This window comes from the organism of the source record quoted next, unplaced genomic scaffold (genome assembly GCF_019419815.1).
Source record: "Pyrus x bretschneideri cultivar Hongxiangsu unplaced genomic scaffold, Pyrus_bretschneideri_v1 Contig5, whole genome shotgun sequence".
Taxonomy (NCBI): domain Eukaryota; kingdom Viridiplantae; phylum Streptophyta; class Magnoliopsida; order Rosales; family Rosaceae; genus Pyrus; species Pyrus x bretschneideri.
In genome coordinates, this window is record NW_025999787.1 from 4922404 (window position 1) to 4993575 (window position 71172).

A 71172-nucleotide genomic window follows, 5' to 3' on the forward strand; every position below is an offset into this window, starting at 1 on the left:
CCTCCCAATAAGGCTTGCATGAAGGAAGAAAAGGACTAGGTCACAAGAGTGCTTCTTTTATTTTATTTTATTTTCCATAAAAACCAACTTTTCAAAACAAGGATAGAGATTAGAGTCCCATCTGCCAACGCTCGGCAGCACAGCAACCCAGTGTCATGTGACCGTCGCTGGTTGTGGGACCTTCTGGACTCCATGAACCGCAGGATTATGCAGGACCAGTCCGACAACGACTTGGTACCCAAAAACCCTCCTTCCTCGTAAACTCACTAGTACTTGTATTATGTGGTAGATAAGCCCTTTCTGAACGAACACACACAATGACACATGAGAATGTACTATGGTACTCCGGAGTATCAGATCACCGTAGAAAATTCCGGTTAAACAAAAAATCTTTACGGTCTTGATGTTGAATTCCATAATAACTTGGGTTGGAAGTTGGAAGTTAGAAGTTGGAACTTGGAAGCAGTTATAATCTGGTTACACAACTACCTCAAATTTATGAGAGAAACTTTATTACATGCAACCACTGGCATTACTCATGAGTAATTGGTGTGGGTTAGTGCCATATTGACGTCATAATTGCATGCAAGTTCTTCTCCAAATTCAAAAAGTAAAGTTTGTTGCTTTGCCACTTTAGTACTATAGTCTAGTGGTATTCATCTTCGCTTGTAAGTGAGTGGTCGTAGGTTCAATTCTCGCCAAAGATGAATTTAAATTAAATTATTGCTGACCTATTATGAGGCTAAGCTCACTCCCTCCTCCTTAGTGTAGATAATATCAATTGTTCAAAAGAAAAAAAAAAAGTTTGTTGCTTTGCAAAGAATACAATCTCAAATTTGTTCTTACTTTGGAAAGAGAAAATTCGTCAAAAAATTCGATCATTGTAATCGTTGTCTATGCACACGTGAATAACTGTCAGCCATTAATGTGTTATGAGATTAGCTTGCATCAGCTGAAATTCCACTCTTATTTAAGTGTTGGACACATCTTCTCATTGACTCATGTGTACTTATATCATGTAGACTCAAATACCTTATATAATAAATGTATTGGCATATGAAAAAGTACACACAACATGCTTAGTTTCTACGTAAGTTGACTAACACTTAAAAACTAAAACTTCTTATGAATCTATATAAGAGTTGTGCAAGTAATATTCGTTTATACGTACATAAATGACTGTCAACCGTTAATGTATTGTAATACTCGCTTGCATTAATAGTTAAAATCTCACGTAATGACTGTCCAAATCATTTCTAATTCTCTATAAAGCAACACAAACAATGATTTGAATTTCTTAAATTTGAAAAATTAATAATTTAATGCTCTATAGTTGTCTGAGACTGTCAACAAATGTGAAAGAGGCCCAAAAACAAAGAGGGGTTTTGAAGAAGAACTGTTCTTATGTCATAGCATAGGAACATCCGGACCTACTTGGAACATGTCTTGTGTGTCATGTCATTCATTATGTCTGTTTAGCTGCTTTTCTGGGAGAGGAAGTCCTTGTTTCCAATGTAAACCTGCACAAGGGACCTCAACAAACTCAAAATACAAGAATTCTCCGGTAAGCTGAAGCCTTATGGCAGCAACAAAATAAGCTGCTTTTTCCATAATCTATGAATCTCTTCAGCTTCATTTTTGCAGGGCATGTCTGCTTTTTCTGTCCTTCTGTCTCCGTCTCTCTGGACTATATATATCTATATATATATTTATTTTTTTATTTTTTTTAATTTTCCTTGACATGTAGAAGAAAAAAAGAAAGAAAAGAAGTTTGCAAAAGATTCTCACGGATAACATGTTCTAACATTGATGGGAAGGCCCATTTAGTCATACTTTAGCTTGGTGCTGACTAACTTTTTCTGCATCAGTACTGGTTTTACACTCTTCTTGTGAAACAATCAAAAATTCAAAAATCTGCAAAGATTTGGAAATTTGGGGTCTGATTACTTTCGCGAGAATCCTAAAATTTTTCTGAACCGCAGAAGTAAAAAGCCCTGTCAGAAAAAGCTGCTTTTTTTTTCGTAAGGTGAAAAGTGAAAAACCCGAGGGAAAAGCACAGCACTTTCTTATCAATTATCATCATTCACTATCTGGGTTCTGGGACTTGAACATTTCCCAAGTTTTGAACTGTTTCATGTGGATGTTTCTGCGATTCCCATGGGAATCTCTTGGGATGTGGGTTTTTTGTGATTTTGTTTGCCAAGTGTGAATGCAATGTTGGGATTTTAGCCGTTGTACAAGAAACACAGCAAATGGTCCCACAAAAGACAAGACAGCCTGTTCTGTCGGTCCTTGAGGGTTCTTCAAGTCTCGAGAATCTGGATTGGGTGGCTGATTAGGGTTTTGTTTGGTTTAAAATTTGCAGGGTGGTTTGTTTTTTTTGGGAGGGGGGTGGATTTTCAAATGGGTTGAGGCTTATTGACAATGCGCTTGTTCTGGTGGCAACAGCTGCCTCTGCTTCTTCTCATCCAGATTTTGGAACCCAGCAGAACAAGCTACATAATTTATGGTACTTTTTCCCTCACTTTGCTTCTTCTTTTTTATTCGATATTTTAATCTAATCTAAACTGCCAGAAACGGGATTCGAACTTGAGTCGGAGTAGGAGCATTTTGCTCTATCCAACTTCGTTATTGCCACATCTGCTTGTGCATATTGTTTGAATGGAATGGAATGGATTCTTCTGTAAGAACTAAAAGCAACCATTTTTCCTACTGTTATTTGACTCATAGGTTGAAATCATATGTTTAAGTTGCTGCTTCGAATATGTACACGGTGTTTAGATTGTTTTGGACATCGGAATTCCCTTTTAAACTGCTATGCTGCAACTTCTTGTTCATGTCCGAAATGGTTTGGCTAGGCATGCGATTGACGCAAAAATGTGCATGATGTTTAGGCTGTCATGTTCTTACTTCTTGTTGGTTTTGAGTAACATGCTTTGCTTAATCTTCATTGCGATTCGCATTTGGAAGAATGCTGATTTCTTATTCTTTTTTCCCTCTCTGAAATATGTAGCTGAAGCTCTACTAACTTTTAAGAGCGGAGGTGGAAGTCCTCAACTGTTTGATAGTCGAATTGGAAGATGTTCTTGTCTAAGACAATGGAAAATTGTCAACTGTCACAAACTGAAGGACCCTTGCATTTATCCTCTGTAAGATCTCTCTCTCTCTCTCTCTCTCTCTCTAGCAGTGCATTCTGTCATATGTAGAAGTAAATAGTATATGATGATTCATTAAAAAAAATCAGAGTAGAACAATTGTTGCCTTCATAGCATTAATATAAGACGCAAGCGAACAAATTGATTATATTTCTGTAATCATGTAAGAAGTATGTTAGATGTTATGCTTCAACAGGTTTTCTGGAATCTGTTCAGTTTCTTTGTGGACTAACGCAGTCAGTTTGCCACCTTTTGCTCCAAGACTTTTCGTTACACACTCTTCAATTCAACTACGAAAAGAGCACCATAACCCAAGAAGCAGGAGGATAGAAGCCATAGTTGATGGGGATAACGGTACTCCAACACTCACACCTGTGGAAGAAGTTCGTGGTAACCATTCATCAAAACGGAAAATTGCAGCAATTACTGGTGGAGTTGTTGCCACTCTGCTTGTGATTATGATAGTGATGCTCGTTTACATCTGCTTGTTGCGTGTAAAAAGATTAACTAGGCGAACATCTGAGACAGTATCATCTGCACCATCACCCACTGGTAAGTTGGCTCATAACCATATGAGGAATTTTCAGACCCTGAAAGGATGTAAAATGACTCAAATTAGGCAAACATCTAACTGCATTGGTCATTAGCCAAAGAATTCTGTGGATTCCTTGCATTGCATATGCCTTCAGCCTTCCTGGCAGTTTATTGAAAGAGACATGGCATAAAACATTTGAAATACGAGTTGCCTTGCGTATTCTTGTTAAGTCAAATGATGAACAATACAATTTTATAGACACTGTTTTGAAGGCTTCAAAATTGAAGCAGCACTGGGGTAAGGAATGAGTTTCTGGCCACACACACCACGTTGGTACAATACGGACATGCCTTTCTCAAATTGAGGTCCTCAAGATAAATCAACTTGTTTGTTCTACGAAAGGGAGCAAAACATCCATGTGTTTGGATTACCTGTATTTAACCACCTTGCATTCTAATTAACCCAGCAAGAATATTAAATGGTGTTTTATCTGTTAAGGTTGTGGTTTGGCTTACTGGGTAATTTTGGTGAATTGGTTCCTTCTTTGATTTCTTTCAGTTCAGTGGGAAAGAGGGGACACATCTCCCTACGCCGTTGCTCATTCTCCATACAGTGCACCAAACTTGAGGCAACTCACAATATTGGAACTGGAGCAAGCAACGCGCAATTTCAATGAAATTAATATCATAGGCCAAGGTAGATTTGGTTTGGTCTACAAGGGATTGCTCCAAGATGGAACTATTGTGGCTGTCAAGAGACGCCTACATGCCCCAACTCAGTATTTCTTTCATGAGGTACGCAAGTGCCTATTCAAATTTCTTATCTAGTAAACCATGACTTTCTTAGTGAGGTAGTGCCTAGAAAATGATTTGGCAGCAACTTCTGAGTTTTCTGACTTCTCTTGATGTGATACAGGTAAAGCACGTAGCTCGTGTCAACCACATGCATATTCTCAGGCTTATTGGTTATTGTCAAGATGCTACTCAACAGTTACTTGTATATGACTATCTTCCAAATGGAAATGTTGGGAATCATCTATACGGTACTCTCTCTCTCTCTCTCTCTCCCTCCCACTCTCTTTCGTTCTCTCTCTCTCCCCCTCTTAACAACATAATTATGCAGATGCTGAAGGTTTACCTATTGGAAAGTTGGGCATAAAGCAAAGGCTATCGATTGCTTTGGGTGCAGCCAAAGGTACACCACCTGCTTCATGTTCCTGTGCAAGTCTTTATCTTTTGCATTAAATAATTGAATTTCCTCTTTCGTATATTTTGCACAAAAGGACTTGCGCACCTTCACAGTTTGGTGCCTCCTCTTCTGCACATGCATTTTTGTACAAGCAATGTTCTACTGGACGAAAGCATTACTGCCAAGGTGTCTGATTATGGACTAACCAAATTGCTAGTGGGTCATCATGCTGGCTCATCTTCAGCCGTAGATTGCTTTCTTGACCCAGAGTATGTAATCTATCCTTAAAGTGCTAAGTCTGTATGCTAGATTAGGATGTGGATACCACCACTTTGTGCCTGTAATGCTATTTGTCACTAATGATCAAGATCGCTTGATATGCAAGAATTGCCTTTGAGGAATATAAGAGTAAGTTTCCTCCTCCACCAACTTATTCAGCAAAGATTCCCCAGTCAATTCGTTGCAGGTCATTTTCGCACGTTAAGCAGTCTAGATTGGTGAAAACAATCTAACACTGAACAGTACCTTGATTATGTCGAGTTCTATAATCAGTTGAGTGCCAAACTTTTAGAAGTTGATTGTATTACTGTATGATTTAACTTTCTTCTAGTACTACATTGAGCAGCTAGTAACAATCTGCTTCTGAGTGCTTCATCAAGTTATGCCTCTATTTCTTATAGTGGAAGTTGCTTCGAATTTTAAGTTGACTAATTTGATTGAAGAAAAACCTTCAGATCTCATTCATTATAGAACTACGGTAGTTCTGTTTAGACTGAATTTGTTGATGATGTCTAATCTTTCTACTCCTTACTTTTCGTAAAGGTTGGATTCATCAAAGAAGTTTTCAGAGAGAAGTGACGTGTACAGTTTCGGGGTCTTCTTACTGGAATTGATCAGTGGACGTGAAGTGAATGCAAGAAACCAGTTGAACTTGGGGGATAATTTAATAGTTGCAGGTGTCTATCTCTATCTTGCCCTTACGATAACTTCTTATTCCCCCAGTCTTTACCTTTTAGGTATAGGCCATCAGGAACTTGTCTGTTGTTTGATGACAAACGCCACCCATCTACACTCTTGCACTCCACACGTCTTTATGTGGATGGACACTTCACTTCTCTAAGGCAAGCAAAATGATAGCTGAAGCTCTCTCTAATTTAATGTACATTCTCAAGATTCTAGAGTAGCTTGCAGGTTGTTCTTATCCTTTCGGATCAGATCAAGTGACGTAATTGGAGAGCTTTTAAAGAAAGAATGAAGGTTTTAGAGTGTGCGAGAGATGTAGTAGAGAGAAAATCCTAGTACATCCTGAACGAAGTTGATCAAAAGTTCGTGGAGAGGGAGAATGAGTTGTTGGTTCTGAACAATGCATTCACTCTAGCATTACATGCTTTCATCGTTATATATGCATTTATGCGTAGGTGTGAAACTTCACTGACTATTCGTTCTTACAAGTTTGTCATACAAAGAAGTAATTCTTTTGTTCGTTCTTAAGATCTGCTTATGTGACAACTGTAAACAAAAGGAGAAAGCAACAAGGCGAAGCACAGGACTATTTTCATTTCTAATCAAGTTTCGTTTGCTTTTGTAGGTGAAGGATTGCAAGGATTTAGACAGATTTGTTGATAAAACATTAGGTGACATGTCAAGGCAAACTGCAAAACAGATGATGGAGCTGGCACTGATGTGTGTAGATGGGAGCGAACGAAGGCCGCAGATGCAGATTGTTGTGGAGGAGCTAGAACGAATTCGTCAGGGGAGAGAAAGTAACCATTTTCATATAGAAGTTGATGAGGAGATAGGTGCTGTGACTCTTGGGAGTGAGCTTTTCAAATGAGTTCCTTGTATCAGTGTCTTCTCTTCATTCTTTTATAGATTTGATTGATTTGTAATTAATTACACAAGAAAAATATATGATACATAAAAGCATTGTTGAGTACATGAATCAAATGAAAATAGTAAAAGTTCAGGGTTCAATGTATAAATTAGCAATTCTCTAAAAGCTGTACAGGTCTTCAAGAAAATCACTGGCTTTGGTGATGCTAGCTGGTTGTCAATATGTTATATTCAATTCAAAGCAACCAAGCCAAGTATATTTTGATGTGCAATCTTTGGCACATTTTTTCCAATCCATCATTTAACGATCAAATAAACAACTTAACAACTAGAGGTATGACATATCAATGAATTTATAAAATGAAGCGACTAACAGGAGGGGGTGCAAACTGTAATTTGAGGTAAGAGGTTGAAATGGTACCTAAACTAGAGAGTACAAATGTAATTAACTCTAATTTTAAAGCGAAGCAATATTTTTGGTGAAAATGAAAGAAAAACAAAACGGGGTCTAATAAGAACGATTTTAACAAATTGGAACCACTTGAAAAGCTCCCTTTATAGTCCAAATGACCCAACATACATTTTATGCAAATTTTCACGGACAAAGTAGTAAAATATCATTAGATTAAAAGCTAGTTGGACTATGTCGTCCTGACTCAGAACCTTTGAAGAGGTTTCCTATTAGACGATTTTAGATAGCAAAAGCTGCGTTAGAAGTAAAGTAAAGAAACCATTTGTTGAGATCCATTGACGAATGAATCCTTGCTTGCTAGCTTTGTGCTGCTTCCATGGCAAGAAATTGAACGTGCAGAGATCATGTAAACATCTTCAACTTAAAATTAATATTTTTTATTTATTTAGATCATGGAGCCGATCCAACTCCTAGTTGCTTTTCTTATCTCTTCACGCGTCATAAGACTTGCAACTTGCTAGTTGAGGATTGCTAGGATTAGGAAATATGTTTGTCTAAATTCCTCTTCATCAAGTCATTAAACAAAATACGATGTTCATGATACTTGTTTCCCTACGTAAGACGGTCTCAAGCTGGAGGGATTTTACCATGTTCTTGAAACTTTAGAATCAGTTGTTAACTATTCAAGCGAAACAAAGCTACCTCATGCACGATAACGAGACTAAACAAAATACTTCTATAATGAAACATTTTAAGGGGTCGTTTGAATTTTTTTAAAAGAGTATTATATTTAGTAGCGAAAGGTCTTAGATTCGATTTTCGTTAAAGACGAATTTAAACTATATTATGCTAGTCCATTGTGAAATTAAACATACTTCTACAATTTCTTAGTTTAGATAATACCTTTTTTTTAAAAAAAAAGAAGTTATTATCTACTTTATGTTATATATTTAGTCCAAATTTTATAAAACTCTAAAGTCTAGAAGGATTAGTTCTTAAATCATTTAAAACCCTGCTGGAGTCCACTGAATTATAATAGCTGTAAGCATGCAAACTTAAGATTATACTAGCCTTCATGCATGCGCAAGAAGATATTTTTTGAATTACGGCGTGTTACGCATAACTTAGACGTTTTAAATAAATAATATTATAGCATGCTAGAAAAAACCCCTCATAAACCAATTAAAGCAGCTGGATACACATAATAAAATCTGTCTTCAATTTCAATCTACATTCTATTGAATTTATATTAAGAATAGAGAAAATAATATTTTATAAACAATTGATTGAATCATATTATTGCTAACCCATTGTGAGGTACTAATTAAAAAAATATTAAAAAAAACATTGTACAGGAAAAAGTTAAATATTAAAAACATTGTTTATCACTGTACAGTAAATAGTTAAATATTTAAAAACATTGTTTATATGACAAAAATACCCCTACCACATTTGATGCATTATTTTGGGCTGTTTTTATGCTAGCCCATTATGAGGCTTACAATCTCTTAGTTTCAATAATATCGTTTAAAAAAAAAAAAAAGTTATTATCTACTTTATGTTATATATTTAGCCCAAAATTTATAAAACTCTAAAGTCTGTGATTTATACACAGGCTAGTAGGATTAGTTCTTAAATCATTTAAAACCCCGTTGGAGTCTAATGAATTATAATAGCTGTAATCATGCAAACTTAAGATTATACTAGCCTTCATGCACACATGGATATTTTTGGAATCACGGCGTGTTAGACGCAACTTACACGTTTTAAATGAATAATATTAGACCATGCTAAAAAAAACCGCTCATAAACCAATTAAAGCAGCTGAATCCACATAATAAAATCGGTCTTCAATTTTGATCTACATTTTATTGAATTTACATTAAGAATAGAGAAAATAATATTTAATAAACAACTAATTGAATTACATTATTGCTAACCGATTGTGAGGTACTACTTATAAAAAAATATAAAATAAAATAAAATAAAAAACACTGTACGGGAAAGTAATATAAAACACTGTTATATACAGTAATAGTAATATAAAAACACTATTTATATGATGAAAATACCATGCCATATTTGATGCTTTATTTTGAAATGCTTTTGAAGTTTTTTGTTTGAGGCGCATTTCTGTCCACTTCTTTTTGGTGAAGCCTGTGATCCCAAAAAACTACTGTTCAAAAGCCTGCCGGCTTTATATATAGATGCAATACAATTTAACCTCTTTAAATTAATAGCCTTGATACCACTTAAATTCTATAAATTGAGCAAGATATCAATTTATCGACAAGGGTTTAGCAGCTTATGTGTATATATTTATAAAGCGAGATACCAAAATTCTATTAATTTAGTGAGATTTCAATTTTTGCTTAACAATGGTTGAATGAATTCGATTTATGACATTAAGATTTTTTTTTTTTTGAGTCAAATAATAAATTTATAAAATTAAATGTTAGATTATTAAATCGAAGAAATTCGAACTCACGTCGTGGTGCAAGAACAAACACTCCTCTTGACCACACCGCTTACGATTTGTCACTTGAAGATTCAAAGTACTCGAAAACACTCAAGAAAAATTATGTCTGAAGTTACATTTTTTTTTCTTTGGTAATTTCTTAAGTTGCTTTCCAATCTATAAAATGCTTTTGAGTTAATGCCGGTCAACGTGAAAGATGCTGTAACGCTTTAGAACCAAATCCGGCGGCAACTCCAACGGTAAAGCATTTCTATTGACCCCTACGAAACGACGTCGTACGAGGCCTTGACTCCTCTTGTCTTCCATCCTTCCTCCACTATAAACCCTGCTAAAACCGGATCTCACTCTCACTCATTGGATCCCCGAACTCGCTCGCTCAAAAATGGCGAGTCGACTCGTTCTCGCGTTCGCACTCAGCGCTCTCCTCTTCTTCTCCCACTCGGTTTTCTGCAAGGAATCGCATCCCATCGACGACGACGATGAGGATCTCAGCTTCCTCGAGGAGCCCACCGACCACGGCGACGACGCGCCGCACTATCCAGATCCGGATCACTACGACGAGGACAATTACGACGATCTCGAGAACTACTCTGATTTTGACGAGGGTGGCGATCATGAGGACTCGTACAAGGAGCCGGAGGTGGACGAGAAGGACGTCGCCGTTTTGAAGGCAGCGAACTTCAGCGATGTGGTGGAGAAGAATAGGTTCGTCATGGTCGAGTTCTACGCGCCGTGGTGCGGACACTGCCAGGCCTTGAAACCGGAGTACGCGGCGGCAGCTACCGAGCTCAAGGGGGAAGATGTAATTTTGGCCAAGGTCGACGCCACAGAGGAGAACGAGCTGTCGCAGGAGTACGGCATCGAGGGTTTCCCGACTATCTTCTTCTTCATTGATGGCGTTCACAAGCCTTACGCAGGCCAAAGGACCAAGTGAGTTTCTTTTTTGGTTAATTTGATAGAATTATCAAAATTGCAGGGGCCGATTTTTAAATTTTTAAATTTTATGGATTGTTTTAAATTTTTGGAATTGTGAATTCAGGGAGGGAATTGTAACCTGGATTAAGAAGAAGATTGGACCTGGCATCCAAAACGTGACCACATTGGAGGATGCGGAACGCATATTGACTGCTGAAAGCAAAGTCGTTTTGGGCTACCTCAACTCTTTGGTGGTATGTTATGAAATCTGAAATGTATAATTTTGTGATTTTATAATAATGCATTAGATTATAATTAATGTGCATAATACAATGGTTGGTCGTAAACTCTGGTGGCGGTAATAAGGAGATTGAAAATTTTCTTCCAGGTTACAGTTGCCTCTTCATAGTCTAGGAATGGAATTAATCTTAAATTTAGAATGTGGTCCAAGCGATCGGCTTTTAGTTGACGGCCTAGAGTTTGTTTGAGTAATATACGTGGACATGGAACTAGCCGAATCTATTAGGACAAGTTTGGCTGTCAAATGCCGAATTGGGGATCTGCTGAATTTTGCATTTTGATTAATTGCACATAATCTAGAATAGGAATTCAAAAGTAGGTGATCAATGAAGCATACAAAACACTTAGATTTTTCTTCATGTAATAAATTAATAATAAAGTTGGTATCTGTAAAATGATTTTTCGAAGCAGAAAAGGAAAACAAAGGTGGCTGGAAGATCTCAGAATTTACTCTTGTTAACTTTTGTAATTTGTCTCCCATGATACGATACTTGGTTGTAATTATGTGTTGTTCTTATGATAAAAGGGTCCTGAGAGTGACGAGCTTGCCGCTGCTTCAAGACTTGAAGATGAGGTGTCCTTTTACCAAACTGTAGATCCTAAGGTGGCAAAACTTTTCCATCTTGACGCTGAAGTTAAGCGCCCTGCTTTGGTCCTGCTAAAGAAGGAGGCTGAGAAACTAAGCTATTTTGGTTAGTTTCTTTATTGTTATCACATTGGCTAAGATTTCTCAGATTGAGATTTTGGGTTGCATTACCTATATACTCACTTTCTCATTTGTGCAGATGGTAAATTTGATAAGACTGCAATTGTGGAGTTTGTCTTTGCGAACAAGCTACCTCTGGTTATCACCTTTACCAGGGATAATGCCCCACAAATTTTTGAAAGTACTATCAAGAAACAGGTAATTGTTACATGTGTGAATTTTTTTCATAGATGTGACTTCAATATGAAACTCTTTAAAACAGAGTATTAAACATCACATGCTGATTGACATGTAATCTTTCTATTCTCAGCTGTTGCTCTTTGCCTCTTCAAAAGATTCAGAGAAGGTTCTCCCTGATTTTCAAAAGGCTGCACAGCTTTTCAAAGGAAAGGTATGGTTACTATTCGCCATTCGCTATGAGTTGGATTGCTGTCACAGAAACTGTTCAAGAGCATCTAAAATAACAATTACATAAAGGTTTTTAAACAGTCTAGGCTTGAAATACCTTGTTCGTAGTAAGTCACATGTAAAGTAGAAGCTGATAGTGGTTGGTAGTTCCAGCATCATGTATTTTTTATTTCTTATTGAAATCCACATGCATTGAGGGTGAGCGAGGAGGTGTTAATCCTATGGAGATGTGGTTGATGGCTGTGTTTTGGGGTGGTGTAGTTAGGAAGAAATAAAGGATTTTTAGTGCATTAGGGGACATGGGGAGGGTGTTTTGTCAGTGTAAAGTTTCAATTTGGTAATCCAGCTTTGATTTTTGAAAAACTCCAGGGAACCCTTTTTTCGGCCTTATTAGGGTTTTCAGTTTGTGCTCATCTCTTTTTACTAACAAAATATTGTTTCAATAGAAAATAAAAAGGTAAATACATACCTTGTCCTTTAAGTAGGTTGGTTAGTTTCTATTAACTTTGAATATGTTGTTGCATTTGTTCTCTGTGGCCACTATATATGACCTGCATAATTTGAGCATCTGATGTTTTTTTGGCTGCTAAGCTACACATTGCATTCTTTTTTTGTTAACAAAGGATGAGGGTTGCAACTTAACTTTGTATAACTGTGTGTGTGGTTGCTTGCAGCTTATCTTTGTATATGTGGAAACGGATAATGAAGATATCGGAAAGCCAGTTTCAGATTATTTCGGTGTCACTAGTGAAGCTCCAACAGTGAGCTTTTCCTAACCTTTGTATTCAATTCACTTACTTTACTTTGGAAAGATAGAAGATAGATTGTATAGTTGCAATTTGCATGTTCCTGGATTTATTTGTTGCTACGAATAATATTGTTCCTTATAGGTTCTTGGGTACACTGGAAATGACGATGGTAGGAAATTTTTTCTTGACGGAGAGGTGACCTTAGCTAATTTAAAGGTGACTACTCTCTCTCTCTCTTCTGTGTGCTTCATTTTATACAATCTAACTGTATCTTGTGAATTCATTTTTCATTAGGCTTTTGGGGAGGACTTTATTGAGGACAAGCTTAAACCTTTCTATAAGTCGGACCCAATTCCTGAAAGTGTAAGTGTTAAATTTCTTTCATCCTCCTAATTGTGTTGTCTTGGTTCTCTATTCAAACTTATATGTTTTCTTTGATTGGCACAGAACGACGGGGATGTGAAAATAGTTGTTGGGAATAACTTTGATGAAATTGTCTTGGATGAATCAAAGGATGTTCTTCTCGAGGTAACACTGCAAACTAAGAAACAAACGAATAGTTGATTAAAATTTGTCTTTGCAAGGTCCTCATTTTTGAAGAATCATTATCTCAGATATACGCACCCTGGTGCGGGCATTGCCAATCTCTGGAGCCAGCCTACAACAAGCTTGCCAAACATCTACGAGGCATTGACTCTATTGTTATAGCGAAGATGGACGGAACCACAAATGAGCATCCCAGGGCGAAGGTAATGTCAAATTGCTGTGGTTAAATGATAGTTTGCATATTTCAATAGCCTATTAAAGAGCTATGGGGCCAAATTTGCGCTGGAAGAAAAGGGATTAGATTTATGGTTTTTACGCCTAATGTCGATATCCTTAGGGTAAAAAGTGAATGTCCATTGGAAACAAGAACTCTGCAATTAATTGCTGCTCGTTTGATTTTTCAGGCCGATGGGTTCCCTACACTTCTATTCTTCCCAGCGGGAAATAAGAGCTTCGATCCAGTAAGTGGCATTTAGAATCGTTCATTATGTTTTTCTTAGATCTAACGAGAGCACATATCTTCTTGTTCTTCCTTGTTTTGTGTCTGACGTAGACTATCTGCTTCCTTGATGCCAAACAGATTACCGTAGACAGTGACCGCACAGTGGTGGCATTCTACAAATTCCTCAAGAAAAACGCATCAATCCCCTTCAAGCTCCAAAAGCCGGCCTCAACACCAAAATCCGAGGGTTCTGCTGCTACAGAGAGCAAAGGGAGCGGCAGCGCCGAAGATTCGAAGGATGAATTGTGAGGAATATAATAGCGTATGCTAATTTGTCTGCCGAGTTAGTGTTGGCCATCACCATCCGTGTGGTAGAGAAAGAGAGACTTGTCACATAGAAGAGAAAAATAGGGAGATCAGAAACGATATGAGAAACTCAAATTCGCAATATCAACCCCGAAAAATGTCCGGAGAATTTTAAGAAACTTAACCTGAATAATCTCTCGTTGCTGTGATGGATGTGTTATTTCGGTTTAGTTTGTTATAAAAGCATCAATTTAATCCAACCACGATATCGACAAAATGTCAAAATATGTTTATTGTTGCTAATTACCCAATGTAAAATTGACAATTTCGTAAAAGTGGCTTTTAATTCAAGAAAAACTAAAAACAAAGGGTTTGAAAATTTTGAGTTTTAACGATAAAGACAAAACAAAAGGTAAAGTAAATAGTATCAGAATTGATTTTTTGTGTGTAAAAATATAATTTTTCGTTAAAATGAACAGTACTGAAAGCTTTCCGATAAATTTTTTTTGAATTTAAGTGGTTAAGGCTATTTTTCAAAGAAAAAGATGTTCTTTTTAGTCTCTAACACACTTTTTATGTTCTCGTATGCCTATCAAGAGACTTAGGTAGGGTGGTCCATCAGTTGTAGGGTACCTCTTTTTTTGTTTGAGTCAGACATTGTAGGGCACTTGTAGCCCAACGTGAGTTGGCATAAATAGAACAGCCTCTCATGCAATCATGATCTAGTAGCGTTACATGATAAGACAACAAAATTGTCACCCTTGGAATTTAAGATAGATTGGTAAAGAAGAAAATGAACATCTTAACGCTTGAAATTATATTCAGAGTTATTCAAAGATGCCCACCGGATTTGAAAGTCCGACGTGTTACCAACTATGGCTCTACACACTGCAGTGGTAAGGTGGATAAAAATGTATGTCATGCTAATAAAAACTTACACATCTCTATATATATTATTAGCATATGACGCTCAATGATGGTAAATTTGTTTCATGCAAATTCTTTTCAGTACCCATTAGCCATTAATTGAAATTTGAATAATTGTTATTGCTTTTTTAAGCAGATCCCTGTATGCATAATGCTTGGGAAACCATGTCCATGTGCAAATGGACTCTAATTTGTTTTGCATCGGCATAATTAATTTCATATTAAGTGAATAATAATTGTTAATTCTCTTATCATATATGGTTGGACAGCCATATTGTCAATGACAAAAAAACCACACCTCTCGCTCCGCTGTTCATTATTTATCCTATATTTGGATGGACAATCATGTCCATAAATTCGAAATAGGATCCTCCCTGGATCCTCTTTGTAGGGATCTGGAAGATCAATCAATTGTGTTTGTTTATCGTACATAGTGCGGTTAGAAATCATATTAAATTTAAAATTTAAAATTAAATATAAATAGCACCTAATGAAAATTGACTGCACTATATACGTTGAACAGGACACGATTAAATCCTCACAAAGAAGATCCGGAAATGATCCTTGTCCCATAAATTCATCTATAATGCATTGCTTTGTTTTGCTTTATGTTTTTTTTTTCGATAAAAGATAATAAAGTTTTTAATTTTGTGGTTGGTATCAATGGTATGTATATAGTTTAATTTCCATATTTGTCCTCTTTCAAAAAAGAAAAACAAATTAACCCATTAGCAATTTAGCACGGCCATCCTGTCACGTATTTGTTGTAATGCCATAACTGATTAGGTATAAAACAGCTCTTGGATTTTTTTTTTTCTTTTCTTTTTTGTGTTTTTAGTGGGTTGTCAATACTTTGATCCTCATATTACGATAAATAAAACCTACGTCGACTCAACATTCGACTCAATTATTGACTTACATGACATAATAACTCTAGACAAGAACAAGATCTGATTATCGCCAAACACAACCCGTTAATCACCGTACCAGATACGGCGATTCCTGTGTGACAACTAAACACGACCTAGTGACCCTTGGATCCGACCACCTACCCATCTAAGGTCAAGTTCAGGTTGAGTCACACATCCATCCGTATTTCACTCCACATTTTTCTTCCTAGATATTCCTTTTCTTTGGATGATCAAATATTCCTTTCCAATTTGGAGTTAGGGTTTTTAAAAGGTATCAAAAATACAAATTAGTCCCCATCATATCATGTGCAAATTGCATAAAAAACAGTAGCTTGCAAAACATAAATAAAGATATTTCTTGCCGCGTTTATTGTGTTTGATAAATCACATTTCTCATCTCCTTCCAATTCAAGTCATCCCATAAATAAAGAAATTAATATTCATAATAAACCCACCAAGCAATTAAAGCTCATATTTCTCATGTCCTTACAATTCAAGTCATCTCCAACTCACTTTTTAAACGTTGTCCGTTCCTCTCCTTCGTGTGTTTGCTCGCTTTGCAAATTTTTTTAACAAACAGTATTATCTACATTAAAGAAGAAAGGGTAAATTTAGCATTACAGTAGATTAATAATAATATGGTTCAAACTCGCATTTGACGATAATCAAACCTAAAACCTCTTACTTACAAGTAAAGAGGAATACTATTAGATCGTAGTATAATATGACCTTTATACAATAATGTATTTTCTTTTTTGAGATGCAAGTGATATTATTATCTTCATTTACACAAATTTCAAGATTGAACTGTTAATGATATTCAATCTAAAACTTCCATTTACATTTACAGATAAAAAGAATATTATTGAATTATAATACTGAATGAACCTCATAAAATAGTATAAAATATCGTTTTCATTTCAAATTCAATAAAATATGGTTCATAATGTTGCATTTCCAACAAAAAAAATGAAAAAAAAAAAAAACACAACTCTTTATAAATAAGACCAAATAAAATAATAGAATTACAATATCATCCAACTCTTTTCCACACTTCCAAAAAAACCCAACTTAAATCTCCTCCGCATTTTTCTAGATCCGGTGTATCGCTCCTCTCCCTGCTTTTTACTCCACCTACGTGTCCAGATCTGACTCCGCCTCTTCCCTCCTCTTCAATCTCGGCCGTCCCCTTTTTCCCTTCTCCCGAGGTCTCCTCCTTTCAAATTCAGATCTCCTCCGCTCCATTTCAAAACTGCTTCCCAAAATCTCAACTTCCTCTCTTCTTACTTTCCCATCAGATCTACATTTTCTCGGGAAACAAACACCTCGAGCCGACGCCGCCTCCTCCGTCAACAATGTCGAGGTTCATCGAACTCGTCTCGCCTCTGCTCCTCGCTTTCCTCCTAGTCCAATTCAGCACCGCCGTCTCTTCTTCCTCTCCGCCAGAGCCCTCCCCGACTCCATCGCCGCAAACCGGCGCCGATGCACCTTCACCGCCATCTCCATCCCCGATTTCCCTCCCTCCATCTCCGTCGAACGCTCCGGCTGACTCACCAATTCCATCTTCTCCTCCCGCTCCGCCCCAATCGACTCCATCGCCGTCGCCTGACAGCGAACCTTCTGTTCCCTCTTCAGCGCCGTCGGTTCCTAGCGACATCAATCACAATAACATCAACGCCGACGGTGACGGAGAGGAGTTCTCCGAAGGAGGAATAAGCACCGGAAAGAAGGCGGGGATCGCGTTCGGCGTCATCGTCGGAGTCAGTTTGGTAGGGCTGGGAGGATTCGTGTACAAGAAGCGTCAAGATAACGTCCGTAGATCTCAGTACGGTTACGCCGCCAGGAGAGAGATTCTCTGAAGAAACACTCAATCGTCTTCATACGCGAAGCTCTTCTACTTATAGAGGTTACTGTTAAATCTTAAATTTTCTGGTATTAATTTCTCGTAATTTTTTGTTTAAATTCTGGGCATGTTTAGTATATGATTGAATTGGGGTTTTCTACGGCGGTGAAAAATGGTGATTCAATTCGATTCTTGATTTTTTGGCGCGGCGGCGGAGGAGTGGTGATAGGTAGATTATTTTTATTATTTTCTTTTTAAATTTTGGGGGTAAGATACTTGATTAGTCAAATATCAGTGATTCGTGTATTGCTTCTCTATTTTAGAATAATATAATAATTGGATTTACAGATTTGGAGTTACTCGTTTTTCTTCTCATTTGATGATTACGTGCCATTTTAATTGCGATTTAGATTATATATAATTCGATGATTTGATTTATCCCGTTGATTGCAATGCGATGATTGTGAATAAATGGAGAGTGTGAACAAGGAAGGATAGAAATAAATGGTGAATGATAAATATGGTAAATTAAATTACGAGCCGGTGGTCCAGTAGGAAATAATAGATTATGAGGCTTTTTTAAAATTAAAAACTGAGGTTTCAGGATTGAAATTCACTGATGGTTTGGAATCCAAATTTGTGGTCAGGAAGAGGTTGAAATATTCCCTGAGTTTTTTCGGTTCCTAGAAATGATAGATAATCGTGACAAATACGGTAAATTAGTTCAATACAATTTATTAATAAATGATACCGATACAATTCAATTCAAGTTTTGGAAGAATTGGTTAAGATAGAAATATGTCAAAAATGATTTGGATTATTTTGTTTTTAACAAACAATATTATATATATTAAAAATGTGCTTAAAAATGAATAACACCAGACCATGTGCTATTCAACAAGAATTGAATTTGTTTTAAAACCTTTCCCTTTTTACAAGTGAAGATATAATAAGAAAGTGAGTAGAATTAAATTTAGTATCTGTTATGTAAATATTCTTTTTCAGTTAACATAAAAGTTGACAAAAAATAGGTTGCGGTGAAGATTTGTAGGTATTACTTTTACTGTTTTGGTCTATATTCTCTTCTTTTTGTTGCTTTCGTTTTATTGCATCTTTATTTTTCGAAGTAGATATATCGACTTTGTGCCAAAAAAAAGATTTATTTTATTTTTTGTAAAGTGAAAACTTGGGCTACTGTAACTTATTCCTCCTTTCTACCTTCTCTCCATTTTTTATGCTTTTGTAGCTTTTACTTTTGCTTCGGCATCTTTAAAGTTTAATGATTAAATGAGAGCACAAGCTATGGATGGGCATAAAACTGCAGAATTGCAAAATCGAATCGAATCCTGATAAAATAAATTGTAAAAAATCGTTCAGACAAAAAAAGGGTCAACTTAAGTGTAAGAACAGAACCCAATCATTCATATCAGTTTTAGCTTCTATGTTGGCGGAACCACTCAAAATTGAACCAGAACCATTGTAATCGAACTATATGTTTTAGTAATAAATTTAAGTGAAATAGCATGAAACTGAATAATTTATATTTTTCAGTTCCGGTTCCAATTTGAGGGTGGAATCGGCCGAAACCGCATCATGCCCAATTCTAGCATAAACTCTCCTATGCACAAAGACCACAACTACCTTATGGCCAGAATTAAATAGGTAAATCGATTAAAGTGATTATTTGTAATATTTGATTAGTTTGTCGTCAATATATGATTGGAATATTGTCCATGTTTGATCTCGATCAGTTTATAATGAGTCATTATTCTAATAAACTTTAAAAAAATGAAAAGTGAGCAAATTCCACAAGAGAGAATATTGCCACTGCTATACTTTGTGACTTGTCATTGAATCTGACACAGAATATGCATCTGTATATTTCACTTTTGGGTCATCTTTGAACAGTGGCTCGGCCACTACTCATAGCTAATGAGAAATTTCTTCTTACATTAAAGTTTGTAAATTACAAACTCGTACATATTCATAAGTGGAGGAACGTCTTTTAAGGCACCATACAAAATGGCTGGGTGGGACCAAAAAAACCGGAGAGTAGGTGTTTTGTGTCTGTCCAGTCGGACAACTATTTAGTCCAGTACTTTGGATCGGAATTGTTCGATGCATAAAATAACCCTATTCAATCCTTTTTCTTTTTCTTGTTGCTGGATATCTCGTTCGTAAGCATCTTCTCCTTAATATGTAAATGCGGAAGAATGAGTCGGCCAAATATTTTTAGGAAATTGCACCAAGTAACACTGGTATACACAAATATTATTAGGAAATTGCACCAAGAATGAGTCAGTCAAACTGTAATATATTTGACTTTTTGCAGTAGTGTCATCTTGAAGCTTAGCCCATCCTTCTATCGTTTTAGCACTCGTTTGGATGGAACCTCAGCGTAGATTGGGAATTTACGTGGGTTTTAATTCACCATCCATCATTAGATATTTAGAACCCTTGACATGTGATATGTTTACAGCTCATTTTGTTGATTGTCACTTTGATGAGACAGTCTTCTCGTCGTTAGGGGGAGAAAAGACCGTTTCAGAAGAACGGAAATAGCTGACATGGGTTGTTCCCACCTTGTCTCATTTTGATCCTTGCAGCATTCAATGTGAAAATGAAGTGAGAAGGATCATTCATCTTCAAAGCATTGCCAATCAAATACCAGATGCATTTAATGATGCTATGAAAGTGATAAAATCACATATACCAGCTGCAAATGCACCTGCAAGAATTGATGTCCCTATTGGACAAAATAAAGTGGTAGTAAATGATTCATCTGGTGCACGCCTGAAGCGTAGTAGACCCCCAGGTTCAAAAGATTCAGCCCCTCGAAAGAGAAAGTCGAGGTCACAACTGAATCCAAATGAAATCATTCAGGAAGAGAAAATGAATGATAAATCCATAATTCATGATTCTGGACTTCCAGAAAAAGAAAATGTCCTTGATGAGACACATGTCCCTGAAGAGGCAGAAGTACATGAAAGCAAAGAAATCTCCATAAATTATGCATGTAGAAATGAATTGTGGGATCAGAATGAAATAATCATCGATGATATGTTCGCATTCGTAGTAGCCACTAAAATCATCTTAAGTGATGATATTGAGCCCCACTCTGTTGATGAATGCAAACAGAGACATGATTGGCCTAAGTGGAAAGAAGCAATCCAGGCAGAATTAAATTCCTTGGAAAGGCGGAATGTTTTTGGACCAGTAGTCCAAAACTCCGCCTAGTGTAAACCCTATGGGTTACAAATGGGTATTCACAAGGAAACGCAATGAGAAAAACGAGATTGCAAGATACAAAGCACGACTCGTTGCACAAGGCTTTTCTCAAAGACCTGGAATTGATTATGAGGAGACATACTCTCCTGTAATGGACGCAATTACGTTCCGTTACTTAAGTTTAGTGGTTTTCGAAAGACTTGACATGCGACTTATGGATGTCATCACTGCGTATCTATATGGAGAATTAGATACTGACATAAATTTGGTATGCAAGTGCGGGCATTTTCAACTTTTGGCCTCTTGTGAATGTTGTCAACTCGTGCCAATATATACCATGTTGCGGCTCGTTCATGTTCGCAAAAGCTGGTTTTACCATCGCAAAATGCTTTTGCGACGACTGAGCAGCAGCAAATGAGGCCACGAAATCGGTGGCAATAAATGGTCTTTGGCGACAGTAGCCTTGATAGTTGAACTTCAACTTGAACAAATGGAAAATACGGCAAGCGTTGATTGTTTCTTTCAAACGAAAAGGAAAAATTGTTCAATGCCACGACGGTATGTGTGCAAAGTAAGAGAAACTTCGTATATCACGTATTGAGTAGATGGAGAAAAAGTCTAATAAAAACATTTGAACGGAAACGCTTATAATCAAAAGTTCTTACTTCAGAAGCAGACTCTTGCACAATCTTCGATATGATCAACATGAAAGCAGCTAAACCTAAGGTTTTAATTTAGTAAATCGACGATGAACATTTTGCACGTTGCACTGCAACTCGGTACTAATTTCATGCACTGTGGATTACATTTAAGGCAACACATTTTCTTTGAGATCAAGTCATCGTTTATTGTTTTCAACTGTGGCTACTTGAGTATACAACATAATGTGGGACAACTCTCTCTTGAATACCCTCTACTTTCAATATGCGATGATCAGAAATTACCGGCTTTTACTCTTCCGCAGGAGGGTCAACCCAGCGGCCGTGATCTTTTATTAGCTGGATCAAGGCATCGGTTGCATGCTCCATCTCAATTCCACGCTTCACCACCGTCTGAAACACATTTCAACCTCGTATCAGGTTCGCACGTTTTTGAAGGTTGGAAACAAACTATAACAATGACTAATATAAAGCTGAAGTGCTGCTTCTGTATTATTTAGTTTATGTTCTTCAAACTAAACCGATATCAAATTTCAAGCTGGACGGAGGAAATACCTTCCCAACGTAGAGGTCAATATTTCCAGGAGCGCCACCAACATACCCAAAGTCTGCATCAGCCATCTCCCCGGGTCCATTTACAATGCAACCCATGATCGCAATCTAGAAAAAGGAAATAGAGAACAAATTACACAGACCATTGGATTACTGAGAATAAAAGACAATCACCATTCAAGATCATTAAAGAACAAGGTAATTACTGAAACGCCAGGCAAGTGTGATGTCTTCTCTCGTATTTGTGCACTTATTTCTTGAAGATCAAACAAAGTTCGGCCACAGGATGGGCATGAAACATACTCCTGAAATGAAATTTAGGCATGTACAGCGATTGTTTAAGACCATCCTCTCTTATGATATGTCAAGTTCAGTTATATTTCGTAAGAAAACTCCCTACCGTCTTTGTATTCCGCATTCTACATCCTTGTAGTAAATTGAAAGATGTGTTTCTCAGGTAATCAAAGTCCTTGTCTGGGGCTTCCAATAGAAGACCATCTCCAAGTCCATCTACTAAAAGGGCACCCGCATTGGTACCAGCACCAATAACCAAGTCATCCCTGCACAAAGTGGAATTAAGCTAGAAGTACTAATACCATGGATCGCTGACAGAAGGAAGAGTCAATCATGTTATTACCCATGGATTCCACTTGGAAACTGAATATGGTGTATTACGGGGAAGTTTAGAGCATTGTCTCCCAGATACTCAAATAGCCTACAGAAACAGAGACTTCATATTATCAGGAGAAGGAAAGATGTGCATAACAATACAAGAAGTTAAAACATGGACTGTCATTTAACAATCAACAGCCCCAAAGAACGGAGAAAACAAATTTCATATTGGTTGAAGTGTCTAGGGCCTAGGAAAATGCCCTTCTAGATTGACATTCTTACAATGGAAATTTTATTTTGATGATTTATATGAGTTATATAGTCATTACCTCCTCGCAGCATGCACTCGGCTTATTTTATCTTCACCGAAGGGCAGATCATGGAGAATCATTGTAGCATCAATGCCCTTGAGAATATCCAGCACTTCATAGGGTTCATCACCACGTAATGAGACCACCAACCGTGTACCTACAAGGTAATTAACTCACAATAAAAAAATACAGAAGATAAATCAGGGGTAGCCGTCCTCCAACACACACAGAAAAAAGGGATGTGTTCAAACATCAGTACTCAGTACTCAATTCGGTAACAAAGCTTCACCTTCTGGCAAAAGCTTGTATGCACCAGTTGATAACTCCTTCGAATTTATCAGAACCATGGCATTGGGCAATGGCTTTGTTAGCTGTTCTGACAATGGTGTTATAACACCCATACTTACATCTATCAACCTTTTGAGAGCTAGCCGCTGATCATAATAAAAAGAAAACTGTCACATTATTCTTGTTCTTGCAAAGAACTTAATGCACAAGCAGTTTATTACGAAGTAAATAAAATTTTGGGGAATGGTGGGGGGAGCAAGAGAGAGAGAACAGGATTATTTCCAAAGTAATGAAGTTCAGTAGGGTTCTTACAGAATCCGCATCATCAACAGGTGGAAGTTGTCTCAATAAGATTGAGTCAACGGTTGCAAGATCCTGTATTAACAGAACTATATAAATGAAAATCCCAGTAAACCTGCATGATGTACAATATGAAGCGTAAAATGGAATAATAGCAAGACCTTAAATGGCATTCCGAGAACAAGTTTTGTTGCTAGTGACTTGTACAGGAGCTCTGGTGTCTATAACGAAAGCAAAAAGGTCAGTGTACTTTCTCCACCCAAGCCCAAAAAAAAAAAAATAAGGCAATAGAATGGAATAAAGGATGTATGATTTCAACTGTACCTTCAACTGGTCAAGGGATACTGACATCAGAACAGAGCCATCACGGTGCAAGACACCTCTATAATCCACCTCTTCACCCTGTGTTTTGACGACTTCATTATCTCTGTTAAAGAAAAAAGAATATGAAGCACTAATTGATTCAATGTCAAGATCTAGGCTAACCTCCTTTTGTATTGGCAGTTGACCAGATCGACGCTGAAATTCAAAATAATGTCTGTGCTTCTCTTCAAATGGAGCCTGATACAAATAATGCCATCAAGAAAGCTGATTAGACTTTCAATTTCTAAAATAGAAGCGATCAAGAATATGAATCAACAAACAGAAGATTGTAAAATCCTACCACTCCTTGCTGAAGATCCGCTGCTCTCTTACCAAGGTTGGCCAGTCGTCTGCAGGGATCTATCTCCTCCTCCGGTGCTTCAGTAAGTGAAACCCTAATTGTATCACCCAAGCCATCCTGCATGCAAAATTCTAGTGTTCCATTATGGCTAGACATGACTTATAAATGTAATGTTTCAGTAGCATTTATATTAGCTTCAATCTATTGGACTATTGAACTAAGTGCAGGATCACATGACAAATACACAATAGACGAACCTTCCATCTATCATAAGCCTATCATCTGTCATAAGCACAGTTGCAGTACGCAAATACTTATTCTTAAAGTCAACTTAACAAAATAGTGCATTACTGGCACATAATTTCATAAATCAGAATAATCCCTACGATGTTTACTGGTTTTGAATCGATCACAACACCTCAACATAATGATTCAATAGTACCTGAAGAAGGGTTCCAATACCAATTGCAGATTTCATTCGCCCATCCTCACCTTCTCCAGCTTCAGTAACTCCCAAGTGCAATGGATAATCCCAGCCTTGAACATACATTTCAGCTACAAGCAAACGATATGCCTGGACCATGATAACTGGGTTGCTTGCTTTCATTGAAAAAACAAAATTATGGTAGTCCAACTTCCGGCAAATTCTTGCAAACTCAAATGCAGATTCAACCTGTTGAGGAATAACATGTCAATGACACCCAATGAGTTTGTATGTACATCAAACAAGCTTGAACTATTTTCAGCAAAAAGACAATGTTTTGCTCACCATTCCTCGAGGAGAATCCCCATAATAGCTCATTATACGATCTGAAAGGCTCCCATGGTTTGTCCCAATACGCATTGCTCTTCCATACTTCTTACACTTTTCAACTAATGGAGTAAAAACCTGCCGTTGTTGAGAACATAACTTTCATTAAACTGAGCACATTAGAGCATGATTGTGTATCAACATAATAGATTGTTTGATACCCAACAATATAGGCTTTACAAAATACTTGCCTCTTTAATCTCTTTATTTTATTTTGTTCATAGTCAATTCACTTTTGGAAAAAATAGTTACCATTTCACACGTACGTATCAAACTTTAATGAAAATCTAAGTCTGCATCAGTTTCTCAAACATTAATGTGTGCCTTTAACAGTGGACACGAGCAGAGGCCATGTACTGATAGATATATGGTTACCCGCTCAATGTGCTCAAGTTCTTTCTGATAGTCATCTTCCGTGTACTCTAACTTCTCAAACTGGGCCCGTCTATCAGCTGCAATAAAACACCTAAATGAATCCACAATCACTCCCTTCAAATAGAATATAACAAAACCATTGAACAGTGAACTGTGTACCAAAATTTCCAGGGTTGACACGAATTTTGTCAAAGCATTCAGCGACCCGCAGTGCAACAGTAGGAGCAAAATGAATATCTGCCACCAAAGGTATATCATAACTGCACACATAGATTGAAACATGGTCAGGCCTTAAACAACATAAACAGTAGATCTTTAATCACTGAAAATACACCAACGAAGCCTACTTTTTCTGCACAAGGGAATTTTTAATTTCAAAACAAGCATCTGCTTCTTTCCTCCCTTGAACTGTTATCCGAACAATATCTGCTCCCTTATCTGCTATTCTCATTACCTACAAACAAGGGAGAAATTGATATGCCAACAATCTGAATCAGACCCAGAGGTATCATAGATATACCAAGTTGGGTCAATCCACTAGTATATAAATGAAAAAAGGGAACTATCAAACCTGTTCAACTGTAGCAGCAACATCCTTTGTGTCAGTTGTGGTCATTGTTTGAATCCTTATGGGATGCTCACTACCAATAGCAACATTTCCAACCATAACTGTGCACGTTTTCCTCCTGACAGTTTTGTGTATGGATTCACAATACTTTTGCCTAGGAACTAAATTGACAAAAAAAAAAAAAATTATTAGACAATATGAAAGAAACTTTATAAAGGTAGAAAAACATAATTAGGCTGATATATACTACCTTACATTCCATTTCGTCTCTCGGAAAACTGTATAAAAGTGATCAAGCCAAGGCTTAGTTTGACTGATCCTAATACAATTAGCTTAGTTTAGGCAAGAATTCCATTTTCACAATAACAATTACCTCGGGTTTCTTTATAGATATATCTCATCCAGCAAACAATTATTTCACAACTTTCTAGTTAATAGCTATTTATTTCCAACCATGTAAATGAATTATTGATTAACAGGAACATTACAACCAGCTAATAATAACTACCGATTATTTCTTGTTCAGCATTTCTGAGAAACCCAGAAACAAGGCAAAAGAAAACATAGCAATCTGCTTTACTTTCACCCGTTTTTGCAGCTGCCAAAAGTAATTTCAAGGACTAAAACACAACACATGCATTAAAACAAAGGCTGACTAAACCAATTAGGGAGTTCAACAACCTAACAAAGGGCTGCCTTCGGATGCAGGCTTGAGCTCGGCAATATCTGAGCCTGGATTTGAGTTTCGTATCACTGAGATTCTTGTTCTGCCAGACTTGAACCTCTTCAAATCAGAAACCCTCACAAAATCCATACTTTTCGCAAACCCGAAACTTGAGTCCCTGCATTTCAGTCCCGTAAAAGAAGCCGGTACAGCTCCGGTCGCCATTTCCACGACTGCAAGGCTCTACCCTTCACAATTCAAAAGCACAATTTGCTACAAATTCAGTTAACTCATCATTTTATACATCAAAATTCAGAATTAACATGTCAAGACAAGCACTTTGACTAATCATGAACCAAAACATAAACAGGAAAAAGAATTTGTGGGTTTTCAAATTCACTCTTTCCTTAAGCTGAGCAGCTAAAGAAACTTCAAAACAATGATCTTCCTCACAAATTTCTCAGCTTTCCCAGAGCGGAAAACACCTAACCAATCCACCACCTAATCACATTCACACCAACTGAATTCTCTACTTTCCTGATCAAATTTTGCATAAAATCACAAAATATTACCTTAAAACAATCAACAACCAGAGTGCTATTCAAAACCCAAAAAGCGTTTTTACAAAATCAACAAACATAGAAAGCGTTTTTACAAAACCAACAACCAGAGTGCTCAAAAGGATGCTCAATTGGTGGACACTTAGCGTGCTGGTCATTGTGCTGATGGGTTTTTTCTGTTTACCTTGAGTGATGTGTGGAGATGATCAGTCAGAGCAGCTGAGAGTGAGAGGGGGAAGAAGAAGGCTCTGGAACTCCAGAAGCTGGAAACTTTGGTGGTGGGATGGGGAGTGAGAGAAGGGAGTTGTCAATGGATTTTTGGAAATTTGTTTTTCAATGGTTGAATTTGTACCAATTTGTGGATTTTCCGGGCTGGAAGGATATGGACAAAACCATTTGTTTTGGTATCTATTTTTCTGGTAAATGTTTAATCTTGGTATCTAATAAGTCGTCTAACCATACAAAGCACGAAGCCATTAATAATTGCGTGTGCTACTCTTCTTAGTAATTTTCAGCCTTCTTCCTCCACAAAACCTCAAGAGAGAAGGGAGTTAGGAAGAAAAACGTATACATATGGCGGGATTTCAGGGACCACAATCGGTATCAACATAAAAATACGAAAGCAATTTGGAAGCACAATTTGCTTATGAACAGTAAACCATTTCATTGAGATTTAGTGCAGATTAAATTTGATATGCATAGAAAAGGTATAGGTTTGTAGGGTAAACAAATGAAATCACCAATCATAATTTTAGTGTGGTAGGTAGTGGCATTAAATATAACGTCTAATGATCTATGCGCCATGGAACCAACGCCATAACGATGCAATCAAAGCTTGTCCATGTTTGTTGTGCATGTGTTTTTTTTAGAACGTGTAAACTTGCCGTGAAATCATTTTTTGGGTACATTAACCTACAATTCATAGCAATGTCACATTTTCATTAAATTTTTTGTTTATTTAGTCGTTAAATGATGACATTTTAGACGCACGCCTCACTCTCTTATCAAAGAGTAAATTACACTTTACCATCTCAACTTTGGGTCTTATAACAAATACATATTTCATATTTTGAACATTGCAATGCCGTATATAACTTTACAAATTCATTGCAAAGTCAGACTTCGTTTCCTTGTTCATGAATTTTTCTATATTAATTGCTGACGTGATAGGCGCAAGGCCTACTCCTTCGCCTACCGAAACTCCATGCTACTTGGTTGTCAACGGGGGAGTGTGGCTGGTCCCATTCAGTAAATATATAATATCATTTGCTAAACCGGTGAGTACGGGTACTGACCCCATTGTTGAACCGGATAGCGCAAATTCAAATTCACATTCGTCTATGTTCTCTCTTTCTTCACTGTCGGCTGCTTCTCCGCTGGGGAATCATTCCGTCCTTGACTTTTCTTCTGATCTGGCTTCCTATTCGCTTCCTACTTTCTCAACGTCTGCATCTCCCGCTTCGCCTACATATCCAGAAGTGCTCACTCCAACTCGAACGACTCCATCGACGACGAAGACAACACGCTCGGTTGGGACGGCGGCATTTGGTGCTCGTTCTCTCTCGAATCTACATTGAACTTGTTCGCTAGCTTCGACATGTCAACAGTGTGGAGTCCCAGTAGGCAAGGGAGTGGGCATATGCCAATGTCAGCAGTTAACAGATAAGAAAATAAGGTTTGACATTGCAACGAATTTGTAAGTTGACGTATGATATTACAGTGTTCAAAATATGAGGTATGCGTTTGTTACGTGGTTCAAAGTTAAGGTGGTAAAATGTAATTTGTCATTTTTTATTTTTCAAAATTTGGCTGAGAAAGTGTACCCTACGCCTACCACATCATCATTTAACGACCAGATTGACAGAAAATTTAACAGATGTCTAATATTGCAGTAAATCGTAAGTTGATGTATAACATTGTAATGTTTAAAAAATGAGAAATGCATTTGTTATGTAATCCAAGGTGAGGTGGTAAAATGTGATTTATCCAAAAAAAAATTAACCCGTCACTAAATGCGTAATTTGGAGAGAATGAACGAGCATGAGTTCTCTACGTTTTGATGCCAAAGAGCAAGCACAACTAGGAATCTTGCATACACCGTATTGGCATATTCCGCCGGAAGACAACAACGTAACAAACTAAACTGCTGGGCTTACAACTCAAATTGCTGCCCACGCGCTTCCGTACACGCTCTAGTCTACTCATCGAAGCCCTTGAACCAGAATTGGTGGCTCCCAAACTTGAAAAAACAAATATTGTTATAAAAGGGTTAAAGTTTGAGAGATAACCTTTTTAAGTGGTAGGTGCAAGGTAGATGTAAAATGCCACACAAAAACTATAGCACAGACAGATAATAAAAGGCAGAGGAATATATGATGTTATTGATATTTCTCTCTTGTATTTCTTCTTCATCTATCATCTGTTACATGCGAGTGCTCTATTTATAGAGCAACTCGAACTGATGCAGTTAATGCATCTTGAAATTTAAAATGTACCTCTGACACTTTCATTCAGCATGGGCATTGAAAACTTTGCCCATGCAGATGACTTTAGCTTTGTGGGCATTCATTGCCAACAGAAGTTTTAGACTTTTCAACACTCCCCCTTGGATGCCCACATATCAACATGAGTTGCCTCGTTAAAACCTTGCTTGGAAAAACCCAGTGGGAAAAAACCATAGCGAAGGAAAAAGAGTACAACTTTTCCTGGATCGTTGATATAGTGTCAAGTATGCTTATGTTGCCTCGTTAAAACCTTGATAGGAAAAACCCAGTGGGAAAAATCCTAATCGAAGGAAAAAGAGTACAACAAGCATGTATCATGGATACTCCCCCTGATATGTTTCTCCCCCTGATTCCGCATTTTCCAAATTTAGCTGTTTGGTAAGTCGACGTAATCCGATGCCTTGCACTAACTTCTGAAATGTGCACTTTGGTAGAGATTTGGTGAACAAGTCTGCCAGATTTTCATTTGAACGGATTTGTCTGACTTCAATAACTTTAGCCTTCTGAAGCTCATGAGCACTGAAAAACTTTGGAGATATGTGTTTAGTCTTATCGCCCTTGATGAATCCTTCCTTCATTTGGGCAACACAAGCTGCATTATCTTCATGGATGACAATTGGATTGTCTGTCTTCGAAGTTAGACCACATGAATTCCGGATATGATGGATCATTGATCTTAACCAAGAACATTCACGACTTGCTTCATGTAAAGCAAGTATTTCTGAATGATTTGAAGATGTAGCAACTAATGTTTGCTTGGTTGAGCGCCATGAGATTGCTGTATCTCCATTCTTAAACACATATCCAGTTTGTGAGCGGGCTTTATGCGGATCAGAGAGAAAGCCAGCATCTGCATATCCAACAAGGACCTGGTCATCTGTGGAGTTCTTTGAGTAGAAGAGACCCATGTCTGCTGTCCCACGAAGGTATCGCAATACATCTTTGATACCCTTCCAATGACGAATTGTTGGAGCAGAGCTATACCTTGCTAACAAATTAACTGAAAAAGCTATATCTGGTCTAGTACATTGTGCTAAATACAACAAAGCACCTACTGCACTCAAATATGGTACTTCTGGACCAAGGACCAGCTCATCATCTTCTTTTGGACGAAATGGATCTTTCTTAATGTCCAAAGAACGAACAACCATTGGCGTGCTTAGTGGATAAGCCTTGTCCATACCAAATCGCTTCAGAATTTTTTCAATGTAAGCTGATTGGTGGACCAAAATTCCACTAGCACAATGCTCGATCTGCAGGCCGAGACAATATTTTGTTTTTCCAAGGTCTTTCATTTCAAATTCGCTTTTCAGATATTCAGCAGTTTTATTGAGCTCTTCAGGAGTCCCAACTAGATTCATATCATCAACATATACTGCTACTATAGCGAATCCAGAATTGGATTTCTTAATGAACACACAAGGGCAAATAACATTGTTGATATACCCTTCTTTGATCAAATACTCACTGAGACGATTATACCACATTCGTCCAGATTGCTTCAGACCATACAATGATCGCCTTAATTTGATCGAGAGCATACCTCGTGGTTTATTACTTGTTTCAGGCAACTTAAGTCCTTATGGGACTTTCATATAGATGTCAGTATCTAATTCTCCATATAGATACGCAGTGATGACATCCATAAGTCGCATGTCAAGTCTTTCTGAAACCACTAAACTTATTAAGTAACGGAACGTAATTGCGTCCATTACAGGAGAGTATGTCTCCTCATAATCAATTCCAGGTCTTTGAGAAAAACCTTGTGCAACGAGTCGTGCTTTGTATCTTGCGATCTCGTTTTTCTCATTGCGTTTCCTTGTGAATACCCATTTGTAACCCACGGGGTTTACTCTAGGCGGGGTTTGGACTACTGGTCCAAAAACATTCCGCTTTTCCAATGAATTTAATTCTGCCTGGATTGCATCTTTCCACTTAGGCCAATCCTGTCTCTGTTTGCATTCATCAACAGAGCGGGGCTCAATATCATCACTTAAGATGATTTCAGTGGCTACTGCAAATGCAAACATATCATCAATGATTATTTCATTCCGATCCCACAATTCATTTGTACATGCATAATTTATGGAGATTTCTTTGCTTTCATGTACTTCTGTCTCTTCAGGGACAGATGTCTCATCAAGGACATTTTCTTTTTCTGGAAGTCCAGAATTATGAATTGTGGATGTATCATTCATTTTCTCTTCCTGAATGATTTCATTTGGATTCAGTTGTGCCCTCGACTTTCTCTTTCGAGGAGCTGAATCTTTTGAACCTGGAGGTCTATCACGCTTCAGGCGTGCACCAGATGAATCATTTGCTGCCACTTTATTTTGTCCAACAGGGACATCAATTCTTGCAGGTGCATTTGCAGCTGGTATATTTGATTTTGTCACTTTCATAGCATCATTAAATGCATCTGGCATTTGATTGGCAATGCTTTGAAGATGAACGATCCTTCTCACTTCATTTTCACATTGAATGTTGCGAGGATCAAAATGAGACAAGGTGGGAACAACCCATGTCAGCTCTTTCCGTTCTTCTGGAACGGTCTTTTCTCCCCCTAACAACGGGAAAATTGTCTCATCAAAGTGACAATCAGCAAAACGAGCTGTAAACATATCACCTGTCAAGGGTTCCAAATATCTAATGATAGATGGTGAATCAAAACCCACGTAAATTCCCAGTCTACGCTGAGGTTCCATTTTAGTGCGTTGCAGCGGTGCAATAGGCACATAAACAGCACAACCAAAAACTCGTAAATGGGAAATGTTTGGCTGATGTCCAAACACGAGTTGTACTGAAGAGTATTGATGGTTGGCTATAGGTCTCAATCGAACCAATGATGCAGCATGTAGGATGGCATGTCCCCATGCAGAGACTGGCAATTTGGTTTTCATGAGCAGAGTGCGAGCTATTAACTGAAGCCGCTTAATCAATGCTTCTGCTAAACCATTTTGAGTATGGACATGAGGAACAGGGTGTTCAACATCAATGCCCAATGTCATGCAATAATCATCAAAGGTTTGAGACGTAAATTCACCAGCATTATCAAGTCGGATTGACTTAATGGGATAATCTGGGAACTGTGCTCGTAACTTAATTATTTGAGCAAGTAGTCTCGCAAAGGCTACATTCCGAGTAGACAAGAGACAAATATGTGACCATCGGGTAGATGCATCAACCAAAACCATAAAATATCGAAATGGTCCACATGATGGTTGAATAGGCCCACAAATATCCCCTTGAATTCTTTGCAGAAATGATGGGGATTCAGCATCAACCTTTAGTTGTGATGGTCTAATTACCAACTTCCCTTGAGAACAAGCTTTGCAAGGGTTATCATTTGAGGCAACAATGTGTCTGCTCACTAATGGATGTCCATTAGAGTTGGTAATGATCCTACGCATCATGGTAGATCCTGGATGACCCAGACGGTCATGCCAAAGCATGTAAACCTTTGAATCAATGAACTTCTGGTTCATGACAGTATGTGATTCAATTGTCCTTATGTATGTATAATATAATCCACTCGACATACCACGCAACTTCTCCAATATACGCTTCTGGGTATCATTGGAGGTAATGCATAGATACTCCACATTTTCTGCACTTTTTGTTTCAATGTGGTATCCATTTAGACGTATGTCTTTGAAACTCAACAAATTTCGAGTAGATCGAGTAGCATACAATGCATTATGTATGGACAATATTGTTCCATTTGGTAACATAATCTGGGCTTGCCCTGAACCTTGAATTACATCTGAAGGTCCTGATATTGTTGTTACCCCTACTCTTGTAGGTATTAAGCTTGAGAAATACTTTCGATCACGAAGTATTGTATGTGTGGTTGCACTGTCTGCAAGACAAATATCTCCACCATTTCTCATGTTCTGAGAATAACCACAGTTTTTATCCATGCTCTCTGAGTAAGAGAATCAGAATTAAAAGCAAGTTATAACAAGAAAATTTACATGCCACTTTTATTGAATCTGAGAATACTACAAGTTCAGTATAATAAAAGTACATTAATGATTCAATCGGACCGATATACTTCATTTCCCCTTTCTACAATATAGTCTGAAACATCTAGATGAGTTGTGTTCAACTGCCCTGATAAGTCAAACACTGGATCAGGTATATCCATTGGTCTAGCCTCGTCGAGAAAGTTAGTCTCGACACCCTTCTCCTTGAGGGAGGCTTGATACAGATCCACTAGATGTTTTGGGGTACGACAAGTACGCGCCCAATGCCCATTGCCACCACACCTATGGCAGGCTCCTTCAGAGTTTCTAGGAGCATTGTTCATATGAGCTTTGCCTTTGTGGCGATTCACATTTTTGAAGCTCGGGCCTGAATTATTCCTGGGAACCTGGTTATGAAACTGAACTCCATGGTTCTTGCCTTTCCTATTCCATCGACCTCGCTTGTGGCCACGTCCTCGTTTATGATTATCACCACCAGAGGATGTGGTGTTCACTCCGAGGGAAGCAGCATTCACTTCTGGGAATGGTGCAGATCCAGTAGGTCGGGAATGATGGTTTTTCATCAGGAGCTCATCATTCTGTTCAGCTACTAAGAGCACAGATATCAGCTGGTTGTACTCAGTGTAGCCTCGCGCTCTATACTGCTGCTGCAGGAGCACGTTGGAGGCATGAAATGTGCTGAGAGTCTTTTCCAGCATATGCTCCTCAGTAATAATATCCCCACAGAGCTTCATCTGAGAGGTAATTCTGAACAATGCAGAATTGTATTCTGCCACTGACTTGAAGTCTTGAATCCTTAGATGAGTCCACTCATAGCGGGCCCTTGGAAGAATCACCGTTGTCTGGTGATTGTATCTGCTTCTCAAGGCATTCCAGAGAGCTAACGGATCTTCAACCGTTAAGTACTCGCTCTTTAGCGCCTCATCAAGATGGCGGCGAATGAAAATCATGGCCTTTGCCCGATCTTGAGAGGATGAGTTGCTCTCTTCCCTGATGGTATCTCCAAGATTCCCTGCTTCCAGATGGATCTTGGTATCCAGTACCCAGGTCAGATAATTCTTCCCAGTAATATCCAGGGCAGCAAATTCAAGCTTCGCCAAGTTCGCCATTTTCTTTTCTGAAAGAAAATGAGATGTGTAAGAACTTGCAATAATATGTATTCCTGGAGGAATATGATGTTAGAACTTCTGGTTTTTACAAATTTTTCATTTTGATCTTCAGGCCAAAATGATAAGCACTCGAAACTTCTGGCTCGAGATTTTCAGGGTGAATGAGGAGGGTGATCGTACCGCACCATTCTCATTGAAATAATGTAATATAGAATGGGCGATTATTTCGCACCACTCAAGTAACAGGAAAATTAAATATGCAGAGCAGCGTAGGCGATTATACCGCACCACATAAAATTGCAATGAAATTAAACAGCAGGTAAATTCGAATATGCAGGGTAGGGTGTGCGATTATACCGCTCCACCTAAAAATTGCAGTAAAATTAAATCTGCAGTCCAAGATAGGCGATGATACCGCACCGTCTTGGATCGCAGTAAGATTAAATTTGCAGTTCAAGATGGGCGATTGTACCGCACCATCTTGGATTGCAGTAGAATTAACACAAATAAATACTAGGTTAGTAATCAATCTCTACACCAAACAAGTAATCAAAAATGTATGTAACCGTTAGTTGGAGAACTATGAGCAGGCATGGAGCAAACAACTCGTCGCGAGGGTACACGGCGCAGTTGAGGCAGAGGAAGAAGATGAACAGTAAAAACCTTAAAGGAAACATTTTTTTTTTTTTCTTTCTTTCGTTCGTTCGGCGAAGAGAGATGAGAGAATAAATATATTTAGAGACTCGTGCTGATAACGTGTTATAAAAGGGTTAAAGTTTGAGAGATAACCTTTTTAAGTGGTAGGTGCAAGGTAGATGTAAAATGCCACACAAAAACTATAGCACAGACAGATAATAAAAGGCAGAGGAATATATGATGTTATTGATATTTCTCTCTTGTATTTCTTCTTCATCTATCATCTGTTACATGCGAGTGCTCTATTTATAGAGCAACTCGAACTGATGCAGTTAATGCATCTTGAAATTTAAAATGTACCTCTGACACTTTCATTCAGCATGGGCATTGAAAACTTTGCCCATGCAGATGACTTTAGCTTTGTGGGCATTCATTGCCAACAGAAGTTTTAGACTTTTCAACAAATATAGATATATACCAATTAGAAGAAAGCGCCCATGAAAGCAGAACTCAAGGACTTTGTCTTTGGACTTCACTTTTCAGGAGATGAATCCTTTCACGTTGGTTGATAGATGATACTTTCAAAAACTTCAAAAATTACGTTTCTTCAGTTGTTTTTTTTTTTTGGAGGAAACTATATTATCTACAGGAGGGAGTGGACTTAACATCATAATGGACTAACAATAATGTGGTTCAAATTCGCCTTTGGTGAGAATCGAACCTAAGACCTCTCACTTACAAGTGAAGAGGAATACCACTAGACTGTAGTATTAAGTGGCTTCACTTCAGTTGTTTTTACCTTCTATGTTTTGTTAGTTATATGCCAAGCTATTTACCAGTGTTTCAGGTTAGCACTTTCAAATCCACCTTCATTATTTTTAGGGAACTTTAACAAAAAGCTCCCGGTACTATTCATTTTAACGAAAAACCACATTTTTACTTTAAAAAGTCAATTATGGTACTATTCACTTACACCTTTTTGTCATTTTCGTTAAAACTTATAGTTTTTCAAGTCATTTTCATTAGTTTTCTTTTATTTTTATGTTTCAGTTGGGGGCAGTATTGAATATCCAATGGCTTTTGGAACAGTTATGATTCCTACAGAAATTTATTCACGGGCAAACAAAGACGCTTATACTTTTAAAATCTAAAAAATTAAAATGAAACGAAAAAGATTTGTCTAAATCAATTCATATCTTAGTTGGAGGATTCGAAACTTTAAAATAACCATCCATCGGTCAGAATTTGATACATCATGTTGGTTTGTGAAGAAGTTTGAAAAAGTGTCGTTTTTCTGTGCCAGTGCTAACCCGGGTTCGTAAGACTAATAAATGTGATTAAAGAATAATATTGAGCTTGAATCGTGTTATCATGTCGTATTACGTCCTCATGACCATATTATTGTGCTCGTGAATATGACAGCCTCCACTTACAAATTTGACACGATATCATAAGGAAATAACGTTGTACCAACATGGCTTGCCCAAGAGGCCTAGAAGTGAAACGACGTTGTCACTAGTATCTCCCAGACATGGGGACTTACATGAAATGAATTCATTGCCATGTGACGTCTTGTATCCAATAATACATTGTTAAGTGCAATTTTTTCTCCACATGGTAATATATTATTGGATTGGGAAGCTACATGACGATGAATCTGTTCCATATAGTTGCTCTCCCCTAACACCTATATATACTTGCAGAAATACAAATTTGAAATACATCTGATACAAAATAATTCGTATCAAAATATAAAAGTATTAAAATATAACAGAACTTGAGATAATAGCTTAGTGGTGAATGAACTTAACCAATCTAACTTATATCCAAACTTCATCGATCGCTTCAGGTCATATAAAATTACAAAAACAAAAGGATTCTACAATCACAAATTTGCTTCAATTCCGGGTTATAAGTGTGTATATATCATCGATTCATACCTTCCAGCTGCCCAGATCACAGCCATTAAGGCATGTAAATCATGGAATTTGCAATACATGTGGGTTTAAGTAGCGGTTCCTTCTTCCTCAAGAGAAAACCTTCCGAGAATTGCAACAGTTTCGTCTCTCGCACTGCAAAGGCAAAGCAAGGAATATTTACACCACTCGAACCTGGTTGTACTAAAGCTCAGCATGCCCAAAGCAAAAAGAAACAAGAGGATATGAAGAAGACATATCTAAAGAGCAACATTCAGGATTTGATCGATCAAAAGAATCCTAAACATATTTGCATTTTAAAACTGGAGAAAAATGATTATTACCGATAGCTATCCCGACAATTTTGTTAAATTCAACGGCAGAAAAGGCATCATTAGACCAATTATTAGTTTATTACTGTCATCTTTGCGTATGTAGTGACTAGTGAGTACTAAACAAACTTAATAAATTTCCCATAAATAGAATGCATTGATGAGACAAAATACACCATATGTTATACTTCAGCTGTACTTCATGTCTAATGAGCTGTTAACTATTATTTTCTTAAGGACTTCTTCTAGATTTAAATAACAAACCACAACAATAATGTCATATATTTTCATTTTCCCAGCCATTTACATCACAGAAAAGGTAGCGTAGTCAATGGGATTCTTACCTTCCGGGTCGAAGAATCTTGTACCTGTCGAGTTTGGTGAGGTCCACAACTGTTGAGCCTGCACGGCCTGAAGGAAGCACACCACCATTGTAAACGTACGCACAGTGTTCCCAGAGATTCTCAAAATCTTTGATGGAAACACTACTTGGCTGCCCACTTAGGTTTGCACTTGTAAGGGCCAATGCACTCCCCAATTTGCGTGCAATGTCCCTGATGAAGTTACAGTCGGGTACTCGGACTCCTATACTCTCCAATCCTGGGTTTAAAGACTTCTCAAGAATACTTGACTCCCCTGCAAAATACCCAAACTAGCTTTTCTTATTTAACACTGAAAGTGAAAGTGACAAAGCCGAAACGAAATCAACCCTATTGATATCAAGCATCAATCAAATGGTGGTGTCTATCAGAAAAAAAAATCTTAATACTTTCTTTTTTCTTGAATACAGAAATTTCTGTTCTGTCGCTATACCTCGGCTTAGTACAAGGGTCACGGGTCCTGGAAGGAGAGCCTCAAGCAAGCCATGGGGCAAATGGTCCGTGACAGCAAACCGCTCAATGTCTGGAACATCCCCAACACAAACTGCAAGAGGACTTGTATGCCTACGTCCTTTAATCTCATATATCCGGTTCACTGCTTCTAAAGAGCTGCAATTATTCTCCACAGTTTCAGGGATGGGTTACAAAATTACACAAAAGTATGGGCTTTCTTATATATCATCATAACAAAAACAAGAGCACTATACCGATATCGGAAAACGAAAAACAGGGTTTTAGACACAGAGACATTTAAACAAACAGGTGGAGTGCATAGGGTTGATTCCATACCAAGCATCACAAGCGAAGCCGTATAGCGTATCGGTGGGGACGGCAATGACTTTTCCCGCTCTGAGAGCTCCGACGGCCTCTTCAGCGTGAGCTTCAGTGGCCGGCCGGACCACCCCCAAGTGGGTTTCAACGCCCGCGTCGCTCTTCTCCAAACTCCAAGCCATCGTCTTCGCAGCGCAGCGTTTCAATCTACTGATGTGCGCTGTTGGCGCTAAATTACCCAATTTGCGCACGCCTGGAGAAAAAGAAGAAGAAATAGGTGAGTTTGATATGTTTGATTTCTTACTCAATATGGGTGTGCAAGAAAGAGAGAGACTGACTGACTGACGGTGGTGAGAGAATGAAGAGGAGAAGCTGCGGAGGGAGGAGGAGGAGGGAAGCGAAGGAGAGGTGAGTAGGGGAATTCTGGCTGCGATTCTTGTTGGAATGTACATCCCTCTGCGCTACTCTGCCCCCGCGTAATTTGTCATGTGTCGTCCGTCAACGATGAGGACCGGATGCCCATTTACATAACGGCAATCTAAAAGTTTGATTTCTTTTTTCTTTTTCGTAATTTTTTTTTTTTGAATTTTAGAGCGTTAAAAGTAGCAACATTTTAATTTCAAGATAAAAGTGAGATTAAAATCAAGATTGGAGACATTGTAAAAAATAAAGTTTTATATTAAACAATGGGACGGGGCAGTTTGTAATTGTCACATCCTGGCCCGGGGCGGAACCACTTCCCAGGCCCGCTCCACCACCGTAGCACGATATTGTCCGCTTTGAGCTTACCATTCCCTCACGGTTTTGTTTTTGGGAACTCACGAGCAACTTCCCAGTGGGTCACCTATCATGGGATTGCTCTAGCCCTCTTCTCGCTTAACTTCGGAGTTCCTACGGAACCCGAAGCCAGTGAGCTCCCAAAAGGCCTCGTGTTAGGTAGGGATGAGAATATACATTTAAGGATCACTCCCCTGGGCGATGTGGGATGTCACAATCCACCCCCCTTAGGGGCCCGACGTCCTCGTCGGCACACACGCAGCCAGGGTTAGGCTCTGATACCAAATTGTCACATCTCGGCCCGGGGCGGACCACTTCCCGGGCCCGCTCCACCACCGTAGCACGATATTGTCCGCTTTGGGCTTACCATTCCCTCACGGTTTTGTTTTTGGGAACTCACGAGCAACTTCCCAATGGGTCACCCATCATGGGATTGCTCAAGCCCTCTTCTCGCTTAACTTCAGAGTTCCTACGGAACCCGAAGCCAGTGAGCTCCCAAAAGGCCTCGTGCTAGGTAAGGATGGGATATACATATAAGGATCACACCCCTGGGCGATGTGGATGTCACAATCCACCCCCCTTAGGGGCCCGACGTCCTCGTCGACACACCACGGCCAGGGTTAGGCTCTGATACCAAATTGTCACATCCCGGCCCGGGGCGGAACCACTTCCCGGGCCCGCTCCACCACCGTAGCACGATATTGTCCGCTTTGGGCTTACCATTCTCTCACGGTTTTGTTTTTGGGAACTCACGAGCAACTTCCCAGTGGGTCACCCATCATGGGATTGCTCAAGCCCTCTTCTCGCTTAACTTCAGAGTTCCTACGGAACCCGAAACCAGTGAGCTCCCAAAAGGCCTCGTGCTAGGTAAGGATGAGATATACATATAAGGATCACACCTCTGGGTGATGTGGCAGTTGACGCCGTCCGTGTGCACCACACGTGCCTGCGCGTGGCCGGCGCGTGGCGGCGCGTGCGGCGGAGGAAAATTTTTCTAAAAATATGGTTGTGATCCTGATACTGTTTACTTTAACAAAAACCATATTTTTACACTAAAAAATCAATCCTGATACTGTTCATTTTACTTTTTATTTTATCCTTATCGTTAAAACTTAAAGTTTTCAAGTATTCTTCATTAGTTTTTCTTAAAAAAAAAAAAAAAAAAAGGTATTGAGTTGCTTTAAAAGTGATACTGCTCAAGTCTTGCTTGCCACATGGATCTAAATATATAATTAATTTGTTTGAGTTGACACTAGAAGCTTAAAATAGAGAAAAATTTTAGGTACCGTGAACACAAGTTGTACCATTAACATGTTAATCGACAACACAGTTGCTATGTCCTACTTCTAATAAATATTAATTAAAAAATAATTTTACGTGTTACAGTTTGAGTAAAATAGCAACGTATATAATCATGTTCGAAAAGTTCTTTAAAATGAGTTGAGTTAACTCAATTAATCGAATACTATTTCTTTTTCTTTTGTAGGTAACAAAACGTTTAAGAGGAGATTGGTTACTCTCACCACCAGCGCCAGAGCACTAGACCTGGCATTCGTGTCATGTTTTTCGTGTTCATGTCATTTTCGTGACATACCCATATATCTTAACGGGTCGCATTGTGTAACACCCGTTAAAGTAAAAGGAAAATATGAGCCGATCTAAAATTGATCATTTAATATTATCAGATAATATAACTCGACCCGTTACCCGTTAAAGAAAATATATTTTAAATCAATAAATAATGAAAATGCAAAATGTATTTGACCAAAAAAAAAAAAAGGAAAACATAATACTAAATTAGTATATGCATACTATATTACCACATAAATATTACTTCAAAACATAAAAAAACATTTGTCTTTCAAATATTACATATCCCAAAATAAGAGTCTAATGAAAAAAACATTAGTACATTACTACAAAATACCAAATGTTCAAGGATATGCAAAATGAAGGGAATTGCGTGCAAGGTTGAGAATGCAATCACAAGCATTTATATATGCTTTCACTTTTTTCAAACATGTACATTAATGATTATGAATTTTATTTATTTTGAATCCCCTTAAAAATACTATTAATGAGGGTTGTATGGTTCCAAAGATTCAAACAGCTATGCATCCGTCCTCAAAGCGTAGAGGATACGATCACAAGGGTTTGCCCATTTTTTCATAATTTTCACGCTTTTAAATTAATTATTATAATTTTTTAATGTGTTTGGTATTTTTAAATTACTTGATATTTTTTTTTTTAATGTGTTTTATAATTTTTTAATCTCACTCTTTGTCTATATTATACTATAAAAGTAACTAAATAAATAAAAGCTCAATTTTTTTTTTAAATTTATATAAAATAATAATACAATAATACATATTTGATATACAATATAGGGGCTTTTAGATCTAGGTCCAAAAACATAGATGGTTTTTAGGAGTGAGTCCAATTATCTAATTACATGTTTTTATATACATATACACTACTATTGTATTTTATAGTAAGTTTTTTTGGTAGTTTAAAATTTAAATATTTAAAATCATCAAAATAACATTTTTCTTAACGTGAAGAAACGGGTTACCCACGTGTCACTCTCCTGTAAACCTGTTAATGACCCATTATTAACGGGTTGTTATCGTATAACCCGATAACGACCCCGATTAGTTATCTAGTCGACCCGAAACCTGCTATTTTCGTCTTGTTTACGTGTCTCGTTAACGGGTCGTATAAGAAATTGTCAGGTCTAATACCCACAACCTCGAGCCAGAAGGACTTACGCGTGGTGCCTAAATGCCAACTGCCACTGATATGGATTTACATAGGAATTTACCGATCATGTACCAACGAAATTTGTTGGCAGTGAGACTCGAACCTTGGTGGTGCCACACAAAAGTCAAGGACCTTACCAACTGAGCCAACCCCCGTTGGCAATCAAATACTATTTCTAAGTAACATTGTGCATCGAATCTTTAATCTGATATTTATTGGTGATATAAATGTTGCAGTTACACAAAATTTAACTTTTCTGATGTCGAAGCGACACGTATAATGCATGCACAGTTCTTGAAACGGTCTTTCTTTGAAACTTACCTTGATAATCAGTGTGACCATCTCTCTCTTTTGGTTTTCCATTCCAAGGCCTTGCTCTATAAATCATCTTTCCCAACAAGGTGAGAAATCGCATTTCTTATTGCATTGTAACATACAGAGATGGACTGGTGGTGCTTAAGTCCTTTGTTAGAACTCGTGTTGTTTATCCAAGTTTGTAACAATTTCTAGAAATGGGTGGCATGGGAGAAAGAAGGGAAGGTAGATGCTGATTCACAACCTCTGTATCCTAGATTCTTCAGACGGTTGCGACGTCGACGCTGCCGGAGGATTTGTTTTCTCTAGCAAAGAAGCTGTTATTCCTCATTTGCCTTGATGTCTTCACCAGACGATAGCTTGATCTTGGCAGCTGATGAGGAGCAGCTATCTGCTAATCCTCAAGGGTCACGACTCCAGCCACCATCAAAGACCGAGCAGAGGGCATGTGTAGTTGTGGTGATGGCGATGAACAGCATCTATGAAAGAATTTTTTTTTGGATTTTCGCTAACTGTCATGTACAAGATTTAAACTCATGGCCTCTTTGAAGACCATAAAAGCTTGAATGCGACAAGACGAATGAGCACGTGCTTGATACAACAAATCTCCTCGTTGTTTTTGTTAATATATTGCTGATGTCCATGTAATTTGTCATAGTAAGAAAATTAGAAGTAAAGATTGGATGTTTTATTCTTTTATTCCAAGCGTTGTAAATTTGTAATGGAATTATAAAAGTCATTCCGATCCATTCCATGATGATTAAGTAATGGAATACAATTTTTATTCTTGCACTTTATTACACTTTTGGAAGAAACATAATACAGATTGTATTTAATACAAGTTATTCGTGTGGAGATATATAATAATTTATCTGGTAATTTCTGAAGCCGGCCATCGTTTTGCTTAAAGTGAAATTAATGTTGTAATTTTAACTTTTAAGATGTTGGGTGACGATTTTACTTATAAGGCATGCTGTGACTATTATTAACAGAACTGAAACATTACCATTGGTGAACACTATGAACTCACAGAGAAAGATTGAGAGAGAGTTTTAGAGAGAGAGAGCGAAATGAGAGAGAAAATGTAAGAAGCTGAAATGAGTTCATTAAGAGAAAATAGAATTATTACAGGGTATTTATACTAAGCAATGGTAACAAACTATGTCTATGTAGCAGCACACCTCATCACTATTCTAACTAACTCATTACATCATACCAACAATTCTAACTAACCCAATCAGGAAATGGCATATGACATTTCAGTTTTATTGGTTGTTACTCCCCCTCAATCACAACGAGGATAACCAAGTCTGAGATTGTAACAATGTTTAATGAAGACTGGACTATGTAAACCCTTTGTAAGAACATCAGCTACTTGATTCTCAGTAGGGATGTAATGAATTGTCACATCCTTCTTTTGCATTCTTTCTCGAACAAAGTGATAATTCGTATCATATGTTTTATCCTCAAATGGAAGACATGATTTGTACTCAATGCAAGTGCAGAGATATTATCACAGTGTAGTGATGGAGGAGTATCCAAATTCTCATGCACATCTCTAAGTATGTTTCGAATCCAACATACATCTGCAGTGCAATTTGCCAATGCTTTATACTCAGCCTCAGTTGAGCTTCGTGAAACTGATGGCTGCTTTTTCGATTGCCAAGATATGGGATTGTCACCAATGAATACAATATAATTAGTGATTGAATGTCTTGTATTAATATCTGTTGCCCAATCAGCATCAGAATATCCATGGATTTGAGTAACATAAGGTGTATAGGTGAGTCCACACTCTAGCAAATACCTGAGAATTCTCTTGACCAGAAATAAATGTGCATCTGTAGGTCTATTCATGAACTGACATACTATATTGACTAAGTATGCAATGTCCGGTCTTATGAACGTTAAGTGCTGAAGAGTACCAAGAATGCTTATGTAGTAGCTAGGATCAGCAAGAGGAGTTCCTTCTGAAATAAGCAACTGTGTATGTGGTTTTGATGGAGTTGGAGAGGATTTGCAGCTTTCCATACCAGCCTTCTTGTTCCACATAAGTTTCCGTAATGAGGCGAGCTCTATGTTTATATTAAAGTTCAGATGTTCTGTATTCAGTTCAATGCTTCCAAAGTGGATTTTTCCTTCTTGGTTTTGGAAAAGTCCACCGGCTGAGATTATCTTGCATTTCTTCTTTATTACATTACTTCATTTCTGAAACAATTGTCATATGAATTGACGAAATTCTCAACGGGTTTGGTACCGGTAGCATCAGTTTTCTAACTCCATTGGCCTGCTTTCTTGCGGTTGCAATGAATTTGGAGATTTGTTGGACCAAGGATCAAGTGATAGAAGAAATCCCTAACCTGAGCAAATTGGCATCTGGGAGAGAATGTTGCAAGCATATTACAAGTTCAATACTTACAGATTTTGTGTAGGGATAAAGCGTAACAATTGGGACTCTAGTTTACAATGGCCGGCATTAGAATTAGATCCCTAAATAATTGGCATAAGAACTGATACTTCTTAGTGGGTTTGATGGTATCAGGTTGTCAAACTCTAGTGGCCTGGCCAGCTTGCAACGAAATCTACAGATTCGTTGGAATTCCCTAGTGGTCTAGTGACCCTCATGCTTCATTTGGTTGAAGGAGGTGTTCAGCTCAGATTTCGACAAAATTTCTAGGAATGTGCAGACCTGAGACCTGCTAAGTATCTTTTTGATAGGCGCCTCTATTTGTATGGTGGAAGGCGATAAAGACACTTGGAAAACATTTTCGGGTCTTGCCAATTATACGAAGAGCTAGTTTGCTACCCGAAAAGTTTACTTGTTGCCGGATCCTTTCGTTTTCTAGTTTGCGTGTACTTTTAGTTTGAACAGATATTATGTTAGTGTTCAATGTACCTTAGTACAAGGTCATACATGATAGTTACCAAACAATATCTTTGTTTTCGCCATTTTTGGTTACAATGCAGTAGGAAATGTGATTTCACATCTTGTTGCAAAAGATAACTTATATAATAGAGTAAGCATTATACGTGTAATTTCGACATTAATTAGAACGGTTTAACTTTGTAAACGTAATATTTATTTCACTCATGAATAAAAAAGAAATATTCAATCCACAATGTTACAGATAGAAAAACATTTCATTAATTGAATTAGCTCATGGCGCCAACTCAAATTTACAATACAATATTTTATTCTATTCCAGTATTCCTCAAGCAGTACATCTAATATACTGGTTGGTTTTCCTTCAAAGAAGCAAATTACGTGGCGTTTCATTAGGTTTCTTGACAACTCAGAGTTACCCCATGACAAAGAAAAAAGAAAACCAGTGGATGGTAGCGCCTTCGTCACCTTACATTTTCTAGGAAAACTATCACTATTTCAACAAACATATTAAGCTGTCCCGTGATCATTTCGTGCAGTTACAATCGAGTCTTCATTTCGTTGGAAGAGGTTCTGAGTTTAAATCTCATTTATTTCTGCATAACTCCCTCCGAATTATGCAAATTGCATATTACCTTGTGGCTCTTTCTCCAAGAGAACGTTGGAGTCATGACCTTAAGGACCGCACCTCGTCTTCTGTTAGCTGTCGAGGTCGCAGTCTGGAAGGTGCAGAAGAGGATTGGAAACCGACCCTCGAGCACCACCGACAGCAAACCTACCCGGAAGACTCTAGGATCGATCCGTGCCTTTCCTCTCTTCCTCCCATGCCACCCATTTCCAAGAATTGTTATGAACTTGGGTAAGTGCCACAAGTTCTAACAAGGGCTTTAAGCACCAGCTCATGTGTGTTGCTTACAGCGCAGTACAAAATGTGATTTCACATCCTCTTGGGAAAGATGATTTTTATAGAGCGAGGCCTTGGAATGGATAAGCACAATAGAGATAAGGTCACGTGAATTATCAAGGTGAGTGTCGAAGAAAGTCCGTTTCAAAAACCATGCATGCATTATACGTGTAGCTTCGACATTAGAAAAGTTGAACTCTGAGCAACCGTAATATTTATTTCATTGGTTATATCAAGGTAAGTGTCAAAGAAAGTCCGTTTCAAGAACCATGCACGCATTATACGTGTAGCTTCGAGATAAAAAGTTAAACGTTGTGTAACTGTAACATTTATTTCATTAATTGTCAAGGTAAGTGTCAAAGAAAGTATGTTTTAAGAACCAAGCATGCATTATACGTGTAGCTTCAAGATTAGAAAAGTTAAACGTTGTATAACCGTAACATTTACTTTTTTGACTATCAAGGTAAGTGTTGAAGAAAGTCTGTTTTAAGAACTATACATGCATTATATGTGTAGCTTCGATATCAGAAAAGTTAAATGTTGTATAACCGTAACATTTGCTTTTTTAATTATCAAGGTAAGTGTCAAAAAAGTCCATTTTAAGAACAATGCATGTATTATTATACATGTAGCTTCGACATTAGAAAAATTAAACGTTATGTAACCATAACATTTATTTTTTTAATTATCAAAGTAAGTGTCGAAGAAGGTCCATTTTAAAAACCATGCATGCAATATACGTGTAACTTCGACATCAAAAAAGTTAAAACTTTGTATAACCGTAACATTTATTCCACTACTCAATAAAGAAGAAATATTCGATCTACGATGTTACTAATAAAATAATATTCATATTCACTGAGTTAGCTCAACACATTTTAATTAATGTTCTAAAAGTCAAACTAGGCGGCCGCCTAGATGGCGCCTAGGCGCTCGATGACGGCCCACTGTGCCGATTATACCAAAATTGTTCAATCAGTCGACTAGACTATTAAGCGGCGCCTAGACGACCGCCTGGGAGGGCTAGGCGCCTCGTTTGTCTCTGGGCGGTTCTGCAACTTAAAAAAAATTAAAAATTATCGTTGCAAAGGTTGTGCATCTTCGCCATCTTGCTGCAATTTCGTCGCGTCCTTGAGTCTTGTCCCCTCTCTGCGTGCGTAGAAGAGGAGTCGGCATGGAACATTTGATGAGAGAGAGCTATGTAAAATTGCAATTTCCAGAGAAGAAGAATGCGACGGTGCAGAGCTCTGTAAAATTGCAATTAGCAGAAGAGAAGAATGAGAACAACGCAGAGGTTATGTTGTTGGCTAGGGTTAGAGCTAGGATTTTAAGTGGCTGATATTCCTTTTAAAATTAGAGAATAAAATATATTTATTTATTTAATGTGAAAACAAGGCCAATCCTTTTTGAAATGAAAAATAAGGGCCAACGATTAAAACATATAGATTTGGAAAAAAACGTTACAAAACCAACATAAAGAACACCATAATTTTACATGTATACTCATATTTTATAATATATATATATATATATATATAATATTAACCTATATGTCATTTTATTTTGCAATTTATGTATTTCAATACAATTATGTATTTTTTAAGTATAAAGAGACACTTATTTATACTATTTTATTTAAATCCGCTTAGTTCGTCTAGCCGCCTATCCGCCTAGACGCTAAGCCTTAACTCGCCGTCCGACTAGCGCCTAACGTCTTTTAGAACCTTGATGGTGTCAACTCAAAGAGTATGCACTTGATTCATGTCAAGTAAGACTTTGAACAATATTTTTCTTAGATCAAGCTAAATACTATCCAACAAATTATGACATGAATACTTAATTCCATAAAACAAGGTCTTGAATAATTGCTAATGTGCCTTTTCTTTTCAAACCAACCAAGATCATTGTCTTGGATTTTCATAATATTATATTCAGTATTTAGTCCGGAAATCAAAATGCTTAAACTTTCTGGAGCAACATGAAGTTTTTCTTGATGTGCAAATTAAAAGGAAAACGTAACAAAAAATCATTGCCAGTTGAAATTATAGAGATCTCAGCACATTGAGACGAACTCAATAACATTATATTATAATTGTACTGATGAATTTGCCTGCAGAAATTAACTAAAAGAAAGAACAAGTAGGATGAACGGCGTCGTCAAAGTGGGTTGCACCTTATTGTGCGTTGTAAACTTCAGAAATTAAATGGAAAAGGAACAGTAGCCATTTTTTGGAACACTTTTGGTCGAACTGGCAATGATTGTTAATCAATACAGCATAAGTATTTTGTGCTTTCTAAAGTTGAAGCTCGAGCACGAGTTCAGAAACTAATGCTCCAATCGCTCCAACTAAAACACGTCTAATTACACTTGGTACTACCACTGCTATAATTTTGAGGCTATACAATCTTGTATTAAAAGTGGGAAGCATACAAAATTCCAGGATATATTACAAAAATTATCGAAATCCTGATCTCCGCTATAAGCTTACTCACGTGATATCAACCATTGATGACCTTACATTAAAGATTGGTCACTCCTCTGTGAATTTATGTTTCCTGGAAACTGGTCTGGTCATGCCAACAATTAGGTCATCTCGCGTTGCTCAGACGCAGTTTGCCATCTTCTTCTCCATCTCAAGAACTCGACAATAATGGAACTTCCACTCAGTGCGACTCCCAACCCAGCAAATGTTGCGAGGAGAATACAAGGAACTGCTTGCATGCGGACCTGAAGCCACAATATAATGCAAAAGTATTTAACACACATTCACATAAGATGATGGGACTTGGAATGCTAGAGTTATTTCAACAAGAAATTCGGAAAAGAAGCGCAGCATATTGTCTACAAATAAACGTAGATCTTGGCATATCGGATGCTTGTTGTCCCAAAGTGATTAAAGGTCCAAAAAACTAGCACAAAGCCATTTAGTGTTCATACTAGTGCAAAAAGTTTATCGATATTTATGATCTGATTTATGTCCATAAAGGTCTGTAAGCCACACTGAGAGCAGAATAACTATAAATAAGAGGTTGTTTAGGTTCCACTTTGATTAAAAGAAAAGTGCGGGATGAACCTATGAAAAACGAAGAAAAGAGAACTTGCTGTGGAAAAAGTTTCTTACCAAAGAGTAAAATATATGTGCAAATAGAACGACCAGAGCAAACTGAACCGATGCGTAAACCCAAACAAATCTTCTTTTCACTGAACACAGAAGATTCAAAAGTTAGTGTGGTGAATCAACAATCCATAAGCCGTAAAAGAATATGGTAACAATTCACTGCCACGGGTGCATGAAAATATATCATGGCTAATATTCTAACATTAAATGATTGCTCTCGTAGCTAGTTGCCTTCGGGGCGATGCATGTTAGAATTACTTGTAACCTATAAACTTAGAACGTATGTTTTTCACACCACAAATTAGCATAGAAGATTGCACAAATTAAAGAGAAATGATGATTGCCAGCCTACCCATGGTTGATGAAGTCACGGATGAGAGAAGACCCAGTACACAAGAAAATGGAAGAGAGATGACAATTGCTCCAGTGCCCATCTTCTCCACCTGCAGTGAACATACATATTATGAATGAGTCAGAAAATTATAAAATGACAAGCTCCACAGTTTTGATTTCCACTCTTACCAGGAGCTGTTCGAGAAAACAAAAGTAGGCAAGCATGCTGACAATGACAAGCACAGGCACTTCCTGCGAAACCCTGAAAAGATATGAACTAACAATATTAGCGCATGAATGTTTTTCTATGGAACATTTTTTCAGCGAGATTCTTTTATTGAGCTTACGGGATGCAAGATAATTAAACAAGCAGGTTTGTTTGTGAGGCATTGAACAATAAAAACTGTATATATGCAAAGCCACTTGCCTGAACCCATTATCATCTTCCTGCTCATATAAACTTGCTCCAGCATTTTGAGCTCGAACACTTTGAATTCGTAATAGAGTGACAGGCAGGTTTTGAACCTCTTGCTTACAAACATCACACGTCTTGTTACCTTTGATACTAAACCATTTAATAGCACATTCTTGGTGGGCCAGAGCAAGTTCGCCTTTGCAACTGCATTCCGTTTTGAAGGTCTCACCCCCTTCACACAGTTCCACTAGACAAATTCTACAGACGGCCTCTTCCTCGCGTATGTCTTCACCATTATCATCATCTTTCCCTGAACCATGAGAGTAATAAGATAAAGAATTAAAAAAATAGCCTAAGCAAATTTGTTATACAACAAAGTTATAAGTCAGAAACGTTAGCATATAAAACTCGATCAGGATTCAGTGTCCATGACATAATCGTAGACAAGAAAAATACCAGCATCTACAGTTGGGGAACTAATCGATACACCATCCCCTTCCTTGACTCGAGGAGTTGAAGGAATTACACGGAAAAATGAATCCATCATCTTTAAGTTCATTTCTTTATGGTTGACTGGGACTGAAAGTGAGCGAGCTATCTGTCTTCGGGATTCTTTCGTCTGTAAGATAAAAGAAACACGACTGTAAAATACACATGTTTATAGATGGACATGACTGAGATGTTTGGTGGCCTAGTTAACTTGTATGCTAGCAACCAAGTGGTGGTGGGTTGATCAACTAGGTTTGATTAGACATTCTTGAGCAATAATGTCCAGAACTTACAATTGAATTCAGAGAGCCACCAACACTTCCGCCATGTGCATATTCTCGGTGTGCAAGTGCAATTGGAGTTACAGGTAGGGATGATGTTGTCTTCATCCTCGGTGTGAATAGTTTTGTGAGAGACTGTGACCTTGAGATGGAAGCTTTCTCCCGAGCTCCTGTAGACGAACCTTCTGCAGCTAGGTTGGACGCCTTCTCGGCACCAGCAGAACTTCGATACTTGAAGCTTAGTTTTGGAAAAATAGATTTTATAGATGATTTTCCTTTTGCTGAAGAGGGCCCTGGCGAATCACTCATTCTTCCGTCTACAGAACCAGGTGTCAAAAGAAAATTCACTTTCCTAGGAGTAGGACTTGGTGTGGGAGGCATCTTTATTGCAACAAATTCCTTGACAAAATCTTCGGATGTTCTAGCGGGTATCTCCAGGTGGAGATTTTTTCGCTTCCATGGATGAATTTGGGGTGCTTCTTCAGCTACTCCCACTGAATCTTCAACCTGAACAAACGAGGATATAATATGAATTGAAGAGGATGTAAAATAGAAGCAGAAGGCAATATATATACATATATACATATACATATATATACATATATATACATATATATGTTTATTTTCCAGCTTCGCAATCTTTTCTTCTTCCAGGTTTTTCAATAATTAATATGATTAGAAAAGATAGCTGTTCTGAAAGAGAGAAGTAACCAACTGTATCAGACAGAAGTGTTGTATTAAGTCAGAACTCATACAGCTAGCTTAGAACCCACATTTTTGTATCCATTATTCGAAAATGTTTTCCAAGATTTTTATGTACGATTTCTTTTTGTAGGCAGAAATTAATCAGGGAAAAAGAAAACAGCTTCATCCATGAAACATAATGGACAGAATCACAATCAGTAATATCTGATGTACTTGATCAATCTTTTCTGAACTAGATTTAGGTATATTTCCTTGTATCATTTATATACGGAGATTCCTGTTTCGGTGGTAAGTCATACATATATCTGTGCATGTGTGTGTCTGCAGGCAGCTGCATGAGAGGGATCCCCATTGTTTCTGACAAATGGGGATCAGGGGCCTACTCTGCAGTGTAGTTCAGTGATGTGAATCGTTTAATAACTGAATATACACTAGAAAACATCTGCAGCTATGAATTTCTTATATCAGCCAATTTCACAATTTAAATCCAACACATTGTAGCTTTAAATTGTTTGAACTTGGAGAGTAGTAGTAATACAACATGGGTATGTTTAAATGCACCACTACTAGGTATGTAACCACAGTCTGTATTATCAGAAACACATAAAACAATTTATCATTTGATTTAGATTCACGCGCACTCACATTTGTACTAAAAACTACTTAAACTGGATGCGGCTAAGATTATTGAGAGATACTAAAATCCCAGCTACTCATTTTGGTAAGACACCCACAATTTGTCCTTCAGAGTACGAAATGTTAATCCAGTTTACTTACAGGATGATGATTTTAAAATAATTGCACATGTTCATGTTTGGGGAACTCCGGGCACAATGGTGTTCTAGGATTCATATAGCCGACCCCACTTGGTGGGAAAAGACTTTGTGGTTGTTGTTGTTGTTGTTGTTGTGTTCATGTTTGGGGAACTAACGCATCAGGTCTGTCTTCGGCTCATTTCAATAGGTAGATTGTAGACCTATACAAATTTAATACTTTTCTTCTCAAACTTCACAGACAAAACTGCTATGCATCACTGATTATTTAAAGTTACAACTGTTGATTTTGTAGACAAACATTACATATTTGGCAACTGGATTAGAGATTAACAGCACATACAAATCAAAGGAAATGCGCGGCAACGGACTCTTGACAGCGTAATGATTCACAATACTCATCAATCAAAGAAAAGAAGATCAAAATTTTTGGACAGAGTCCCTAACTTGCTGTTTATTTTTTCTTTGGCTTATGAGATAACAGAGAACAAGATCATCAGAGGTAAATGAAGGGGTATAATACTTATAATCTAGCTCACGATTAGCTCAAAACACGGGGGAAATGGTGATTGCTGGATTACAAAGTGAGTGAAATTGTAAACTGTAAATAGAAGCAGAAAGTTTGTACCTTGTGAAGTGGCACAACAACTCCTTGCCCTTGGCATGAATTTTGATCATGATCATGCTTTTCTTCCTCAGTTCCCATTCTCTCACTCTCTACAATCCCACAAACCAAACAAAACCCAATCAGAACACCTTACAAACAACAAGCCTATGCATCCCAATCCAAAAAATAAACCCACAAAAGGGGAAAAATAAAGTGATTAAAACAAAAGAAAGAAAAGGAAGCTAAGAAAGAAATTGGAATTTTGGGTTATGGAGATGTAGGTTTCTTGGGGTGTGTGAGGGAGTGGGGAGGAAGGGAGGGAAGGGAAGGGAAAATCAAGTACAAGTAGCAGTAAAGGAGAGGAAGGGAAGATTGGAGACGCTTCCGAATGCATATTTATGACAAAAGGTGGTGGTGGGGTGGGGTGGAGTGGAGAGGGGTGGCCTACTTCCGCCGACTCTGCCACCCACTCTGTCCTTCCGTCCTCAGCAGTGAGTGTCACATTCATAGTGCCCGCGGACTCCCGTCATTTTTATGGAAACGCTGACTCTCACCCTCCTCGTCATACATACTTTTCCCACTCCAACATTTTTTCATCTTTTCACTCTATCCATTGAGAGTCACCCCTGATCACTTAGGAATGTTTTGAGTGAGAGAACTTCCAAATTCCAATAAAGTAACTACGAAATAGATCACAAAATGTTAGACATGAGGGACTAGAAATGCATTATTTAAGTGTTATAAAAGGCATGGGAGAAGAATTTATGAATGATTCCTTCAAACGGGAAAAGGGCGTTGGAGGAGCCTCGGATCTAGGTGAGGAGGGTCACAAGGGTGCTTGATTTCCACTGTGACACTAGCTCTCCTCATCTTATGAAGTACTTGATTGGTTGTGTTTTTGTTACATGCATGCTAAATTAAAGTCACGTGAATAAACAAATGTTATATCAACAACAATAAGTAAACTATTAACTACATGATAACAATTTAGTGTCGATCTAAGATAAAAGTGAGTCATCGAGTGCCACGTCTTAAAATAACCTTATCTTAAAATAAATTAATATTGTAACTAGTTTTATCTTTAAGTTATTTTTGCTCTCATTTAAAGAGAAATACCAATACACCAAGACCTTTTTCTTTTTAATAAAAGGAGGTTCTTCTCATTTTGGTTTGACACAAGTTACTGCCAATGTCGTTGGGTTCATAATTCATCCATCCTCATTGAAGTGGACGTGCATTTGGTTCGACCTTTCAGAATCTCAACAATACTGGTACAAGTTCAAATCTTTTGCATTCATTTTGCACATGAAATTGTTTATTATCTCTATCATTGATTTGATCTCACATGGTCGGTGTTACTATTCTAGCACATGATTTCATGTAACCTAATGAATATATATAATTGTTATTAGTCACTTCAAAAATCTCATTCTATACTCATCACAAGTGTATTTTTCTTTCTAATTTTAGAAAGTTTGAAGTGCAAAATGAGATTTTTAGAGTGTCAATAACTTTTAGGGTTATTATACAAAATGGTCCCTGAGATTTGCATGATCAATAAAAATGGTCCCTGAGGTTGAAAATCAATAGAAATGATCCCTGAGATTGTCTACCATCCATGATTTTGGTCATTTCGTTAAAAGCTCTTTAGACAATTTTCAAAGCTTCATAACTCAATTGATTCTTAACCAAATTCAACCCATAATATATCAAAATGAAGATAAGAAAGTGTAGAACAAGATTATACCTATTTGGAAGCCCAAAGATTGCCAGAAATGGTTGGAAATTATCCTGAAAGATGACTGGTCCATTGGAAAACTGGAAAACTCACCGGAAACTAGGTAAACTTTAAACGTTCATAACTTCTTCAATACTCAACGACATCGAGTGATTCAAATACGAAAATCATACTTCTTGACAAGACGAAGAGAATGGTATCTTTCTTTACTGATAACTCGCCGTGGTTTAGCCGGAAAACTGCTTGAAAGTGGCTAATTCAAAAATGGTTAGCCACTTTCAAGCCGTTTTTCGACCAAACCACGGTAAGTTAGCCTTCAAAAAAGGTGCCATTCTCTTCGTCTCATCAAGAAGTATTATTTTTGTTTTGAATCACTTGATTTCGTTGAGTATTGAAGAAGTTATGAACGTTTAAAGTTTACCCTGTTTCTGGCGAGTTTTCTAGTTTTTCCGCTGACCCGTCACCTGTCAGGCTATTTTCTTGCCATCTTCGGTAATAATTGGGCTTCCAAATATGTATAATCTTATTCTACACTTTCCTATCTTCATTTTGATATACTATGGGTCGAATTTGGTTAAGAAACAATTGAGTTACAAGGCTTTAAAAATTGCCCAAAATCGTTTTTAACGGATGGACCAAAATCATGGATGGTGGACGATCTCAGGGACCATTTCTATTGATTTTCAATCTCATGAACCATTTCTATTGATCATGCAAATCACAGGGACCATTTTGTATAATAACCCTAACTTTTATATACATATACATACACACGCAGACACATACACACACAGACACACACACACACACATGCGCTTATGACATAAATCTCAAATTTGATATTCAACAAAGTAATTTAAGAGTGTTAAAGTGGCATCCAATTGCAATATTGGGTGTGCAATGAGGATCCTCTATGGATCATTTTTGTGAGGATCCTAGGGATCCTTGAATTTGGGATTTACTCTTATACATAGATCTTGGCAGGCTTTTGTGATTGTTTTTTGAGGAAGAGGATCCTCTCCGGATCCACTTGTGGGGATCCTAGGAATCCTCACATCTTAATCGTTCATCGTACATCGTGCGTCCAATTTTCATCAGATACTATTTGTGTTTAATTTTAAATAAAAAAAAAGTCAAAAAATGATTTCTGACCGCACGATATGCGATGAATGACTAAGATGTGGGGATTTCTAGAATCCCCACAAAGTGAATCCAGATGGTATCCAATTCCGTCTTTTGATCCTATTTTTATTCTTTTAATTAAATATTATATCTATTGTGGGGTTGGAGTTTATACTAAAATATATGTTCAATATCCAAACTTTTAGATGTGCAAATCTTTTTCTGATCATTGCATTAGAGCAGTTCTAGTGTGTAAAGGCTCTCCATGACAATGGGCAACTGAACCCCTTAAGTGAATAGTAATTTCCTTTTGCATCTCCACCCCTAAACTGAATAGCTATAACAATAGGCAACAAAATATTAGTATTTTTTATTTTATAAAAAAAATTAAAAATAATTTGATTTTAGTTTCGAATAGAATTTTTAACTGATTTGGTCATGTCAGGTGTCATTATCTGAAAATAAAATTTTTGTGGATAGATTACGATAAGATTTTTAACCAATTACGTCGAGCGACATGTCCTTACCTATTTAGAATCGTTGAAAATATTGAAATGTGGTGTAAGGTGGGAGAAAATGGTAAGGTACTTAAAGAAAAAATATATATATATATATTTTTTTAATTTTTTTTGAAATTTTTTGGATTTTTAATTTTTTTTTTAAATTTTTTATTAACTTAATTAATTTGGACTGTTGGATTACAAAAAATTTTAAAATCCAACAATTCAGAATGGGACACGAGGCCTACCGTAACATTTCTTGTTTTTTTTTTTCATTTTTTAAAGCCTAAAAACCTAGACCGTTGATTTTCAGATCAACGGTCCATATTCAATGGTATCTGAGTGAGGCTAGCATGCGAGTCCCAGAGTCTGAAAATGTGTCGGAGACCTGCCCCTATGCGCACTTGTTGGCCATGTGCTTGACGCAAATGTTTTTAGAATGTGCTTGACGCAAATGTTTTTCGAATGTGATTGACATTAGCCTTACATCACTCTCCCTCAGGCGCTTAGGCCTTGGACGTGCGCCTGAGCTCTCCCTTGGGCTCCCCCTCAGCCCAATAGCCTGGATGGGTTGGAACCACTTTGGCAAGCAATTGGGTTGCTGCAGCAGCCTGTCCATACGGCCAAAAGGCACGCTGGAGATGCTCTTATATTACAAAATAACAATGAATCTAACCTATTATGTTTAAGTATATTAATCACGATGACCGTCTATATTATAATATATAAACTAGTAACGTTAATGATAGTCTGAATGACAATTACATTAAAAATCTTTTAAAATGACATCACTTTGACTTCTTACTCTAAAAGAGTCAATCCTTTTAACCTACAAAACTGACCTAGCTTACATAACGAAAAGCAGAGTTATTTTTACCTATGAATACTAAATTGCTTAGTGAAAAGAATCATATAGAAAGAGAAATGGGTGCACAAAGTGATAGTGCACGTGGCGGTGGATATGATGACTTACAGAATCATAAACGATCATATCATCCCCATGAGTGATGAGAGCACTAAGCCTACTAAATTACTAAATCACCGATTTCTTTTGATCTCCAATCTTTTTAACATAATCTCGTTATCCGGAGTATCAACCCAACAACAGAGAAAATATATTGGAATAACATTCCTACCTGATTAATTGTTGTCAAATTGATAATTAAAATACAAAGCACCTGCAGAGCCAAGTACAAGGTTTCCGTGGGCTATAGCATTAGAAGAGTTTTAGCTCTTTAAGCTTAAAACACTAAACATTTAGGCAATTTTATTATTTTTAATTGTCATAGCCTACATAGCAAACGAAGAGTCTGAATCCTTGTTTTTAGGAAAAATAAGAAATGTTAAATAAATTCTTCATTTTAACCAATACTAAAATTTAGTAGTAATAAATTAAAACTTTTATACCACAACGGTGTCTTATTTTATTCATTTTAAAGTTTTGAAGGCAAGAAGCCTTAAAAATAGACTATAAACTTCTTACTTCATATTTACTTTTAGGTTTACTATTGTTTAACTTTATGTAGGCAACAAAAAAATAAAAAATAAAAAATAAATATTTGATTTCGTAGTAATAATTTTTACTTAACTCACTCAATGAATAATTTATGACCCTACCGTTGATACAAAGTGAAGTATGCATAATTCAAAATGCTAAGATAAATCATTCACATATGTATCGGTTAATCATATCATTCTTGCTTTTGGGACATCCAAAGCAAGCGGGGTCGAGACTGCAACACTGATCGATCCTAGGACTCCTCTTTGCGTATGAACATGTAATTGCACAATTATACTCTTCTTTGTGATGGAACAAAGATAAGCACTTGAATGATTGCTTTTGTAAATTTTGGTATACGTTCAATTCTATGTATACATTACTGTTTACTTTAATAAAAAATTACATTTTTACACTAAAAAGTCAATCCTAATACTATTCAGTTTACCTTTTATTTTGTTCTTATCGTTAAAATTTAAAATTTTCAAATTATTTTCATTAATTTTCTTTTATTTTTAAGACGGTCAAGTTGGGGGACCGATGATTAAGGATATTCCTTACTCAATTTCTTGAATGTTATCTGAAAACTAATCTTACCTGCGCGATTAATTGTTTAATTATAACTTTATTAGGTAATTAATTCATTCGTAATTAATGTCCCTAAGGGCTTAATTAGAAACCCCAGCTTTTTGCTTTGCCATGCAGTGCTTTTATATAGGAATCCGGATACTTGCCGGATCTTCTTTATGAGAATTTTCGGAATTCGGAAATCGTGTTTATTCATTGTACATTGTGTAGTCAGAAATTATTTTAAATATTTTTATTTAAAATTAAACATAAATAGTACTTGATAAAAATTAACTGTATAATATACGATAAACAAACACGATTCACGAATCCTAAGATTCACACCAAAAAGATCCTGAGAGGATCAAGTTGGTTTATAAGGGACCTCTTAAGGTCCAGTTTCTTGGGGTGAGAGACCCTGCTTTTTGAAGTTTCATGCTGGTGAAAAAAAGCACTTAGACTTGGGTCAACATTCTATGTGCTTGCCTAACATGATTAAGATTAGAGGATCCTTACCGTATTCTCTTTGTGAGAATTTTAGAATCTTTTAATCATATATGTTTATTATATATCGTGCGATCAATTTTCGTCAAGTACTGTTCATATTCAATTTTAAATAAAAAAAATTATAATGATTTCTAATATTATGATATATAATGAACGCATGTGATTTGAGAATCTCTAGGATCCTCACAAAGAGGATTCGACGAGGATCCTCTCTCTGATTAAGACATTCCATCTAAATATAATATTACATTTGATGTTTGGTAAAATGAATCATGGTTATATTTTGGTCAAATCCTTTACGTAGAAAGGAAGAAGTTTTATTATAAATGTTAGGGTTAATCTCGGTTTACTACTTTGAAGTTTCTTGATTTTCAACATTTGATACATGAAGTTTTTTTCATCCCAGAGTGGTACCCAAAGACATAATTTTGAGACAATCTCATACATCCGTTAAGGTTGTTGTTAAGTCAACCGTTAAATAGTGACGTGGTGTTCAGGTGGACAGTGACTGAACGACACATATCATTATGGGTTCACGTGGATATTAAAAAATTAAAAAAAAATAAAAAATAAAAAATAAAAAATAAAAAAAAAATAAAAAAATTATGGGCCGTTCACCCCCTCTTTCCCTTCTCCCTCCCTTAGAGCAACTCCTGCGTTGGAGCCCTCCTCCCTGACAATGCACTATTCAATCCACCTAATGAACAATAACTGCTCTTAATGAACAGTAAATAGCCCTGGCAATAGAATTTGCATATCCACCGTTACACTTCAATAGCCCTGGCAATAGGCAATAAAATATTAGTATTTTTTTTATTTATAAAATAATACAAAATAATTTTAATTGTAATATCAGATAAGATTTTTAATCGTTCTCGTTGCGCCAGGTGTCATTATCCGAAGTATTATTAAATAATACAAAATAATACAATTATTGGTGATGGATTTCTGATAAGATTATTAACCAATCACGTCGCGCCACGTGTCATAATCTGTTCACAATCTTTGAGGATAGATTTCCATCAGATTTTTAACGAATGACGGCATGCCACGTGGCATTATGCACAACCTAATCCTTTCTGAATCCTCTATATAATCCACCATCCATCCTCACAAATCTCACACCAAAATTCTCAAGATCTCTATCATTATTCATGGTTTCTACTTCCTTATTCACAAAAATCTGTATCATTATTCATAGTTTCTGTCGAGTCATCCAAGCTGCGGCTCAGATCTGCAGGCCCAGCCGTTCCGGAAACCTTGATAGAAGCAGGCAACGACGAGGTATGGAATTCTTGGATGATTATTTTGTTCCTAAGAGTGCATTCCTTGATACGTACTTTAGACGTCGTTTTAGAATGGAACGACATTTGTTCAACAAAATCATGATTGCTGTTTGCAACCATGATTCTTATTTTGTGCAAAAAAAAGATGTTTTTGGTGCTATGGGTCTACTGCCTGAGCAAAAAATATGAAATTGTTGTGTAATGTAGATGATAATGAGAAGGTATTTATAGAAAAGTAAAAACAATTTTTTTTACAATTTTTTTTCAGATTTTTTTTTGAATTTTTTACAATTTTTTTTAAAATTTTTATTCAATTAATTAATCTCTGCCGTTGGATATAAAAAAATTTGAATTCCAACACTCCAGATTGTGCCACGTGTCACAACGGTAACTTTTCAGATTTTTAAAACTATTTTTTTCATTTATTTTTTTATTTATAAAGCATTTTAATATCCACCGTTGATCTCAAATCGAACGGTGGATATTAAATCTGATTACTATTTTTTTTTTTTACCGTTGAGATCAAACGGTCCAAAGTAAGTGATCGTTGAGATTTAACACACCGTGGGAAGCCACGTGGCTTCCCAACGGTAACTGACAACATTTTTTTTTTTCTGATTTTTGTGTCGGCGACGCGCCCCCACGCGCGGGTGGGGTGCACGTGCCTGACACAAAAAAATTTAAATATTGCGCTGACGCCACTCTCGCATCAGCCTGACGTCACGTCCACCTCGGGCTCCCGGGCTGGCAATCCCCTACGGGCCCGGAGCTCGGGGCTCCACCTTCGGTCAGGCTGGCCCACGCTGGAGTTGATCCCCTGGCCCTCGGGCCCTTGTTTTCTCCCCTGTCCCCCGAGCGAAACCTAACGCTGGGCTTGCTCTTATCTTCTCTGCACCCACCATCCCCACGTTTGCAACCCATCCCCACGTCGTCATCTTCCTCTTCGCCCAGATCCCGCAAGAATCTTCTCTGCCGCTGACAACTCAGCCACCATCTTCATCCTCGCCTTCCCCTCATCCGAACCCGACTCCTACCCACTTCCAATTCCAATTCACCCTCTCCCAATTTGCCCACTTCCTGTCCGATTTTCGCGCCACTATTCATCCTCTCCCTGTCCATCAGAGGGATCTTATGCTTCTTCCATGGATTGTTCACCATTGCATATTACGTCTCTGCCAAAGCCACATTCAAAGAAGGGAAACTCAAACCCACCACACCCAGCAACGCAGCTGGACCTCCTCTAGCTTAATCACTTAATTTTTTTATTTATAATTCAATCACTTTCCAAATTTGAAATTCATTAATTTTGTGTTTACTATTTGTAAAATCAAGTTTAAATTATAATGAAGAACAGATTGGAGTTGAAGTTTCTTATCAATCGCCAAGAACTTCTCAAATTTCCCAAAACACCAATTCGAAATCCATGTCAATTTCGTATCTTGATTTGCAATTATTAAGTTTAAAATTCTCAAGCGGAGATCGAATATAACGAACAAGAAATTCGACCCAGAATTTCATTTCTTTAAATTGATCAAACCAAAAAGCAATCCAAAAATTGCTCAGTTTTTAACCTCTCTAAACCACACTACTTTCCACTTCTTGCATTTGTGTCATCTCTTTTTCAGAATCTAAGCATCTTTGTGGGTCGGGCTCGAGTTCAATAGTGGCGCGAAAATCGGACAGGAAGAGGGTGAATTGGAACTGGAAGTAGGTAGGAGTAGGGTTCGGAGGAGGGGAAGGAGGGGAAGGAGGGGATGGAGATGGTGGCTGAGTTGTCGGCGACGAAGAAGATTCTTGCGGGATCTGGGCGAAGAAGAAGATGACGACGCGGGGATGGGTTGCAGACGTGGGGAGAGTGGGTGCAGATGGGTGGGTGCAGAGGAGATTAAGGTATCATTTGGTATGCAGACGGGACGGGACGGAACCGAATGGAATGGGACGGGACGGGACAGGATGGAACGGAATGGAGCGGGAGTAAAGATGCCTTCGGATGGAAACAAGGAGGAAGAAGAAGGAGACGGAGAGGTTATAATTTTGTGTTCCACGGATGTGGAACGAGTCGTTCCAGAGGGTGAGGTGGAACGAAAATTCACCCAAAACTCGTCCTGTGGAACAACTCGTTCCACCCGTTTTAGGCGCACCAAACGTGTGACGGAATGCCTTGTCCCATTCTGTTCCGTCCTGTCCCACGTACCAAACGGTACCTAAGAGCAACTCCAGCGTTGGAGCCCTCCCCCCTGGCAATGCACTATTCAATCCACCTAATGAACAGTAACTGCCCTTAATGAACAGTAAATAGCCTTGGCAATAGAATTTGCATCTTCACCGTTACACTTCATTTAGTGTGTTTTTTTGAATTTGGTATGTTTATGTTATTTTATTTGGTGTGTTTTATTATTTGGTATGTTTATGTAATTTTTTTATGTTTATGTTTATGTAATTCTTAGTATGTTTATGTTTATGTTTATGTAATTCTTAGTATATGTAATTTTTTTATGTTTATGTTTATGTAATTCTTAGTATAAATAACTTACCAAATTAATTTGAATAAATATTCAAGAAATTGGAAACAACATAAATAATACAAACAATAAATAATAAATTACAACCCAAAGTGATTGGAAAATTATGGGCTCCGATTACAAAAAGTACTCTATTCATCATCACTTAACCAATTTGTGGTGCTAGGATGATCTTCTCTTGCGGTGCTAGATCCACCTTGGCTTGCTATCGTTTCTCTTGCACGCCTCCTTCGCACCACGTCCGCTTTCTCTGACTTCCAAAAAAATTTAGAATTTGGAGACTTCCCTTCTAAAGATATGTTCATAATCTCACGATCTTGTTGAGCCCGTCTTTCTTCTCTAACATGTTCCCTTTCTTGCCTAAGTAGCTCTCTTTCTCTCTCATTAGCATAAAATTCTCTCTCAACAGCTGCTGCTTTTGCTGCCTCTCTAGCCTTATCAGCCTCATCTTTCGCCATTTCCTTCGCCAAAGTCAATTCACCTTGGCGAGTAAGTTTTTCCATGAACTTTGCATAATCATTCTTGGAAGCACCCCCTTTTCTCTTTGAAGCCTTCTTACCTTGAGGCCTAATTGGATAACGGGTCGAACCCGACGTTTGTTCAGGGAGGGGCGTTTCGGGCACTTCTTCTGCATCATCTTCATGAACATGATCGGGTGTAGAGTGTAGAGGGGTGCTATTCATGTGCACTTCTGGACCGACTGGCACAACTCTAAATTTAGGACAATCTTTGACAATATTCCAACATTCCCACCGGTTGAATGATTTATTTTTGCTTTTGGTTTTGGCAGCGTACCAAGCTTGTGCTTGAAGTTCCTACACAAAAAAATAAGTAACAAATAAATAATACAAATAAATAATTATAATGAAAATAAGTAACAAATAAATAATACAAACAACATAATTATAATGTAAGTCGGTAACAAATAAATAATACAAACCATAAATAATAAATTATGTAGGTAACAAATAAATAATACAAACAATAAATAATAAATTATGTAGGTAACAAAGAAATAATACAAATAATAAATAATAAATAACAAATAAATAATACAAACAATAAATAATAAATTATGACGGTAGCAAATAAATAATACAAACAATAAATAATAAATTTTGTACGTAACAAATAAATAATACAAACAATAAATAATAAATTATGTAGGTAACAAATAAATAATACAAACAAATAATTATAATGTAAATTTGGGTATCAAATAAATAATATATTGTTACCTGATCCGAGTAATTTTCCCCACTTCGAATATTACTACTAGCTTGTGCCAAGGTGTCTCTCCACGTACTAAACGATTGGCTAAGTAATTTCTAACGACTGGACATCGATTCTTTGGTTCTTTTCCCACCAATTTTCTACTCCACATCTCTCGCAACTGCATCTCATTGCCCGTAAGCGAACTACGAGTAACTTCAACCCAGCTAGTACACAACGCAACATCTTCAATAAGCAACCAATTCATACCTGCACCAGTGGTCATTTTGTTGAAGAAAATGGATTCAAACTTTGAGACAAAGAAAGGAATATGATTGAAAGTAGTTGAGAAAATATGAAATTGTTGTGTAAGGTAGATGATAATGAGAAGGTATTTATAGAAAAGTAAAAACAATTTTTTTTACAATTTTTTTCATATTTTTTTTTGAATTTTTTACAATTTTTTTTAAATTTTTATTCAATTAATTAATCTCTGCCGTTGGATATAAAAAAATTTGAATTCCAACACTCCAGATTGTGCCACGTGTCACAACGGTAACTTTTCTTAATTTTAAAACTATTTTTTCTTTTTATTTATTTATAAAGAATATTAATATCCACCGTTGATCTTAGATTGAACAGTGGATATTAAATCTAACTTTTTTTTTTTTTTTTTTACCGTTGAGATCGAACGGTCCAAATTAAGTAACTGTTGAGATCTAACAGACCGTGGGAAGCCACGTGGCTTCCCAACGGTAACTGACAACCTTTTTTTTTTTCTTCTGATTTTTGTGTCGGCGACGCGCCCCCACGCGCGAGAGGGGTGCACGCGCCTGACACAAAAAAAATTTAATATTGCGCTGACGCCACCCTGGCGTCATCCTGATGTCACGTCGCCCTCGGGCTCTCGGGCTGGCAATCCCCCACGGGCCCGGAGCTCGGGCCTCCACCTTCGGTCGGGCTCCAACATGCTGGAGCTGATCCCCTGGCCCTCGGGCCCTTGTTCCGTCTATCTTCCCCCGAGCAAAAACCCACGCTGGCTTGCTCTAAGGGAGGGAGAAGGGAGGGAGGGGGTGAACGGCTAGAAAATTTTTTTTCTTCTAATTTTTAAAAATTTTTAATATCCACGTGGGTCCATAATGACACGTGGCGTTCAGTCACTGTCTACCTGGACGCCACGTCACTATTTAACGGTTGACTTTATAGCAACCTTAACGGATGTATGAAACTGTCCCAAAATTATCATTTTGGAATGAAAAAAACTTCATGTACCAAATGTTGAAAATCAAGAAACATCAGGTAGTAAACAGAGATTAACCCTAAAAGTTAATTACAATAAAAAGGCCGCAAATAAATATTAACAATACAAAAAGGGGCCACCCAAACTATCTTACAAAAGCTCAACCCAAAGCCCAAATTTAGATACAGAGCTCTGGAAGATTCCAGCTTGCTTCCACTGCCGCAATAGTGCTTCCCGATCAACCAAAACCAATTACCCAAATCGACTCCACAACTCCCTCTAAGCAACACCGTAAAGATGAATCGAAGGGATACGCTGTCTCCCAACCACGATCGATGCACCGGTCTTAGCCAGAAAATGAAAGATGCCCATGGGAATACCATGAATAACACTGCCAACAAAGGCAGATAGAGAGGAGGAGGTGGTGTTGTAAACACCTGAGCTGGCGTAACCGGGATTCTACACACCTTTTTGGAAGAGCACATCAAAACGCGTTGAAAGTTGATAGCAGACCAGATCGGAAAAAGTTGAAGAAGATGGACGCCCATTAGGTATAACGGATTGGATAAAACGGGAAGGATAGATGAGGAGAGAGGAAGCAAAAGGAATGAAAGGATGAAGGAGAAAGAAAGCGGTCTGAGCATCCACCAAATGAAAGGATGAAGGAGAAAGAAAGCAGCCAGAGCATCCACCGACCCTCATCTCGGCGAGGGCCGACAGCAACGAAATCGACGGGTTGGAAGCTACACATGCTAAAAGTGGAAAAAACTCTCAAGAAGAGAGTATAGCTCTGACACTCTGAGAGAACTTTTTCGTCGTATGAATCATGGTTAGAACCAAAGAAAGAATCAAACTATTAACGATCTAGCTGTTTGGTTTGAAATCTAGATAGCAGAAATTTTTTAGGATTTGATTATGCAACCAAATTACGTGCCTAGAATGTTTATTAGGTAAAAGGGAGAGTGTTTGCACTTTATATATTGTATACTCTTGGAATTTTACAAGGAGTAATGTTATTCATACCATGTTTTTGTACCATATTTTCATACCACTTTAGGTGACATTTGATGTAGACAGTCATATCATTTGAATTAAAAAGGAGAGTGTTTGCACTTTATATATTGTATACCCTTGGAATTTTAGAAGAATGAATGCTATTCATACTATGTTTTTGTATCATATTTTCAGACCACTTTAGGTGGCATTTGATGTGGACAGTCACATCATTTGAATTAATTAGATTTTTAAATTTAGTTCATTATTTAATAAACTAATAATTAAAAAAAGAACTAGTTAATTAAATGATGATTGTAGTATACGAGGAGTATTTCTTATTCATTTCCTTGGGTTTTGCAAATTTTCAAATGATATGATTGTCCATATCAGATGTCACATAAAGTGATATAAAAATGTTGTAAAAAAATATGATATAAATAGCATTACTCTTTTAAAAGTGGGATTTTGAATCAAGGGAGAAGAAATTCTTATATATGCTTTGACTCATTTTGAGACTAATAAATTCAAATACTTGCATTCTCATTTATTACTTATTTGAGACGCACCTGAAGCAGTACTCATTATTGATTATTTATTAGAAAATAAAACTTATGGTGAGATAGTAACGATAAATCATCACTCGAAAAGAAGGGTTCGAGTTCATGTAGTGTGTGTGTGTGTGTGTATATATCAAATAATGATGCAAATGAAATATTGAAAATACTATTTCGAAATTACTTTATAATTTACTTACAAATGATGACTGTGGTACAAATTTATTGAAATAAGTAACCGGTGATGTTCGCGGACGTCTTGCTGGATTTGCATAATAACTAATGTGTATACAAATTTCTCTGGATATGAAGGTTTCTCAAGAGAAATGTTTTAAAACTAGAAAATATGCATTTGAATTTACTCATCCCAAATCTTGATTAAATAGGCTAGGTCTCGAGACTTCACGGACTGGTAACTGTGAATGAGAGCTGTTTCTACTTTCGGCTGCTTTCACATTATTTTGGTCATGCAAACGGATCTTGAGCGTCCTGATAGTTTACCCATCTGGTGCTTTGACTGTTTGGTTCTGGTTTTACTGGATGTTGTGAAGATGCATCTGAAGACTCATAAGTTTGGTCATCTTTTTCTTTGGAGTTGAACTGTGCTTGTAACTGGGCAGCTTGTGCTAGTAACTGTTGAGCTAAACCTCGAGTCTTGCTGCTTTTTCCTCTGAGGAGCATGATTTTGAGGATTTTGCTTTTCCTTTGAGGGATGATGAAGGAGACATTTCTGATAGTGACTGAGTTGCAACAATTGGTTGTGGTTCAATGGGAAATTCTTTGAGAACCGGTTCAATGATCCTCTGTTGATTGAATTTATCCCGCCATTTAACTGATTTGACTTTGTAGACTTCTTCATTCTTAACTTCGTATCCCCACTTCAAAATCCATGGAATCTTGTATTTGGCCATGAAAATAAGGAGAGGGATTTTTACGTCAAATTTGTCCCTGTTGAATCTTGACTGAAAGTGATTAACTCTTTGCATTAATGTCTCTGGAAGGAGATTGGCGGTTGGGTCATGAGTTGACCACCACTTGGGAAACCAAGCTGGGATCGTTGGCCGGAATCTTTTGTCGAACTTGATAGACCATGAGTGACTAAAATCCTTTGTTTGATAGAGGAAAATGTTGGTCCATGCATCAATATAATCATAGTAATTATATTGGATGGTTGGTAACTGGGACTGAAGAGGTTTTTCCATGGGGGCCGGCCTGTTTTGGGTGCTGGGTGCCAGGCAATCCACTCCCGGTGGACTTGCTCTAGCGAGACCCACCGAATACCAGCGGATTGGTAAGATTGTCATCTCTCTCGTCGTCCCGCTCTGCTCCATAGCCTTGCCGGAACATTCCACGACCAACGCCGTGTACTCATAAGTCTCTTAGGGCTTCCTCTTCCACTTCCTCTTCTTCATTTTCTTTGATTTTGTTTTGAAGATTCGTGAAATTATTAGTGGGGTTTGAACGATTTCTGGGTTTTGATTTACTTCTAGGATTTCTGCATTCTGATTTATTTATGGGATTTCTGGGTTTTGATTGATTTCTGGGTTTTAATTTGATCCACAAATCAGTCATTGTTTTAGGAGAATGTTTGATCATGCAGAGAACAATCGTCTTCCTCTGAGAAAATCGTTCCGTGCATGTCCTTCGAGAGGCCCCGTTGTTATTCCCAACATCGACCTCGTCGATTATGCCTATCAATTCGAGTAAGTTTACATCTTAATCTGTATGTTTTTTCTGTCACGTTTATTTTGTGTTTAGTTGCACAGAAAGTTATGGAAATTAAATGGTGAAAAGAACTAATAATGTTGATAAATTTTCTGTAGAAATAGAAAATATGTGCTCTTGCAGATTAACAACATTTTGGTTATCATTTTCACTTCCAGATGCTACCCTCACCAGTGTAAAGTAATCTTATTCTATGATAGGTGGTTTATACCATTCATCAAGCTTTGGCGATTTGAAACTTTTCACTCGAGCTTCCAGCCCATGTAAATGGCCAGGCTTGTTTTGCAAAGGTGATTTAAACTGATAAAGTTGTCGTTTACGAGGGACAGTTTATCCCTGCCACTGTGAAGAAGGAGACTCTATGACACTATTCTGCTGCCGGAATATGGAAGAACTGAAGTGAAGCTTTGTGACAAAGAGTACGTATCTCACAAGGCCTTATTGCTAGTATTCTTAGATGTGCGATATTTTAAGCTGCTTTTAATTATGTATAAACTTCTGAAAGATTTCTGTCATGATTCTAATAGTTTTTGGGGCCTATTTACTAAACCATTGCTGACCTTAATTCAATCGAGAGATACAATGGAAGCTGAAACTTGATTTGGAAACACTTACTTGAGCACATGGACTTTTGTTTTATAAATTGCCTTCACATCATGTAGAATATTCATATGGAAGAACTGTGTAGAAAACTAGATCTTAGATTTTGTGCTGTTGATTTCCTTTCCATACGTGATTCAGTGACTTGAAGTATTACTGAATAATAAGGCTGGGATGCTCTCCATTTTATGATTTTGCGCATGTATGTTTTATGAAATTTTCCTTGATATATGGATACAATACATAGTGAAATGTTACTTGTTTCTCTTACATGAATGACTGTCCATGGGGTTTGTATGTATGTGTCTTATTTGTATCGCTCTCTGTAAACAAGTGTGCTTTTATCCCTTGTATGTGTCTTATTACTAGGATTATAATTTGGCGAATTGACTCAAGTAGGCATCTTTGCAGTAAAGCAGAGGTGTGCCTTAGTTAGCATGTGTTTTTGGATTTCTGTATGTGACACTGAACAACATTTGAGAATGCATACTATGTTACATATGTTACAAGAACTTGTGAAACTAGTCAGGATTGAGAAATAGATGCAGTTTTGAGAACATTTACTTCTATATTATTTCTTTCGACATTCACTTTCTTTGTCCGATTAGATGCTCATTATTTTTTATTTTTTGTTGTTTTAGGTACCATTGATATCGAGATGAGGATACACTGGGAACACTGCACGACTGATGTATTGTTTGACCTATGATCGTGTTAATTTTGTTCATGATTTATCCTAGTAGATTTAAGTTCCGTGGCATGGAGTCAATCTTTGTCAATGCCCTACTGTTTAAATTTGTTATGTGCTTATATATTAGATGAAGGAGAACGTGTAAAACTGTTCTGCTATTGGGTAAATAATTTGAATGCAACTAAGACGTCTTTAATATGTATCAAGTTTATCTAAATCCCTACCAAATGTCTGCTCCAGTTATATAATGTTTATTCTTCGCTTATTTTTGAATTTGCTATGTCAGCGAGGACCAGAGATGCTTGCGGATCGGTGGTCGCAGCTTCTTGCTTTCAAGGTAAGGGTTTGTCAATTTGCTCGGTCACCAAGTGCTTCTGGCTGTGGCTCTCTTCGGGTTTTGACTATGGAGCTTCAAGAGCTGTTACTGTTATGGTAGCATTAGATAAAATCACAGTAGTGGTGCTTTGAACCAGATTTTGTTATGTTTTTAGTCCCAATCTTCTGCCGATTGTTCACCATATTTTGTTATGTTTTTAGTCCCAATCTTCTGGTGACAGTACTGTTTTTATTATCCTGCTTCTTAGTCCGATATTGCATCAAACACCTCACTAAGCTAGTCCAACTTAGTCTAGTCTAAGTCAGTCCAGTTTAGTCTCTGAAGTTAGTCCAATCCAAGACAGTCTAGTGCAACAAATGCACGTTTTAAATGAGATTGGTTAGACTTGATAGAGAAAGAGAGAGATTGTGCTTAAGTTATGGGTATTGTAATAATTTAAGGATATCATGCCTTTTATGGGGAGGGATCCCGCTGTTTTTATTTTTTTTATTTTTATTTTTAATGGAGACTAGTTATGAGATTTACACTTCGTTTCAAATTTCAATAATCAGAACCTATCTATGTTGTAAGTCTTGATTTATGGATCATTCTTGCAAAAATTTGTTTTGATCCAAACCATTCACTCATTTAATTATCATGATGAAATTTCAATGTTTCTTAGACCACAGTATTGGTCAATTTCTTTGAACTCAATTAAATGCCTCATATATTTTTTATTTAGCTAACATTTCAAAGATGGTCTATGGGATGCAACTTGAAAAATAGGATAGTTAAAGTTTAATGTTGTGTGGGCCCACAACTAAATACTAGTTTGGTATTGTTGTGCTTTCTAAA

At 37.4% G+C, this 71172-nt stretch overlaps 6 protein-coding genes across 12 annotated transcripts; 3 read left to right on the forward strand and 3 right to left on the reverse strand.

Annotated features, from left to right (window-relative positions):
* The first annotated feature begins 1413 nt into the window (after nt 1-1413).
* On the forward strand, nt 1414-6852 carry LOC103956774 (probable serine/threonine-protein kinase PBL28). Of its 4 annotated transcripts, none has more exons than XM_009368804.2 (10): nt 1414-1564; nt 2366-2509; nt 3014-3149; nt 3352-3707; nt 4249-4484; nt 4606-4732; nt 4813-4884; nt 4973-5147; nt 5701-5834; nt 6467-6852. In XM_009368804.2, exons 2-10 carry the CDS (start codon nt 2425-2427, stop codon nt 6499-6501), a joined length of 1356 nt encoding a protein of 451 aa, XP_009367079.2. In that variant the 5' UTR covers nt 1414-1564; nt 2366-2424; the 3' UTR covers nt 6502-6852. The 4 variants fall into 4 exon arrangements, with proteins under 4 accessions (XP_009367079.2, XP_048425518.1, XP_048425519.1 ...); XM_048569561.1 differs by having other exon boundaries at nt 3418-3707; XM_048569562.1 differs by lacking the exon at nt 2366-2509 and having other exon boundaries at nt 1483-1564; nt 3335-3707.
* Nucleotides 6853-9969: 3117 nt separating this feature from the next.
* On the forward strand, nt 9970-14183 carry LOC103956775 (protein disulfide isomerase-like 1-4). Its single transcript, XM_009368807.3, has 12 exons — nt 9970-10532; nt 10642-10771; nt 11344-11509; nt 11603-11721; nt 11834-11914; nt 12606-12692; nt 12822-12896; nt 12975-13043; nt 13128-13208; nt 13295-13429; nt 13631-13687; nt 13807-14183. Exons 1-12 carry the CDS (start codon nt 9985-9987, stop codon nt 13975-13977), a joined length of 1719 nt encoding a protein of 572 aa, XP_009367082.2. The 5' UTR covers nt 9970-9984; the 3' UTR covers nt 13978-14183.
* A 2984-nt stretch (nt 14184-17167) lies between these two features.
* On the forward strand, nt 17168-17671 carry LOC103956776 (alpha carbonic anhydrase 8). The gene has a single exon (XM_009368808.3). The coding sequence runs from the start codon at nt 17168-17170 to the stop codon at nt 17669-17671; it is 504 nt and encodes a 167-aa protein (XP_009367083.2).
* Nucleotides 17672-21529: 3858 nt separating this feature from the next.
* Nucleotides 21530-27664, reverse strand: LOC103956778 (4-hydroxy-3-methylbut-2-en-1-yl diphosphate synthase, chloroplastic). Its single transcript, NM_001302283.1, is given in 20 exon segments — nt 21530-21935; nt 22098-22202; nt 22301-22399; nt 22495-22654; nt 22732-22809; nt 23036-23174; nt 23307-23451; nt 23618-23680; nt 23767-23826; nt 23930-24007; nt 24092-24166; nt 24270-24386; nt 24712-24942; nt 25039-25158; nt 25456-25532; nt 25615-25715; nt 25803-25909; nt 26027-26184; nt 26705-26935; nt 27432-27664. Coding segments are annotated over 19 exon segments (2223 nt in total). The 5' UTR covers nt 26913-26935; nt 27432-27664; the 3' UTR covers nt 21530-21833.
* A 9543-nt stretch (nt 27665-37207) lies between these two features.
* LOC103956777 (threonylcarbamoyl-AMP synthase) lies at nt 37208-39443 on the reverse strand. Of its 3 annotated transcripts, none has more exons than XM_009368810.3 (5): nt 39228-39443; nt 38900-39134; nt 38544-38719; nt 38075-38366; nt 37208-37554 (listed from the first exon to the last, which is right to left on the reverse strand). In XM_009368810.3, the coding sequence occupies exons 1-5, from the start codon at nt 39331-39333 to the stop codon at nt 37488-37490; spliced, it is 876 nt and encodes a 291-aa protein (XP_009367085.2). In that variant the 5' UTR covers nt 39334-39443; the 3' UTR covers nt 37208-37487. The 3 variants fall into 3 exon arrangements, with proteins under 3 accessions (XP_009367085.2, XP_018505273.2, XP_018505272.2); XM_018649757.2 differs by having other exon boundaries at nt 39224-39383; XM_018649756.2 differs by having other exon boundaries at nt 39220-39380.
* Nucleotides 39444-48883: 9440 nt separating this feature from the next.
* On the reverse strand, nt 48884-53816 carry LOC103956779. Of its 2 annotated transcripts, none has more exons than XM_009368814.3 (8): nt 53265-53816; nt 51171-51665; nt 50845-51007; nt 50401-50698; nt 50163-50235; nt 49993-50083; nt 49644-49723; nt 48884-49249 (listed from the first exon to the last, which is right to left on the reverse strand). In XM_009368814.3, the coding sequence occupies exons 1-8, from the start codon at nt 53340-53342 to the stop codon at nt 49106-49108; spliced, it is 1422 nt and encodes a 473-aa protein (XP_009367089.2). In that variant the 5' UTR covers nt 53343-53816; the 3' UTR covers nt 48884-49105. The 2 variants fall into 2 exon arrangements, with proteins under 2 accessions (XP_009367089.2, XP_048425531.1); XM_048569574.1 differs by lacking the exon at nt 53265-53816 and adding an exon at nt 52641-52798.
* Nucleotides 53817-71172: the final 17356 nt, after the last annotated feature.

Bases quoted from the DNA above. Each gene is read 5' to 3' on its own strand.
- LOC103956779 (XM_009368814.3), bottom strand. From the start codon at position 53,342: ATGGGAACTGAGGAAGAAAAGCATGATCATGATCAAAATTCATGCCAA. The intron at 51,008-51,170 runs GTAAGTTCTGGA...TTTATCTTACAG, and splicing joins GTGGCTCTCTGAATTCAATT to ACGAAAGAATCCCGAAGACA. The intron at 50,699-50,844 runs GTATTTTTCTTG...CTCATGGTTCAG, and splicing joins TTCCCCAACTGTAGATGCTG to GGAAAGATGATGATAATGGT.
- LOC103956776 (XM_009368808.3), top strand. From the start codon at position 17,168: ATGTCGAGGTTCATCGAACTCGTCTCGCCTCTGCTCCTCGCTTTCCTC.
- LOC103956775 (XM_009368807.3), top strand. From the start codon at position 9,985: ATGGCGAGTCGACTCGTTCTCGCGTTCGCACTCAGCGCTCTCCTCTTC. The intron at 10,533-10,641 runs GTGAGTTTCTTT...TTGTGAATTCAG, and splicing joins TACGCAGGCCAAAGGACCAA to GGAGGGAATTGTAACCTGGA. The intron at 13,430-13,630 runs GTAATGTCAAAT...TTGATTTTTCAG, and splicing joins ATGAGCATCCCAGGGCGAAG to GCCGATGGGTTCCCTACACT.
- LOC103956774 (XM_009368804.2), top strand. From the start codon at position 2,425: ATGCGCTTGTTCTGGTGGCAACAGCTGCCTCTGCTTCTTCTCATCCAG. The intron at 3,708-4,248 runs GTAAGTTGGCTC...GATTTCTTTCAG, and splicing joins ATCTGCACCATCACCCACTG to TTCAGTGGGAAAGAGGGGAC. The intron at 4,885-4,972 runs GTACACCACCTG...TTTGCACAAAAG, and splicing joins TGCTTTGGGTGCAGCCAAAG to GACTTGCGCACCTTCACAGT.
- LOC103956777 (XM_009368810.3), bottom strand. From the start codon at position 39,333: ATGTACATTCCAACAAGAATCGCAGCCAGAATTCCCCTACTCACCTCT. The intron at 38,720-38,899 runs GTATGGAATCAA...GAATAATTGCAG, and splicing joins GGCTTCGCTTGTGATGCTTG to CTCTTTAGAAGCAGTGAACC. The intron at 37,555-38,074 runs GTAAGAATCCCA...TTGCCTTTGCAG, and splicing joins AAGATTCTTCGACCCGGAAG to TGCGAGAGACGAAACTGTTG.